At 45.7% G+C, this 72089-nt stretch overlaps 1 long non-coding RNA gene across 1 annotated transcript; it reads right to left on the bottom strand.

Annotated features, from left to right (window-relative positions):
* Window positions 1-13739: 13739 nt before the first annotated feature.
* LOC122812956 lies at window positions 13740-67574 on the bottom strand. The gene is made up of 2 exons (XR_006366611.1): window positions 66823-67574; window positions 13740-14142 (listed from the first exon to the last, which is right to left on the bottom strand). It is a non-coding gene; the product is annotated as an uncharacterized LOC122812956 (long non-coding RNA).
* Between the last annotated feature and the right edge of the window lie 4515 nt (window positions 67575-72089).

Here is a 72089-nt window from a genome sequence, read left to right as displayed (position 1 = left end):
CAGAGATAGGTGCTGAAAAAGGATCCACCGTTCTCTGCCCTGCCCATATAGAGAACCTCTTCCATTTACTCCGATAAACCTGTCTGGTAGAAGGTTTATGGGCAGCCACCAAAATTGCTTTGACCGGTGAAGAGATACCGGAGTCCTAATTAAGGTTGGAATTGGAGCAGCCAAGCTGTCAACTTCAGGGTCCGCAGGTTGGGAACTGGCATTCCCAGAGGGTGAGAGATGAGATCGAAATTGGATCCAGAATCCATGGTGGATTGATTTTGTGAGACCATCGAAGGGAACCAAGGTTGTCGAGGCCAGAATGGGGCAATGAGAATCATTCTGCTCCCCAAACTGTTGGCTTTCTGCAGAAACCTCTGCATCAGAGGAAGTGGAGGGTAGGCATAAAGGAGACCGGGAGGCCAAGCATGCACCAGAGCATCCTCGGGAACTCCCTGGTGGGGAAGTAGGCGAAGAAATTGTCGCATTTGGCGTTTGAGGGAGAAGCAAAAGATCGCAACAGGGTTGCCCCCAAACGGCAAAAATCTTCTTAGCTACTTGAAGGTTTAGGGACCACTCGTGTGGAGAAAGGATGGTGCGACTGAGCTTGTCCGCAAGGATGTTGGACTTTCGGAATGCGTTGCTATCAGAAAGCGTTTGGTGGAAATTGCCCATTCCCACACTCTCATGGCCTCTCGCCAAAGCCGATAAGACCTCGTTCCTCCCTGCTTGTTGATATACCAGACTACGGACATGTTGTCTGTCTGAATCGCAATAGTCCCTGTAGGAAGAACGTGGTGAAGTGCTTGCAACGCTAGGAGCACCGCCCTCATTTCCAGGACATTTATATGCAATGATGTCTCTGTGGGATTCCACGTGCCTTGGACAATCTTTCCGCAGAATGCCCCCACCCGAGGCAAGAAGCGTCCGTGGTCACTGTGGCTCGGGAAATGCAGCGCAAAGGGTCTTCCTGCCAGGGGCTCCGGAGAAAGAAGCCACCACAGAAGGGAGTCCCTGCACGCTCTGCTGACCGCAATCGGAGCGTTTAGAGGCGAACAAAGAGGAGACCACTGAACTTGAAGGGTCCATTGAAGAACCCGCATGCGTAGGCGAGCATGAAGTAGAAGCGGGATAGCTGCCGCCATAGAACCTAGGGCCCTCAGGACCGAAGCTGCAGTTGGTGACGGTTGAAGGATTGCTGTCACATGACACCTCAGGCTGACGATACGGTCTGGGGTGAGGAAGGCTCGCATTGATCTGGTGTCTAGTCTTCCTCCTATGAAATCTATAATTTGAGTTGGATTCAGGAAAGATTTCTCCCAGTTGATCGTTATGCCCAGCCTTGGTGCAAGTTGAAGGAAGTAATCCCTGGCTGAGCACAGAAGATGCCTTGATGATGCCGTCAGGAGCCAGTCATCCAGGTACGGAAAGACCTGTAATCCCTGGAGCCTCAGGTGGGCGCTACCACCGCTAACACCTTGGTAAACACCCTGGGGGCTGAGGTGAGACCAAAGGGAGGACCCTGAACTGATAGTGACTGGCTCCCAGCCGGCGAAGAAACCTCCTGGATCGTCTGTCCATCCGAATGTGGTAGTGCATCCTTGAGGTCTATGGAACACATCCAGTCGTTCTCCCTCAACAGGGGAGTATAGATTGCAGGGTGACCATCCGGAACTTTGCTTGGTTACTGACAGGTTCAACAGGGAAAGGTCTAAAATTGGTCTTAAGTCCCCGTCTTCTTTGGCACCAAAAGAACCTGGAGTAAAACCCTAATCCGGCTTGATCTGGGGGGCGCTGGATGGCTCTTTTTCCTAGCAGCTGCTCGATTTGAGAGCTGCCGCCTCCTTGATCGGGTGGAACATCTGGGAGGCTGCGAGATTTGGGGATCTTGATTAGGGTATTGAATATCCTCTGGATATGAGTGAAGCACCTAACTGTCTGTTGTTATGGACTCCCAAGAAGTCAGGTGCATCGAAACCGCCCCGACTGCCTCCAGAGACGGACAGCCGGGCAACCCTTCAGGGCTGCTGCGTGGGTCTCTCAGAGAAGGGTTCTCTGGACCCAAAATTGCCAGGAGCCCCTGCCTCTGGCACGACGACCTCCCGTCCTCCTCTGCCACGGAAGGACTGGTTATCCGGAGCAGGTTGGGACTGCTGCGACTTCGGAACCACATCTTCTTCTGTCCCTTTTGGTTCTTAGAGAAGGACCTCTGGGGAGCTGAGAAGCGGACTCGACGGCAGACAGCGTCTTCCGTCCTTTCGCTCTGGACAAGTGTCTCGCGAACAGTCTTGCCAAATAAGGCAGAACCATCGAAGGGGCATTCGAAGGTCGCCTTAAAGGGCTCGGCAAAATCACAATGGCGGAGCCAGGCCTGTCGCCTCATGACAAGGCCTGCTCCGCTGGCTCTAGCGGCTCCCTCAGTAGCATGAGACAGCAGCATAGATGTATTGGATACAGATCTGAGAGTGGCCATTCGGGTGGAATAAACCTGCTTATCCTCACTCGAGATGGACTCCGGGGGAGATGCAGCGTACTCTTTAATCAGATCTCGCTGCATCCTAATGACATGCCATGTAGTTCAGCTCTCAAGGAGAAGGTCGCTGAACTAAACACTCGCTTCCCAATTCGATCCATCGAGCGGGACTCCTTGCCCGGAGGATGGACGGAGGGACTCTCCTGGGCCAATTCCCTCTTCGTGGCTGCAGCCATCATCATGGCATCTACAGGGGGACCCTTACTCCAGTGGGTGCGGTCTGATGGAGGAGAAAGAATGCGATCCGGCGTTTTGGGATAGGCTCAATGGTGTCCGGATCCTTCCACGCCCTGATAGATATAAGATCTACCAGGGGTCAGCAGGAGGACACCCAAGAGGTAGAAGGGCCCGCCTCGAATGCCTCCAAGAACACAGACTCGTCCGAAGAAGCCTTGGGGCAGACCACCCCGATCCTTAACATCTCCATGATGTCTCCAAATGAGACGTCCTCAGCGGGTGACCTAGGGGAGCCTTCCCCTTCATCCAAGTCCGTGTCTTCAGTGACGGACTCAGGGGAGTCCATGTGCCTCCTCTTGCACTTGCGCTTCCGAGGTACATCATCGGGGCTGTCCGAGGAGTACTCTTCAGCAGACGGATGTTCCAAGGGAACCACTTGGGACATCGAGGCGGGCTGTCCCTGGGACCGGCTGGTGGGGGCCTGGCCCAACTGCAATGGAGTGCGGGATGGAGCCGTGGCAGGGACCGGGGTCCGGATGTCCTCGACAGTGCCCTTTCCATAACGTTGAAAGCCGAGGGAGCCAGCTTCTCTAAGCCCGAGCCGACCCCACCGGATCCGGCGTGCGGATCGGAGTCGGAGCGAAACCGTCGGATCCGAGACCAGTGTGCTCCGACCTGGGCGGAGCGAAGACACACCAGCTCCCTCGGATCCGAGGCTCGGCCCTCGGCTCGAGAGGTCGGGTCAGTACCGAAGCACTCAAGGGATGGGGCGGATCCGAGGTGCGCCGACCAATCGGATCCGACCCACCCCGGATCCAAATCTGCACGGCCAAAGCTCGAACCCGTGGTATGGGTCGGAGAAGGAGCTCGGCGAAAAGGGGTCGAAGCCCTCCCGGTTGGGGGCTAGGAGCACTCCCATTTGCATTTGGGCCTGGATGAATTTCCTCATCATCCGGTCCATATCAGCTTCGCTCATTGAAAAGGTCGATCTGGAGGAGGCCACGAAGCGGACCTAGAGAACCGTCTCTGTGACCTCCTGGAAGGGCTAGCCTCCTCCTCCTCGGGTCCAGGAGAGAACCGAGGAGTGGAGCCGAGGAGGAGGAAAGCTAGAAGGCACAGGGAAGCCCGCTTAGATGGAGGAGCCGAGCTGGAAGCTTGCTCTCCTCTTGTGGTGCTTCTCCTGTGCCTCTCCTTCTGTCTCTCCCTACTAGAATCCTTCCCCTCCGGCATTTTTAAGGGAGGTTGAGTCCCAGCCGGAGGGAGAACTGACAGCAACAAGTTGCTGACTGGAGGGCAGAGGCGAAGCAGTATCTGGGGTAAAAGACCGCCAGCACTAACCGACCTCCGTTCCTTAAAGCCGAGGTTGAACCCTGCACAAATGGTACAACCAGAAGACAGGTGTTCAACCCCAAGCATGACGACGAGTGTGGCCATCTGCTGGGGACAGCTTATGGCCACACTGTACATTGAAAAGACAGCCTTAGGGGCTCCAGACATGACACCTAAGGCCTAAACACACACAGACACACACAAAACTACGAAAAACCCGAGAAATTTAACTAAAGAGGGAGGAAAGCCTTAACCACACACAACACTAACTATTTTTTAACAAAACTGAGAAATTTAACAATTTTCCTGTCAGAAAACCACTTATCTCAAAAACCACGCCAGGAGCTCAAGAATTCCGTTGCTTCTTGAAAAGCGGCAAACGAAATCTGAGGTCAGTCAGGGCGTGGCAAGGGGTTATGGGTAAGAGGGAGGAGCTAGGAGCTCGGAGCCTAAGCTTTTGAATTGCCGGCTCGGATCCGAGGTCGGATCCGATACCCACAGGTTGCAGACGAATGAAGTCTTCCTACTTCAGATTGCTAATGTGCAAACTGTTATTCTATCAAATTCTATGTTTCTAAGAGATATGTTTACAGATTGTCCCTGAGTTTGGACCTTTGTCTCACTTATATTCACGGCTCTGTCCAGATATCTTGCTCACACAGGTTGACAGGTATGGTCAGTTACGACTGCACACAGTCAGTGTCCCTCACACTTGATCAGGGTTGACCTGTTTACGTAGTGTCTTCCTCGCCCTCATGCCAATGTCCTTCAAGGATGCATCTGCAGTCCTTACAAATGGGTTGTCCTGTCGTCAGGCAGCCCTTGATCGGCGGATTCCAAAGTCTGGGTCTGGCCTCGGCTGGTGTCGCACTTCACCCGACGTCATAGCTGCAGTTCTTCGGGTATAAAGGCATCAGCCGACGCCATTTTCCTCAGTCTTTCTTGCGCATGGCCGAAGCAGAAGCTGTTCGCAAGTGCCGGTCGGTCAGAACCAGAGATTACTACTACCGAATACTTCTACTACTACCGAAGACTTCTAAAAAGCTAAGTACCCCGTTGGGGACTCTTTCTTGCCTCAGCCGATGTCAGAAAAAGTGAATAACTGTTTAAATTGTGGGAAACAAATACCTCAAAGATTTCCACTCTTACTGCTTACCTTGCTTAGGCCCAGACCACGACGTAGCAGCTTGTCTAGCCTGTGCTTCTTTCAACCGATGAACGCTTAGACGTCGGTCTGAATTTGCTGAAGAGTTTTTCGGCTCCGCTTTTGCTTACATTATGCCGTCAGATACTCAGACTACGCAAATTTCTAAAAACGCAAGGAAAAGGACAGTCACTCGCGGTCCGCGAGTGTCTCTGTTTCGGCTGAAACAGAGTCCACGGTTCTTCCTTCGGCCGAAAGCTTGCCACTTACTGAGGCCTCATCCAGCTTGGCTGAATCTGCTACTGAAATCCCACCTGCTCCTGCAGGTACTCAGGATTCATCAGATACTATCCCTTTGGATATTTCTACCCCTGCACGTGGAGCTTCTAGGCCTCCTGCATCCATGTCGATTAAGGCCTTTGCCAGGGTTAAAGCAGCAAAAACTACCAAAACTGTGCCTGCTAAGACCCCCTCTCACAGGCCCAGTTCTAGTTCACAAATGCTTACAGTCTAGCAGAGGATCTCATTTCTTTGATCCGGGGATCTCAACCACATCCAGACAGGGCCTCTCACCCACCTCCAGAGAAGAGGACTAGAGTAGAGCCCCCCGAGCCAGTTTCTTCAGATGGCTCCTCTGATGAATCAGATAATTCAGACCCTCCAGAGGCCCCTTTTTCTCCTTATGAGGACTCTGATGCAGAAGAGTCCATCCCTTCTGCCTCTCCGCCTGAGGAATTTTCTTTTGGGGAAACCTTGCATGCTATGAGGGAACAATTTCAATGGCAGGGCCAGGATTTTTCAGACTCTAGGAAAAGGCTTAGAACCTTTTTGCATTTGCCACAGCATAGGCCTTTAGCCATTCCTCCAGTACTTACTGTTGTGGATGATGCTTTTAATGATGCTTGTACAGGGACCCAAGGCTGTAGCAGCTACCTCTACCAAAAACCCTATCCCCTCTGAAAGGGAATCCAGGGCCTTAGAGAGATGGGGTAAAAAAGTTTACACTTCTGCTACTCTTTCAGCTAGGGCCTTGAACTGTCAATTCCACATGATCCAGTATCAGGAATTTATGTTAGACCAGTGAACTAAAAAACTGTCCTCAGATGAACCATTAGACAAAAAAATCTGTTCAGGAAATGGTACATAACATTCAGCAGGTCAGTAATCATTCCTTAAAATGCGGCTATGATGCACTGGAGGCTTCCTTTAGATCAGCCATGACTGGCACAGTGATCAGAAGACATGCATGGTTAAAACAGCAGGCCTTACCAGACCATGTCAAATCAAAGCTACTAGATGCTCCCATGGACAAGATCAATTTGTTTGGCTCTCCTGCACAACAGGTGCTGAAGAAGATGGAAGAGAAAGCAAAATCTGTCCAGACAGTCAAAGAATTCTTACAGGTCCAACCGCCAAGGTTTAGCAGGAATTGGCCCTCCAAGAATTGGTCCTTTCCAGACACCTCCAGAGCTCAGAGAGGCAGGAATAGGCGCTCAAGAGGCAGAGGTCAATCCAGAGGTGCCTACAGGGGACGTCAGTGGCAGGCTAACAACCAGCGAGGTACAGCCACAGATACAGCCACCACCACCACCACTACTACAGGACAATCACAGTGACTTGGCTCTGGCACCGCCTACCAGGGAACAACTAGAAGCACCCTTAGGCGGGAAGCTAGCCTTATTTTCAGTAAACTGGCATTACATCACAGGAGACAAGTGGATTTTGCAGACAATAGACCAAGGTTACAGGTTTCACTTCCATACTCTACCAAGGGAGAGAGGAATGCCAAACCTACCTCCAAATCAAAAGGCAGAAGCTCTAAAACAAATAACTCACTTACTAAGGATGAGAGCTGTAGAAAAAGTACCATCTATCGAGCGAGGCCAAGGATTTTACTCCAGGCTCTTCCAGTACCAAGAAAAGAAAACCAATGGAGACCTATTCTCGACCTGTCCACTTTAAACACATACCTCATTGTCCCAAAATTCAAAATGCTGACCCTACAGCAGCTTCTTCCCATGTTGGGCAAGAAGTCTTGGCTGGTAACTCTAGATCTCAAGGAGGCATACCTGCACGTCTCCATACGACCAAAATTGCAGAAGATACCACAGATTTCTTGCAGGATCAGAGCATTATCAATTCTCAGCATTGCCCTTTGGCTTATCTACTGCGCCAGAGTGTTCACGAAATGCCTGGCATCAGTAATTGCTCATTGCAGGCTTCAGGGAATCCAAATCTACCCTTACCTGGACGACTGCCTGTCACAAGCGGACAACAAAAACAAGCTAGAAGAAGACTTGAAAAGGGTCATTTATCTACTGCAAGCCCTGGGATACACAGTCAATACAAAAACGTCAAGGCTGATACCATCCCAAAGGATAACCTTTTTGGGTGCAGAGCGGGACACATCAAAACAAATGGCATTCCTAACAGTAGAAAAACAGGAGCAACTCCCTCTCTACTTCTTGGCATTAACAAAGCAGAACCGGCTAATAGCAAGAAAAGTCCTGCAAGCCTTGGGTTTCATGGCATCCTGCATAATATTGGTTCCACATGCCAGACTGCATATGAGAAAATTACAGTGGTACCTAAGGAATTTATGGTCTCAGCACAAGCACAGCCTAGAAACCCAAATTCCAATAATCCCATGCCTGAAGCAAAAATTCCAATGGTGGGCTCAGGCCTGTCAATCAAACAAAGGACTGCCCTTCCACAGCACTCAACCAAGCTAGACCATCACAACGGACGCCTCAGACCTCAGTTGGGGGGCCCACATGCTGGACAAGTGCATACAAGGCTTATGGACTCAAGACCAGCTGCACCTACACATAAATCAAAAGGAAATGCTGGCAGTAAAACTGGCAATTCAGACATTCAGACCATTTCTTCGACAAGGTCAACTGTTGATAAGGACAGACAACACCACAGTTATGTGGTACATCAACAAACAGGGAGGCACACATTCGTACCCTCTATGCCGGATGGCAATGGACCTCTGGAATGTGGCTCTGAGCTTCAACATTCAGTTAAAAGCAATTTTTGTACCAGGAAAAGAAAACATTCTAGCAGACATACTAAGCAGAACTACCACGGATGCCCACGAATGGATGCTGCATCCGGACATCTTCAAAACCATTACAAGAAAATGGGGACTACCAGAAATAGACTTATTTGCATCCCCACGCAATCACCAACTGAAGAAATTCTGCACAAGGACGTACCACCCACTTGCTTGGAAAGTGGACTCCCTATCTTTCAGTTGGAAAAACCTGACAGCATATGCATTCCCACCACTTCCTTTGATGCACAAGGTGCTATTGAAGATCAAAGAGGACAGTCCAAGGATCATCCTGATAGCTCCAGACTGGCCAAGACAACATTGGTACCCATTACCGAGGAGCATGTCTCGGGAACAAATATGGCCTCTACCCCTAGTTCCCTTACTGTTAACACAGAACAACTACAACACCCTGCATCCAAACCTGAAAACACTGCAGCTGACTGCCTGGAACATTGCATAAGACCAAATAACCCAAATTTATCCCAAAGGGTTAAAGACATTATCTTGGAGGCTCGCAGACCCTCAAGGAAAAATTATTCAGCAAAATGGAAAAGATATCACATTTGGAGTACTGCAAAAGGAGAAAATGTGTCACTGGTAAACATAGCCAACATCCTGGAATACTTGGCAGAGCTCTTCCACAACGGCCTGTCCTATTCTTCCATTAAGATTCATGCATCAGCTATTTCAGCAGAATACGACTTGGATCCTCCGGTCTTCTCACATCCTCTGCTCAGGCAGTTTCTGAGAGGAATTAAAAATGTAAAACCACCTAGGAAGCCACCATTGCCAGCATGGGACTTGAACTTTGTGCTAGAAAAGTTGACACTCCCTCCTTTCGAACCAGCAGCAACAGCAGAATTACAATACTTATCATGGAAAACTGCTTTCCTGCTTGCAATCACTTCAGCAAGAAGGGTATCTGAGCTATAGGCATTAATGGCAGTACAGCCCTTCCTGATCTTCCATCAAGATAGAGTGTCCATGAGAACAAATCCTACTTTTATGCCAAAGGTGGTCTCCAGAGTATCTTTAAATCAGGCTATCCACCTACCTACATTCTTCCCCAACCCACAGAACAGGGAAGAAAGACTGTTGCATACCTTGGATGTACATAGACAATTACGCTACTACCTGGACAGGCCCAAGGGCAATAGAAAAACTGACCAGCTACTGGTAGCATATGCAACAGGAATGGAAGGAAAAGCAATTTCAAAACAGACAATCTCTAAGTGGATAGGAAATTGCATTAGATTTTGTTATTCCTACCATGGGAAGAAAACTCCAGAAAACATCAGGCCTCACTCTACAAGGGCTACAGCCACTACCACAGCTTTTCTACGAGGAGTGGCTACCAAAGACATTTTAGAGGCTGCTACTTGGAGCTCCGTGCATACATTTGCCAAACATTATAATTTACCTTTATACTCCAGATCCTGAGCAGGTTTTGCCACAGTTGTTTTGCAAGGGATCTTAACTACACCATAATCTTATTACTCCTCCTCCCCCAGTTTGGCTATGGTATTCTACCCATTTGTAAGGACTGCAGATGCATCCTTGAAGGACATAGTACAGTTTTGTACCTACCATAAATGTAGATGTCCGATAGGCATGCATCTGCAGTCAGGATTACCCACCCTCCTTCCCCTTTGTGGTACTCCTAGGGTTTTTGCCCATCTTGTAGCTAGCTGGGGAATCTATTATGGTGTATTTGTTTGTATATATGTACATACATGCTTATTTTTTGTTTGCTCTCTACTATTTGGAACCATTTGCATTTATCCAAATTTAGCCTTCCTAGAGGGCACCTGGCATCTGGGGCAAGAAAGACTGAGGAAAGTGGCGTCAGCTGATGCCTTTATACCCGAAGAACTGCAGCTATGACGTCGGGTGAAGTGCGACACCAGCCGAGGCCAGACCCAGACTTTGGAATCCGGCCGACCGAAGGGCTGCCTGACGACAGGACAACCCATTTGTAAGGACTGCAGATGCATGCCTATCGGACATCTACATTTATGGTAGGTACAAAACTGTACTTTTTCCACTTTGCAAATGGGTGCATTATATTCTCCCTCCTATTCGTGTCTGGACACGTCACGGGAAGGTATTTTATCCTGGGCGGTAGGTTATGCATGCTCACTTAGGGCAGGACAGTGTCATGGACCTCCACTGCACATTCTGACTTGTGTCCAGATATCTACTGGATTGGACCCATTCTACTATTTACACAAGTTGGTCATCCCGTGAGGGATATCCCAAAAATTGGTCAAGACCAAAACAAGTTAGATAACGAAGATTTTTGTGGCTTCACGAAAACATGCAGGGGGTTTTACCTGCAGGGGATACATGGTTTGCAATCCTGACACTGCCTAGGGTGACAATACCTACTATAGATGCATAGGGGTCACTGTGTGTAGCTGTTTCTGCAACAAACCAGTGGACCAAGTACTGCTGGATTTGGTGGATGTTCTGGTATGGTGGCAGGTTGTGTGTTGTGGAGGGTATGCTGGGTAGGCTATTAAGCATCCAGGTGTGTTGCGTTTATGGCCAGTTCCATCAGGACCCATCTGTGGGTATGTGATGGTGCCGTATCTATACATTTGTCTCGCATATTTCCATATTCATATGTTTGTGGGATTATGTTCTACACTATGGCCTGTCTGCTGGTCTTGCAGCTGTTTCTACACGAGGTTGTGCTTCTTTCCACTTCACCCGCTGCCCCCTCATACACCTCCGGTTCACCTTTTCTGCATACGACACAAGTATCGCCTTTGAGGAATTTACCATTAAACACACACCCCTCACACGCGAATTACTCATACCCCATAGAGCACTACTTTGGTTGTTGGCCCATGACACGGCCAGAGTTACACACTGACTACCCTACATGTGTCGGGTACCTTTATGATTGTGTGGACTACCCTGCCATGTTTGCTTTCCACATGCTATACCTCACGTACATAGGTACACACCCTTACTTCGCTTTCATTACTTGGTTGGTGTATCCGGGTACTACCCGTTCGACTGTCACATACACGTTCAGATTATACAGCTGCCTTCCGGATTTTGCCAGCCTGTTCTACTCATTGGTAGGATGGCACCTTTTCCTATGTCCAAGCTATTCCTTACATATGTCCGACTGTTGTGGACATTGCCTCCCCACAGTCAACGGTTGTTTCCACCTTTTCAATTGGCCAGTGTGACATAGGGTTACCACCTGTCCCACTTTGCGAAGGACAGTCCCTCTTTGGGCAGTTGTGTCCTGACCTGCAATTGTCAGCATGGCAAATGTCCTGGGATTTTAGGACAAACATATTTCTTATATTTTATGTGATAGTTGCATTAAACAGTTAAATCTGTATCTAAAATACCGGACTGTTATGAGAAACAGAATAAGCAACTAAAATGCTACAGGAATAAGTTTTTCTGTAGGCAATACAGTTATGTTCTGTCCTTTATACTGGCCGTGGGTATGTGTCTGCCTGTACAGTCTGATGTCTGTACCAAACATGTCCCACTTTGGCCATTTGTAAGTGTGGCAACCCTACTGTGACAGTTGCGGTGAACACAGCATATTTTACAGGCCGACACATACCCACGGTCAGTTCGGCAGATAGAACTTACAATTCTTGCCTATATCTAAGCTTATTCTTGTAGCATTTCGGTATCTTATTCTGTTTATGACATTTATGTATTATACGTTCAGTGAAATAGGTTTAATGCAACTATTTCATGACGTCTATGGAGGAATTCTGTCCTATATTCTCTGGACATTTGCCAGTTTTACATGTTTGTGTCAGGACACATCTGCCCACAGAGGGACAGTCGCTCGCAAAGTGGGACAGGTGGTAATCTTGGTTGACGGTACGGATCATACTGTTCCTTTCGGCCTACATGTGTCCGTGTTATGGCTCGTTTATATGCTCCTCCTGTTTCGTTTACATGCGTATGCTATTTCCCATCACATTTGGTATGTGAAATACGGACATACCTTTTGTATGTGACTATTGCATGGCTTGTGGGATATGATTCAGACATACGGTCACTACCTATATCTACATTTCTCCTCGCAAATGTTATGGACACATCTGCACAGCTATGTTCTCTCCCTCAAATTATGGGTCGGCTGGTGACCCTCTCCGTTGGACTGGACGTACCTACTGGCGGAACGCTAACATCCGATACGTTTCACTTCCACATGGCATAGCTATCAACACTATGCTGGACTACAGGCACACTGTTTCTGTCATTTGTTCATGGGTAGGGACCAGTTATTCCCTACCGTGCATTTGTGTTTGAGTCTTCATTTTCTGTTTGCAGGGACTCTGCTTTGCATACGTTTCAGTCTCCATGGACACTGAAAGGTACGATTACTATTGCTGGTGGAATATAAGATTCAGCAGTTTAGGTTGCTCCTCGAAAGCAGACTGACACTCCTCCCTGTGCAACTTCGATACGCCCCTTGCACTCGCGCACGTTTCCTATGCACGTGGCTGTGACGGCTGCACGCCTTCATTAATATGCATATGGCGCGACTACTCCACATCTACGCCGCACGGCCAGCGCAAGCCTTACGCCGGACTTGCGCTGAGCTTCATGAATCCGGGGGATGGTCTTTAGTAAATTGATGTTTCAGTGTATTAAATAGTGATGTTCATATTTTCTTAAAAATGTGTGTGGAAATAGACTCTTATGATGGAAAAGTTTTGAATTGGGCAGTTTTGTCATTATTGGCTCATGCATTTTGTTTCATTGCCTACTGGAAAGATGTTCAAACAATAAATTTAAAATGCACTCTCCAATTCTAACAGGTATGCTGTATTATACAAGGAATATAATTTAATAAAGTCAGGAAAGTTTATCAAAGAACACATGTATGTTTCCTTTGTGTGCAAGGGGCCTATGATTTGAAAACGGCTTAAAGGTAATCTTTATCCACAACTGGCCATCAGATGCATTTTCTTTGGATGCGGTGTGGGTTTCAATGCTGTTTCAATGAATGTGAGTTTCAAGGGCAGAGAAGTTTTAATGCTTAGTCTATTTTCACTGTAAGACAATATTGCTTTGTTTAGCAGATGTCTATTAGTGTTTGTGCATTGTGCTATAAAATGTAAATATAAAATCCAAATAATCATTGTAGAAATAAAACAGTATGGACATTATGGTAAATGGGGCAAAATAGCCAGGTAATGAGACACTGGAATGGCTGCAAGGGGACTCTGGTGCCATATTTTGGTTGTCTGTTCTTCAGTTTGCGTTTGAAAGCTGGTATCCCACAATTCCATTGGAGTGGGTGGGGTTGTGTAATTATGTATGCAATTATGTTAATCAGCATACAGATTTGTACCCATTTTTCATGGGCCTTGTCCAGATTTTTGATGTTTCCAGGTTGAGAAGTATGTGCACAGTGATGTCAAACCAAGACTTGCTGCTAAAGTGGCCCCTCTTTGGAAATTAAGTTACATCTCTCAGAAGTACCTTCACAAAACAAGTAAACATAGGCATGATTTAAATTCAAAACATTTATTTCCTTCAGTTTACATACACAGCATTTGTAAGCAGTCTTCAGAAAATCCCATCAATTCACTATAGCTTCTGTGCTTTTTCCAGAAGGCTTGGATGGAGTGTGGAAAAGTAAGGACATAAGTTAAGAAAAACAGCAATGCCTAAAGTGCTTTTAATATAAAAAAATACATAAAAATGGGAGGACATGTTCACGTTTGGTAGCTCAGAAAACTACAGAAAGAAAAAAAAAAGACACAGTTTAGCCTAGTATTAGACTGGATTTGCCACCAGGGGGATTTCTTCTGCTGGGTATAACTGTAGGAACTGCAGGTACTACTGGAGTTGGCTCAGACTTCTCTTCCTTTACATTCTGTTCCTCTTCCTGCTCTTCATCTTCACAGTTGCCTTAAAGGGACAAGAGAGACTTATCTTTAACAAATGTAAATAAATGCAAACAATTCCCACAAGTCTCCTTTAAAGCATTTAGCTAAATTTACACCACTAACTCTGCTGTATTCTCTTACCTCCATCAGGAAAGCAGACAATTGTTCTTTGTGTGCATGAAAACTGCTTTTTACACAAAACCATTACTACTAGCAAAAAAAAAAAAAAATGCAATAACAATAGTAGTGGGTACTCAGCTTTACTTGCATTAAACCAAGTGGTGGGACACTGAGCAGCCAAAGTAACCTAAATTTTCTCCTAAAAAAGACCCTACACCTTTTCATACAAATGAAAGCATATTTAGTACACAAACAATCCAAGTACTTTTACAGAAGCAGACTACCCACCTTATGACAATTCAAGGGAGAGGGAATCAATGCATCTAAGAACACAAGTTGAGGAGGGTGGGACAGAATACTGCAACAGAAGAGGACATCTATCATTACGATAAGTTATTGTACAACTAATACATGTCCTTCTATTCATCTGTTGCAGTATTCTTTACATGAGGGAGAATACAAAAAGTTCATGCAGGAGGAAGTGTAGATGGCAGATGCATTTTCCAGGAACCCATGATGAATGGCACTAGTTAACCCTGCCCTGGATCTGGAGACAATCTTGGGTTTTGTGAATGTGTGGACAGATGGCCAAGTACCTGGTTCTAGGATGGAGTTAGTGCCCAGGCCTTTGAGGATTACCCCCCTCAAGGAAGACATTGCCCTTGCAGAGTGAGCTTTGACTGTCAGGAAGGGCTTTACCACGACAGGTATAGCAGAATGGAATGGATATGGAGATCCAGTTGGAGATGGTCTATTTGAACACAGGCAATCCCAGAGCCCTGAAGTGGAATGACAAATTGGTCTGATTTTCTAAAAGGCTTGGTCTTGTGCAGATAAAACAAGAGTTGTCTGTGTACATCAAGTGTCTGTGTAGGATCCTCACGACTGTTCTAGGGAGAGGGAAAAAAAGGTAAGTGGGCAGATGAATAGCCTGGTTCAAGGATAATTCATTAACTACCTTTGGCATGAAGGAATGGTTTGTGAGTAAGGAAACCCTGTCTTTGTGGGAAGACCAGGGCTTGTAATTCTGAAACCTGCCTGGCGGGGGGTAATAGAAACCAATTTTCCAGGTATAGTGTTTGAGGGAGCTAGAAGTCTGGCTTGAGTCAGTTTCCCTAGCATAAACTTAAGATCCCAGGGTGGAGCTACAGGTCTCCTGGGAAGTAAAGTGTAAGATGCCTTTCAAGTAATTACTTGGCCTCAAACCTGGAAGTTGGGGGGGGGGGGGCAGACAAGCAGAGATAGCTGACAAATGTGCTTTTATGGAGTAAGCAAAGCCTTGTAATTCACACAGATGACAGAATCATAAGGGGGTCCGCTGTAAGCGGATTCAGGTTTCTAGCAAGACACCAAAGGGAAAATCTTGCATTTTGAGGGGCAAGATTTTTCTGGTATTTGCCTTCCTGCCAGACCTGAAAAACTTACTCAGAATAAAGGTGTCAGAAATTAATTAGCCACAGTGTCTGTTAAGTTTCCAATCATGGGCGGATGAGTGAGCTCTTGTTCGGAGTAAATCCACCGAGGTATCTTGTGATGACTGTCCTTGACTAGATGTAGAAGGGGGAACCAGTTACTGTCTTGGCCAATACGGAGTTACCAGCAAAATTTTTGGCTTGTCCTGTTGAATTTTCAGCAAGACTTCAAAAATGGGTGGTAGGGGTGGATACATGCACAGAAATTTCCCCTTCAAGAGATTGATGGGGCATCCACTTTCCACGCCAGATGTGGTTCTCTGGCACAACATTTTGGAAGTTGCTCAGAGGGGAGGCAAAATAGTCTGTGTGAAATGCCCACTGGTGGGCAATGTCCTGGACACCCATCCATGTGAAGCATCCATTCGCAGGCCTGTGCTTTGGATCTGCTCAGTGCATCTGCCAGAGTTCTGGATGGAAGGGATGCAAGCCACCTGAAGATATTTCTAGTAGGTGTGCTAGTTCCCAAAGCCTATAAGACTAGTCTGCTAAGGCGGTAGGATCTTGTCCTCTCTGCTTGTTTAAATACCACAGAACAGTTGTTTGTGTAGATACATAGCCTTCCCAGCCTCAGTAGGGGTTGGAAGGACAGTAGGGCAAGATCAGTGCCTTCATCTCCCTTACATTTACATGGTCTTTCCTCTGTGAGGATGTCCGCAGACCTGAAAGTATCCAGAGCTGCTCCCCAATCTGAGTACAGGTCAACCTGGGGGCAGTGGATGAATGGGGAGTCCTGGATTTATGGACAGTTGTCTCACTGCATCTCCTCCTTGAGGCAGGGTACAAGTATGATTTGAAATTCCAATGGGTGGGCATGCTGATACAGCAATGATTTCAGAAACCACTGGAATTTCCTCATTTGTAGCCCTGCCAGGGGAAGCATAGGGATGGTAGAGGCCATCAACCAAGATTTGTAGAAACAGTCTCAGGAGATTGAGGGGCAGGACATCGGGGGGCACCCCATTTTGTTGGTTTGAAATTTGCACCCCAGAAAGGGATGGGGCAAGTGTAGTTTTTTTTTTTTTTTTTTTTTTTTAGTTGATGGTGAATCCCCAGCTTTGCAAAATGGCTACAGTTGAGTGAGTGGAGATTTGTTCAGTTCCTCTGGGGATTTGGCTTAAAACAGAAAGTTGTCTAGGTAAGGGAGGATTTGAATGCCTTGAGTATGCAGAAGGTGACCACAGGGGCTAGGTATTTTGTGAAGACTCTTGGGGCAGTGAAAGTCCAAAAGACAAGGCACAGAATTGAAAATGCCAGGAGCCCACAGAAAAAAGCATAGGAATTTCCTTTATTTGGGATGAATGGAGATATGGAGGTAAGCATCCTTGACACCTATGGATGCTAAGAAGGCCTGAGGGAGGACAAGTGGGGAAGAGGGTTTGGAGAATTAACATTTTGAAGGAGAGCACTTTCAGAAAGTTGAGTTAGGAGAGGTCTAGAATGGGTCTCAAAGTTCCTTCCTGCGAACCAGAACAAGCAGGAAGAGAATCCTTCTTTCTGAGCTGGGGGCACAGGCTGGATTGTGGTCTGTTCTAGTAGGTTTTGCAGAAAGTACAGTTGTGTACACATACCATAACTGTAAATGTTAGAGTATGTTCACTGTTGCGGTCATCACTTGTGGGTTTATACCTGCTGGGAAGCCCTCAGTGGGCCCCAATACCAAAGTAAAAAAAGTATCCCGCTTGCATCAGCTGCAGGTCGCCCGAGACTGACGTCAGGTCAAGGCTGTAAAGGGAGGCAGCTGACACCATTACATCAGTTTTTCTTGCTCCCAACCTACAGAAGCCCTGGCCAGAGGGCTTGAGGAAGGCCAACCTGGGCTAAGCTGCTATTGGGTATATTTAGATATGAAGGAACAAAAAGGGGGAAGGAGGGAGGGAAACAGGACTGCAACAGTGAATACACTAACATCTACTTTTATGGCAACTAGTACACAAATGTACTATGTTCATGTTGCACTGTTGCAGTCATCACTTGTGGGAAGATTCCCAAAGATGAAAAATAGGGTGGAAGAAAAGGAGGCTTGGAAAGAGCTTGCATTGCTGTAAGTGGAAGCCACTATGCCCTGCAGGACTGCTGAAGCAAAGCCTGCCCGGGATTTGGAGTCAAGGGGCAGTTGGTAGTGTTTTGTGAAGGTGTGAACAGATGTCCAGGTGGCAACTTCTAGAATATCCCTGATATTCTGATGAAGGCAGTGGAGGCTGATGCTGCCCTAGTGGAATGGTTTCAGACAGGATTGGGAGGTATTTTCCCACGGGAGGAATAGCAGAAATGGATGCAGTGATATACCCATTTAGAAATGCTCTGCTTGGATATAGGTTTCCCCTCTGTCCCTGGGGCAAAGCTGACCAGCAGCTGGTCAGTCTTTCTGAAAGACTTGGTCCTATGCAGATAGTATCCCAAAGGTGTCTGTGTACATCTAGTGTGTGTAGGATCCTTTTCCCCCCCATTTTGTGGGTTTGGAAAGAAGGTAGGGAGGCGGATAGCCTGATTAAGGATCACGTCAGATACCACCTTAACATGAATGAGGGGTTGGTTCTAAGACCCACCCTGTCTGCATGGAAGATAATGAAAGGGTCAATGGCCATTAGGGCATGAAGTTCTGAAAACCACCTGGCTGAGGCTATGGCCAGCAGAGGTGCTTCATTTCTGCTGAAGCAGCTGGTTCAAAAGGAGGCAAGGTCAACTTCTCCAGTACATAGCTGTGTCTCACGCAGGAGTGGGTGGTGGTCTAGGTGGTCTGATGTTAGACACTCCTCCAAGGAATTACTTTAATAGTGGGTGGGAGAACAAGGGCTGCTCTGTAGGGGAATGAGCAGAGAACAGAGGAATGAATTTTATTTGACTAGTATAATTCCTTTTGCACCAGCTCTGCCAGGTAATCTAAAATCAAGGTGAGAGTGGCATGGGAGCTGCTTGTGACCTTAGATTGGCACCAAGCAGTAAATCTTTTCCATTGTGCTGAGTAGGACCTCTGGGTGCTGGGGCTTCTGGTCTCCTTAATGATAACCAGAACTAGCTTGCTTAAAAGGTGACCCGACATCCGCCTCTGGGGTATAAGCCAAGCAGATAAGTAGATAGGCCGAGTGTCTGAAGATTTGGATGCAGTACTGACTTTCTTTGGTTAGCAGTTGAGAGAGGCAGGTTCATGGGTAGCTCCTTGGTCAGGCTGAGGACCAAGGGGTACCAGTGTTAGCTGGGCCAGTTCGGGACAATGAGGATAGTACTTGGCCCTTCCTCCATGATCTTTAGAAGTACCTTGGGAATCACTGGCAAGGGAAGGAAGGCGTACACAAACATGTTGGCCCAGTGAAAGGAGAGCATCCACCTTCCAAACTCGTGGGGTGAACTCACTGGTGCAGAACCTGGTCAATTGTTTTGTATGAATGCAAAGAGGTCTACCTCTGGTGTCTCCAAAAGATGGAGAGTGTGTAAAGGTCTCCTTCTGTAGCTGCCACTCATGGGGATCCAGCAAACTTCTGCCGAGATTGTCTCTAGGGTGCTGTACTCCCCTGGGATATACTTGTTTATCAGATGTAGCCCCAACAATGAGGCTGCCAGGTTAGCATGGCTAGACAAAGGGGGTAAGGAGCAAGTTCCCCCTGCTTGATGTACGACATGACCATGGCATCATCTGTTTTGATCAAGAGCACTCCTGGTTTGAGGTGGGGCTTGAAAAGCTGTTCTAGCCCTGTGCACACCCATCATTTCCTTCAGGTTGAAGTGGAGGGCTAGCTCCCTTTGACATGCCTGGCTACAAATTCAGCTCTTCTACGGATGGTCCTAGTGTTAAAGCACAGAACCGACATCTGGGGACATCGTGGTCTGGACCTAAAGGTACACAGATTATGGAAGTTTGTGTGGCATTTGTTTTTGGACATTGGTTAAGTGCAAAAAAAGATCCCCTGTGGGGCACTTAGCTTTAATAGTTTTTCTTCCTCACTCTGGCAACAGCCAACCGATGCACTCAAACTGCTTCTGCTTCGGGCTCCACGTCAAGAAAGACTGATGTAATGGCGTCAGCTGCCTCCCTTTACAGCCCTGAAGTCAGTCTCAGGTGACCTACAGCCGACGCAGGAGGGACACACTTTACTCTGGTATTCAGGCCAGCCAAGGGCTACCCAGCAGGGATAACCCACAAGTGATGACTGAAATAGTGAACATCTGGGGGGACAGATTCTTGTTTTGGAGGTTGGGGGACACCCCTGAAGGGATGTACTATATGTCAGACTATGAAACATCCACTCTTTATGATGCTGAGAACACGAGAACCTTGAGTGATTGATTCCCAGGTTGGAAGGGAAAGAGCAAAGTGCAGGGAGGGGGAGGGGTGCCAATATTGTCTGAGGAGTCAGGCGAAAGAGCCTGTCCCATCAGGAAAGGGCTGCTTAACCAACTGAGGGACAGAGGAAGGAAAGGAAAACTGATGTGTTTCCTTGGACCTCTTGGAGGGTTTTGACTGGAGGGTCCAGGACTGCATACGTTCAAAGACCAGTTTCCCAGGGTAGTTTCTGTGGAATTTAGGCAAAGGAGACACCAAAATATGTTTAAGGTCTTTAAATCCCTGCTAGAAAAGAGCAAGGAGCTAAAACAGTTGTTTTTGCCAAATAAAATGGTGTTGTCCAAGTGGGCATCCATAAGCTTCGCCTTTGTCCTTAGGAGGGGGTGAAGCCTTAACCAGGCAAATCTGAGCAGAGGAAGAAGCTGCAACTCGTAAAGTGGCCTCTACTGCATTGTAGCTGCATTTGATCAAATGTCTGGCTACTTGAGAAGATGCAGCGATGAGAATATTCCAAGGCTTTATTCCAGGCTGGCATGTGATACTTATTTTGGAGTTGTGACACGAGTTCCATATTGTACTTTGTCATGTTGGTCTAGTAATTAGCAGAGCCCTGAAAGTACAGATTCTTACCCAGCCTCTTCCAACGGTCTACCCTTGCCTGACAGGAAGAGGAAAGCGACCTGGAAGCCTTAGAGGCTACTGAAATCAGAGGGGTCTGCCACAGAGCTTTAAAAAAGAAATTACAATCTTGTGGCACTTTCCAATACCAGTCTTTTTTGGGGGGCTGGAGGTTGAGAGGGTTTGTAGAAGTAGAGGCAAAAGCATCGAAAAAGGCTGAAATAACAGGAACAGCAGAAGGACTAGAGGTCTGTACTTGAAGGGCAAAATGTTTTTGGACCTCAGACATTTGAGAGCTATCCCATTTAAAATTCTCATCTTTGAGACCGTCTCGAAGATCTCTTCCAGAGGGGATTCTGTCCCATTTGAATCTTCAAGGGAAGCACAGTCCAAGGGGAAAGGGATTTGGGACGAGGTGGCCAGTGAATCACTTTCATCAGATAAGGAATCTCTCTCTAAAGTGGCTTGTGCTTTGTCCTTGGAGGGGAAGAATGCCAAGCAAGAGGGAAAACTGGCTGACCACAGGGTGGCCTCAGAGCCATGAAGGCCTTGTGTAAAATGTTGCCACTCCTGTCTGGAGGGGAAGTGGAATGTTTAGTTAATGTTTAGTTTTATTTTTTTCTTTGTTGAAGTATCCAGCTGATGCAAAGGAGGGAGGCCAGATGTAGGCCTGCATTCAACCAGACCCGACAAAACATCCTCACTACAATCTGGGTTATTCCTCTAGGACCTTCAGGCACTATGAACTAGGCTCCCCTGGACATCAGAAGCTGGTGTCTGAGGCCACTATGGGATGTGCCTACATCAGATTCCAAGGTAGCCTGTAAAATGTGCTCTGCCTGTGGATACCGGATCCACACAGCACATTTCCAAACTCTTATGTGCTTTGGGAGAGATCTGTTGGGAGAGATGCAGCTTCCGCTTTGCGCCTAGGTTTTTTGGTTTTCTGCTTAGTAGGCTTGCTCATCGGATCCAAGGACAGACTACTACAGAGAATCTTGGCACAGAAAATTGACAAATAGAACAGTTTTTATGGTCATGGTGGTATCAGAGACAGAAAAGTCACTGGGACCGACTATCCTTGCATGGAATTTTCCTTCCACAGTTGCACTTCCCTGGATGACAATAACCTCAACCAAAACAAAGCAGTATCAAAAGACAGACTTCTCCAACAGGGCACTTATCTTTATAGAAAGCGGTTTCCACAGCACAGTGATGTCCAGGACTGGCAACCCAACTGGCAGCAAAGTTTTGGGGATGGTACACCCATCCATCTCTTATGGCCGATGTCAGATAGTAGCCTATGTCAGGTGTACCGTGCACCCTACAGTAGCAAGACTGATGTACTGGGGATGGTGCACCTATACATCATGGCTCATGTCCAATAGTAGCCTACGTCATACGTACCTCACACCCTACAGTAGCAAGACTGATGTACTGGTCAATGTTGGGTTGGCTTGGCAAGCAACTGTCTCAAAGAATATTGCAACAGATGAATAGGGCAACCACAGGTTCAGACAGAGTACGCTGACAGACTGCACTCAGTCTAGCATAGGAGGTAATACTCCATGTAATTTAGTAGTGAAGTGTATCACTAGCAAACACCCATGGCTGTTTTGAACTAATTCGGCTATCAGAGTAAAGTTTTCTATCCTGTATTACTGTGAGTTCACACAAGTCTTCTTTTTCCTTTTTGAAATTTCCAAGAGTTCGGATTTTTCCAATACCATGATGGGAATGGACTCCACTCCCAAGTCAACGTTCATGAAATTAGTATTGTTTCAATCTTGCTAGCCAAAACTGCACTTCACATCACCCAAAATGTGCCCAGGAGACTCCTGCACTTCATATGTAGTTACACGCATTGGTAACCTCTCTAAATAAGACATTCTTTGAGACCCACTGCTCATACTACTGTTGGAAATATCTAGGTATCCTTTTTCCACATTGCCCATGTTTATGCCTACAAATACTGGTATAACAGGGCTCTGTATGCAAGACACTAATCACAGAGTGTAACAATTTCTAGGATCAATGCTACTTTTGTCTTTTCCTGGACTACAACATTTGGTAGTTTCACAGTTATTGTTTGAACTGTTGGTAATGGGTGATCCCATGCAATACATTTTTCTATAATGCTTTGTGGCTCATGTTTTCAATGCTTCTCAGCCACTTTATTAGGTTTGCACAATCCCCAATAAAACAAACAGTCTTGTCACATTATGCCTTTCAGTATACAGGTTGCCATTAGTGCATCACACCCAGCAACAAGATGTGCAACTATTTCCAATTCTGCTTTACAAAACCTGCATCTATCTTTCTCAGATAAGTTCAACAGACTTTGTAAACCTGTGTACACAGTCAACTATCCTGAGCTGCCAACCTTTCACATTTTGGTTTAAATTCACCCCCCCTTAACCATTCCTGCATTAAATCCTGACAGACATGAGGTTGTCCCAGGAGTTAGGCAACTATATTTATGCATTTTCCACATTTCTTGCTTTCTCATCCGATCCTTTACCTTAATCTGTTTTTGGCACAGTTTGACAGATATTTATCTACTTTACTTCAGTGGAATGGTGTAAGCAATTATTCCCAAAACTGATCCACACTTGTGTACCATCACCGCTCATACCTCTCAACTGTAAACATTTTTGCAGAATGTACAGATTTCTCTCTCGTTTCTGTCGGTCATAAAATTGTGGTTTTGCAGTGCATCATTGGCAAATCATTGAGGGTTGAAGTCAGAAAATGACAGACATTTACGTTTTAGACTTTATAACCATAAGAAAATTCACGATAATGCAAAACTTGTTATTCTATCAACTAAGTTTATATGAGCAATATTTAAAGTGTGTCCCTATTTTTGGATCTTTGTCGCCATTTATGGCTCTGTCCAGATTTCTTGCTCTAAGAGGTTGAGAGCTATGTCACCACTGCTACACTGTCAGTGTTGTATGCACTACATTGTTTGGTACACAAACTGAACTAAAAAGGACACTGGTTAAACAGAAAAAATACACCAATAAAAATGGAGTGCAGAAAATTAGTTTAGCATTTGTCTACGACTTCTGAACAGCCATGTGAAACTCAACTTACTAAAACAGAACACAAGTAACATGCCATATCCACCAAACAGCAATTCAAACAAAACTTAAAGCATGCACTATTTCCTTGACTGCAGGTTACAAAACAATTCTAATATTTAGAACTAGTAACACTGAGGCACCAAACCTCAGCTGCCAGTTTAGTCCAGTCTTTACCAAAATGGGATTTGTAAATCACTCCTTTGGTTCACAGCTACTTTATAATTCTAAGAAATTTAAGATTGTTGCCTTGGTGTCTGAGCAATCCTTTGAGTTTTACTTATTGGATTATTTGGTTCTTAGTCTTCCTTGCATAAATTTCAAGAAGCACAGCAGGCTAAACAAAAGACCCCAGAAGTTAAGAGTAAACAGGACACATTACGTCAAAACGCTACTGTGGCATTAGGGCCACTCTAATCTACACTTACGCAAACCAGAAGGAAGTATGCCTTTGGGTTTAGTATTTTGGGTATTACATCCTTGGAGGATGTTCTGATTCCTGTGTATATCACGCTTAAAACTGGAAGCATCAGTGAACCACAGCAGCATCCAGTTTCAGTATTCACTACTCAAGTACATCACCAATAACGTTTAGGTCAGTGTTCGAATACTGAAATACTAGTAGAAAGGAAAGTCATCAGTACCATCAAAATGAACAGCTTTTGCTTTCCTTACATTAAATGGAATACAGCAAGACAGTACAGTTGTGTACACTTACCATAAATGTAGATGTTAGAGTATTATTCACTGCTGCAGTCATCACTTGTCGGGTTATCCCTGCTGGGTGGCCCTCGGCTGGCCTGAATACCAGAGTAAGGAATTTCCCTCCTGCATCAGCTTGTCTAGGTACAAAGACTGATGTCAGGTCATTAGGGCTATAAAGACAGCCAATGTCATTACATCAGTTTTTCTTGCCCCCAGTAGGTTATGAGGCCCCAAGGAGGAGGAATTTAAGGGGGAAGGCAGGAGGGAAACAGGACTGCAATAGTCAATACACCCGATCTACATTTTTGGTTAAGTGTAGATAACTACTATGTGCTTAGTGTTTCACTGTTGCAGTCACCACTTGTGGGAGGATTCCCAAAGCGGAGAAAAAGGGTGGAGGAAGGAGTATAGGAATTAAAGGCAAGCACCATATTAAGGGGATGCCAGCATGGCCTGCAGGACTACAGATCTAAAGGTTGCCCTGGTTTTGAAGAATGTAGCCACCTGGTAGCACTTGGTGAATCTGTGTATGGATGTCCAGGTGACAGCTTCCAAAATATCCTTAGTTGGAGCCCCGCTGAGGAAAGCAGTGAAGTAGAGGCTGCTCTAGTGGAATGAGATCCAATAGACTTGGGAAGACTTTTCATGAAAGGAGTAACAGAAAGGGATGCAATGAGAGATCCATTTAGAAATGTTCTGTTTGGAAATGGGCTTACCCTCTGCACAAAGAGAGGAACCAAAAGTTGGTCAGATTTCCTGACTGATTTGGTCCTATCCAGTTAATCTCTCAATTCTCTGTGTACGCCAAGGGTATGCAAAATTCTTGACCCTTTATTTTGGGGGGTTGGGAAAGAATGTAGGGACATGGACGGCCTGGTTGCCTGTAACCTCAGAGACCACTTTAGACAAAGGAGGGGTTGGTCCTGAGAGACACCCTGTCAGCATGGAAAATAATGAAGGGCTGAATGGCCATAAGCATCTGGAGTTCAGAAACTCTCCTGACTGAGGTGATGTCCAGCAAGAATGCAGTTTCCCCAAGAGAGGCACTTTAGGTCAGCTGAAGCAGCTGGCTCAAAAGGAGACTCAATTTTTCCAGGACAAAATTAGATTCCACGCTGCAGCAGGGGGTCTGATGTGTGCCACCTCCATAAGGAACATTTTTAACAGGTGTTGAGAAAATATAGGCTAATTCAATTGGACCAAGGCAGGACTAGTCTTCCATCAAGATACATATCTCGGCTAAGACCATCCCTGTTCTAGGAGCTCTGCCAGGTAGTCCAGAACCAAGGGCAGAGTGGCATGGGAGCTGTTGATGCCCTTGTTGTGTTACCAGATAGCAAGTCTTCCATTTGGCTGAGCAGGATTTTCTGGTGCTGGCCTTTCTGGCCTCGAGGTTTAAAACCTGCCTGAAGGCTGTAACGTCATCCGCCTTTGGGGCATTAGTCAAGTGGACAGCTTGAGAGTAGGGAGGTTTGGATACAGTACTCTCCCTTTCTCCCGAGTTAGGCTTCCTGAGGGGGGCAGGTTCATGAGAGGCTGTTTGGCCAGACTGAGGAGCAAGGGGTACCAGTGCCGTCTTCAGCAGTCTGGAGCAATGAGAATAACCTTTGGTCCTTCCTCCCTAATCTTAATTACCCTGGGGATCAGGGTTTGGGAAGCGTACACAAACCAGTTTCCCCATCTGGGGTTGCAAAAAGGTCTATGCTTGGGTTCCCCCAGTTTCAAGTGACGAGGAAGATCCTTCTGTGCAGCTGCCACTTGTGGGATCCAGGCGGCTTCTGCTTAGCTGCTCTGCCAGGGTGTTTTGTTTCCCTGGGATATATCGAGCTATTAGGTGCAGTCCCAGATTTGCACAGCTAAGCAACATAGGGGGTAAGAGCGAGTTCCCCCCTGCTTGATGTACCACATTACTTTTGTATTCTGTCTTAAGAGCACGCCTGGTCTCAAGTTCTTTGAAAGCTAGGACTGCCCGGTGCATTGCCAACATCTGTTAGGTTAATATGGAAGTCCTGAATCTCCTGCTCCCAAATGCCCTGAGTGCACATACTCCCTTGGTGTGCCCGCCAGGCTGAGAAGTCTGTAGTGATGGTCGGGCCCTGTGGGAGAATAAAGGGTAGGCCCTTGTTTAGGGTACATGCCTCTGGCCACCATAAGAGCTCCTTCTTTAAGCAAGGAATCTGGGTCAGTTGGTGTTCTAGTGACTGAGTGCTGGCACCAGAGGTTCCTGAGGTACCACTGTAGTTTCCTCATGTGTAGGCTGGCTATGGGTACCAGCAGAATGCCGGAGGCCATGTACCCCTGCGCTTGAAGAAATTTCCATACTGTGAAGTGCATCCTGCCTTTGTGAAGTACGAGTGGAGGAAACTCTGCTTCTCCTGAGGGAGGGAGGCTGTTTGGAGTAGGTGCGTCCCGTAGAGCTCCCAGGAAGGTTAACCTTCTCGTTGGGAGCAATTGGGACTTCTCTTGGTTGATAGTGAAGCCCAGAGAGGATAGGAGAATTTAAACAAAAATGAGGGCCTGCAGGAGTCCCTCCTTGGTGTCTTCCTGAAAGAGGCAGTCATCCGGGTAGGGGTAAATCTGAATGCCCTTCTGTCTGCAAAAGGCAATGACAGGAACCAAGCACTTGGTAAAGACTATGGGAGTAGTGGATAAGCCAAAGGGCAGAGCAGAGAGCTGAAGCGTAGGAAACTCCTGCAGGACTTTCTTATAGGAATATGGAGGTAGGTATCCTTCAGATCTAGAGTCACTAGCCAAGCATGTGGCATGAACATCGGTCAAGTGTGTGTACGGTCAACATTTTGAATGTTGGTACCAGGAGGGACAGATTCAGAGTGGATAGGTCTAAAATGGGGAGCCAGGTGCCCTCCTTTCTGGGTACCAGGAACAGTCGGACTTTTCTGGCCTGTTCCTTTGGTACAGGTTCCACAGTGCCTTGGGCATAACGCTTTTGTATTTAACAGATTGCTTCTGCCCTCTGATTTGCTGGTACATCTGAGAAGCCTGAGTATCTGGTGCTTTCTTTGAAAGAATCTGTATCCACTGGTAATTTTTAGGACCCATAGATCTGAGGTGATGGCCTGCCAATTTTCTAGGAAGAGGGAAAGTCTTCCTCCCAGTCTCTCTCGGGGGTTGTGGGGCAGTGGAGGTGTAGAGTCATTGTGAGTCCTTGAAGGGAGGGGGCTTAGAACTCCCCTGCCTAGGCGTTGCAGTGGTCCATTGGCAGATCTCTGCTGGCCTTGTGACTGGTGCCTGGTAGGTCTGTCCCTGCATGCCTTCCTCTGGACAGGCTTTGTCAGAGTAGGAAAGGACCAATGCTTTGTGGGGAAGTTCCTTCAGGTCTGCACAGACTTTGTTTTGTCTTCCATTTTCTTATACTCCTCAGCTTAGAGTCCAAACAGCTGGTCCTTATCCAGAGGGGCATCTAACAATCTGGATGGAAAGGTTGTTCCCTTAACCAGACGTGCCTTCTTGATCACACAGCCATTGACTGTGGTCCTGCTGGAAGCCTCCAAGGCATCAAACCCACAATGCAGGGAATGTTTGGCTACCTGGGAGCTGGAAATTATATGATCCGCTAGTTCCCTGGTACTACTACTGTCTGGTAGGGTTGAAATTCCAGTACAATTTTGCTGGTATTTCAGCATATGGAATTGACAATTCAGGGCCCTAATGGATAGGGTAGCCGAAGTGTAGGCTTTTTGGCCTAATCTATCTCAGTCAGCTGGAATGGGATTTTGAGAGGAACTAGCCCTATCCCCCTTAGGCCACTGAGTAATGACCTCTGGGTCAGCTGTTGAGTTTTTAAAGATACTTGTGGGTGTCTTGCACTCTGGCTTCCTGGGAGCAGGTGGGAGAGAGTCAGGGGTGAGTGCAGACTCCAGAAAGACATCTTCAACCACATTCCAGATACAGGGAATGGTCAGAGGTTTATGTTGTGGCAGGTCAAGGAACTCTTGTTTCTTGAGGATAAGCCTGCACATCCCAGTGGAAATGTTCCCTGAGGGAATTTAAAGTTTCCCCGAAAGAGGCCCTCAGGAGGGTAGCAGCAGGAATAGGGTCTTCAGCTTTAGAATCCTCAAATGCTGCAAATGGTTGGTCTTCAGTGTCAGAATCTTCTAGTTCTGATCCTTCTAAGTCCTGGTCAGAAAGAGCCTGAGAAGTCTTTTCCATTTAGCTGGGGTGGCTTAGGTAGGCTGGCTTCCTCTAAGAGTGATTAAATCCTCTGCCATTCTGAGCAGCTGGTGGGACTGCGTGACAGGCTGGAAGGAAGTTGGTGGCTGGGTCCCTAGGGATGGGGTCTTTTTAGTAGTAGTCTGTCTTGGGCCTAGAGAATTCAGAGACCTAATACAAGGTTAGCTTAACCGGTGGCATCTGCCTGGCATCAGAAATGTCTCTGCAGAAGCTGGTGCCTGCAAAGCACCTCCAGGCCCAACATCCTGGCAGAGGAAGGCTGGCCGACTTCAGACCAAGCCGTCCATGGGTCTAACTTTTTTCTTCATCTTTTTTCTAGGTAATTCCACAGCCGCCTGACTGACCAAAGCCATACCACGATGAGAAAAAAAGTTGCCGAAATGTCTAGCTACAACTTCATCTCTTCTAATAGTTCTAGCATTAAAGAGAACACACAACCGACATCCAGGGACATAGTGGTTGGGGCCTAGGCAGGTGATGCAGAGGGAATGAAGGTCTCTGTGTGGGATCAGTTTTCCATAACAGAGACCATCTGACTTTCTCAGACATCGGATAAGAGCAAGAAAAGTTTCCCCAATAGGGTACTTGGCTTTAGATGGTTTCTCCCTCACTCTGGCAATGGCCAACCGACAAACCCAAAAACTGTTTCTGCTTTGGGATCCACAGCAAGAAAGACTGATGTAATGACATTGGCAGTCTCTTTTTACAGCCCTGATGACCCGACATCAATTCTGTACCTAGACAGCCGATGCAGAAGAGAAATCCTTTACTCTGGCATTCGGCCCGGCCGAGGGCTACCCAGCAGGGTTAACCCCGCAACTGAAGACTTCAACAGTAAAACACGAACATCTTACCTAGTTAACCAGCTGATCCAATACATTTTCCGATGCTGTATTGGTCTACACTGAAGAATGTAAATTATGATGCATGAAAATAGGGGCAAATAGGGGCAAACTTCAATGCAACCTAAAAGGGGAACTGAACATGACAATATTACACAGGAATCGTGTGTTCAGTCCTAACACATTAGAAAGATTTGAGAAAAACAGGTCCCAAACTAGCTTTACACTTTCAATTACATCACCAGGTCGCCATCCACCTTCCAATGTACCCATTAACCTTGTACTTCAGTTGATCTCACTATGTGGTACAGAGTCAAATACCCTTCCAATGTTCAAGTAAATTACATCCACAAGAAGTCCCATGTCTAAAGGCTCATACTGATAAAAATGTAATTACTGAGGCAAGATAGATTCTTTGAATCGATGTTGGTAAAGATGCCTACTGCATTTCCTCACCTAAGTTTTGCTAACCCTCTCAAAACACCTCCCCCCAGTGCAAGAGACTAACATGTCAAATTAAGCATAGTTTTCCCCCTTGAAAGCTTTAACTGGCATTTCTCCATACAACTGTGAGAAAATGTGCTTTTATGGGTTCTTGATACAGAAATCAATATTCAAAAAAAGCAGTTTAATCCATCTGTGTGCTATAGATCTGATCACCCTCAGTTCCCGCTCCAAAATATTTACTTATTTCTAGGCAATGTTTTACTGATGGGCGCTTCTGTCATTACACTGACTTGTCACTAAAGGCTGGACAACAAGGGTATTACAATAAGAGGTCTTTCAGGTGCCCAAATTCATTACAGGGCCCCAATGACCCTAACCCTACCAAACATGGGACTGAACATGGTAATGGTGCATGCTGGAGTGACAAGACATACCAGAGGGACATACTGAGGTCAGAACATCCCATGCATGTTGCAAATGCAAACCGGCTCCCCAAATACAATCTCACTTTCACCTCAAATGTCAAGATACAAAGAAAAAAGACAACTGGTTAGGTAACTGGTATCCTTCGTGAGGATCCAGTATGTGCCAGCATGGCATGACATGCTACAGTGCAGCTGGTTTTGCCAAGGATTGCCTGTACCCCTTGTTACAGGGCTCCTAAATAGCTAAAGCCTTTGCTGCCATACCATACCTTTTTATGCAGAGTCCAGCTGATATTCAACATATCAGTCCTGACATCCGATCACATTAAAGGTAACTCAATGCCAGAAGTCTATTAGAGGTAGTACTGCATATGGAAAACATCCACGTCTGCATAATTATTCTGTTAAAAGGAAAGTGGCACTCAATACCAAACAGATGCACTTTGGCTTCAGAATCGGTGGCAACTGTGGTGATGTCAAGTTTACCTTCCAAGTAGATCCCTAGAGCCTCACAAACTGAACTCTGATCCAAAACCACTCTAGATAGCAGCTTGTTACAGAACTTGTATCCACAGAAAACTTCATTAGACTCCAGCATTTTAAATTATCTCATCCATAAGAGGAACTGATTTTGGGCGACTGCCTTCAATAAAGCTAGAGGAGACAGCATTCTTGACCAGATTCTTATGACTGTCTCCTGCATTACTTCTCCAGTATCTCCACCCCCAGCGACGTCCGACCACCAGCTTGTGAATCTCCTTTAAACTCCCATAAGCTCTTACAATAAAACCCAACTAAAGTGAAAGGCACATTCGTAATCCACTATGAAATACAAAAATGCCCTTACAACTGTACCAGACAGTACAGTTGTGTACACTTACCATAAATGTAGATAAATGTAGATGTTTGAGTGTATTCACTGTTGCAGTCATTACATTTGGGGTAATCTGCTGGCAGGTTGCCCTCAGTCGGCCTGAATTCCATAGTCTTGGGTCCTGCTTCGGTTGCAGTCTTCTCTTCCATGACGTCAGGGGTATAAAACATGCAGCCAATGCCATTTTCTTTAGTGTTTCTTGCCCCCGATGTCAGTTGCCCCCAAAAATATAAACTTTACCTTCACCTACAAGCAAATACACCACATAGGTTGTAGAAGATAGTGAAGGAACGAAACTTTAGAATGACAGGGGGATGGCGGGAGGGTAACCTGGACTGCAACAGTGAATACATTCCAACATCTACATTTATGGTAAGTGTACACAACTGCACTATGTTCTTCGTGTTTCACTGTTGCAGTCATTACATTTGGGTAGAATCCCAAAGCTATGGTTGGGAGGCTGGAGCTAAACAGCATTAGGTGCAGCTATAAGGCCCTGCAGCACTGCAGTGGCAAAGCCTGCCCTGGACAGATTAGAGAGGCAAATGGTAATGCTTTGTAAAGGTGTGAACAGAACTCCAAGTAGCAGCCTCTAGAAAGTCTTTGGTTGGTACTCCTCTGAGAAAGGCTGCTGAAGTAGTTGCAGCTCTGGTGGAATAAGACCTAATGCCCTTGGGCACAGGTTTACCATTGTGTAAGTAGCAGAAACGGATGCAGTGGCTTATCCACTTTGAAATTGTCAGCTTTGAAATAGACATTCCTTCTGATCATGCAGCATATGACACTAATAATTGCTCAGTTTTTCTTAGAACTTTAGTCCTGCTCAAGTAAAATCTTAGCTGTCTGTGAACGTCCAAGGAATGCAGAATTCTCTCCCCTTTGTTCTGCGGATTTGGATAAAAAGTTGGCAGATGAATTGTTTGGTTAAGAGCCACACTGGAAACCACCTTAGGCATAAAAGTAGGATTTGTCCTCAAGACACCCTGTCCGGTAAAATATGATAAAAGGCTTTACAGCCATGAGGGCCTGTAGCTCTGAAACTCTTCTTGCTGAAGTAATTGCAAGTAGCAGAGCTGTCTTCCATAAGAACTTTATATCAGCGGTAGCAGCTGGTTCAAATGGAGGCAGGGTGAGTTTTTCCAACACATAATTGAGGTCCCATGCAGGTAATGGTGATCTTCTAGGGGGCCTTAAATTTTTTGGTTCCTCTAAGATACTGTTTTAGTAAAGGATGAGAAAACATTGGTGGCTGTGTTGTAATGAGCCGAAATGGCAGAGACATGGATTTTGATTGATGAGAAATACAGGCCTTTGTCAAGCATCTCAGTTAAGTATTTTAATATCCTATGAATATTTGGTTCTGCTGTATCAGTTCCTTGTGCTTTATTCCAAGCACAGAATCTCTTCCACTTGTCAGCATAAGATTTTCTAGTACTAGGCCTTCTGGCTTCCAAAATGACATCCATCACAGTTTTACTGAGAGGTGATTGTATGATTACATAATTAGCCATGCTGCCAGGTTTAGAGTTTGTAGTTGATTGTGCAGGATCTGATTGTTTTGCTGCGACAGTAGCTGTGGTGTTTGAGGCAAGGTCCACGCTGGGTATTGAGACAGTTCCTTAGGATTGCGTACCAGTATTGGCGGGGCCAGTCCGGGGCAATTAATATCTTTGGCTTCTCTTGTCTGACTTTTAGGAGGACCTTGGGTAGAAGAGGCAGAGGAGGAAAAGTCCTTGTGTAGAATCTTTTCAATTGATAATTTTGAGGACAGGCAAATAGATCTATGTCTGGGCTCCCCCATTTCTTGGTTATCATGATGAAGACTTGTGGATTTACTTTCCACTCGTGAGGATCCATAAGGTTTCTGCTTAAATGGTCTGCCAGTGTGTTTTGTTTTCCTGGCAGGAATTGAGCTTGAAGATGTATTTGGTAGGTCAAAAGCAGTGTCCCACAGTGTCATGGCTAATCTGCAAAGGGGGTATAACTGTGTGCCCCCTTGCTTGTTTACACAGCACATGACTGTGGTGTCCGTCTTTATCAGTAGTTGTCCTGGATGAAGCAAGTCCTTGAAGACCGTTGGGGCATTTTGTACAGCTAGCATCTCTTTCTGGTTGATATGTAGATGCATTTGTTTTGGTGCCCATATGCCCTGAATGAATCTTCCTGCCATGTCGGCCCCAGGTATAATCTGATGAGTCTGTCAAGGTTTGGCTGGCATGGGGTAGAGTGAAAGGCCGTACAATGTTTTGGTGACAGGCCTTTGCCCACCATAGAAACTCCTGTTGCAGGCAGGGAATGAGAGGAATCAGTTTCCAGACTGTGTGAATGTCGACTCCATAAACTTTTTAGGTACCATTGAAGTTTCCTCATATGCAGTGTTGCATATGGAATTAGGATGCAGGATGCCATGAAGCCCAGAGCCTGCAGAATTTGTCTTGCAGAAGACTGTGCTTTTGTTGCCATCAGTTTGAAGTAAGTAGTCAGTTGCCTTTGTTTGTCTGGTGTAAGGTAAGCCATCTGGGCAGTTGTATTCCAGCTTACACCCAGGAATGATATCTTTTGAGAGGGTACCAGTTGTGATTTTTCATTTACTGTGTACCCCAGGCATGTTAGAAGCCTTTTCACAAATGCCAGGTGTTGAAGTAGTGTGTGTCCTTGTCCTCTGCTTGAATGAGACAGTCGTCTAAGTAAGGATATTTTTGTATACTTCTTTGTCTGCAAAATGCAATTACTGGCGCCAGGCAAGACTCTGGGCGCAGTAGATCAGCCAAAGGGCAGTGCAGAGAATTGGTAATGCATTAAGCCAGCCTTGAATCTGAGGCATCTTCTGCACGATTGTCTTATTCGGACATGCAGGTATGCCTCTTAGGTCTAATGTCACCAGCCAAGCATTCTTGCCCAGCATGGGCAGAAGCTGCTGCAAAGTCAGCATTTTGAATTTTGGTACATCCAGGTACGTGTTCAAAATTGATAAATCCAGTATTGGCCGCCAGACCTTTCTGGGTACCAAGAACAGTCTTGAGTAAAAACCTTGTCCTTTTTCCTGTTCTGGTACTGGTTGAATGGCCCCCATATCCATGAGGGACGTAACCTGTTTGTGCCTCTGCCCATTGATTTTTGGGCAGATCTGGCCAACCGTTTGCCATTGGCAGAGTGTAGAAATGGAATCTGTATCCCTGTGATACTATGTTTAGCACCCTTTTGTCCTGGGTTATTAACTGCCAACTTTGGGCAAAAAGGTGCTAATTTTACCCCCAAGGGTGCTGTCAAAAGATAAGTGCTTAGTGTAGGCAGAGGGAAGTCATTGGGACGGTTTTCTGTAGGTTTGCACTTCATCTCTCCCTGATTTGGAGGTAGATGCGCCCCATTGCTTTGACCTGTATGAATCTTGCGCCTGGTATCTGGAACCCTTTGGGCATCTGGATTTGCCCCTATGAGCTCTGACACAGGAAAGGACAAATTTTTGTAGGCCAGTGTCTACTGAATCTTGGTGGCTGCACTTGTAAGAAGTCTTTAACAGTTTGCATAGACTTAGCTTTGTGTTCCATTTTCTTTAAAACCTCTTCTGCCTTAATACCAAACAGAGAATCATGCTGTAAAGGTGCATCTAGCAATTTAGCTTTAACATGACCAGGCAAATTTTGTTCCTTTAACCAGGCATGCCTGCTAATCACAGATCCAGTAACTGCGGCCCTGCAGGAGGCCTCTAAGGAATCAAAACCACATTGCAATATATGCTTTCCAACTTGTTCAGCTGCATGCAATAATTCCTGCAATTCTTTACTTTCTGCACATTCTGAAATCATTTTCTGTTTCAGCAATCCCATAACATGTTGTTGGTACTTAAGCATATGAAATTGACAGTTTAAGGCCCTGACTGCCAAGGTTGCAGATGTATAACCCCCTACCCCCCCCCCCATCTGTCTAGTGCCCTTGAATCTCTGTCAGAGGGGGTAGGGTTTTTTGCTGTTGAGGCCTTAACTCCCTTTGGACCCTGTGAAATAGTTTCAGGATCAGCAGCAGGGTTTCTAAATAAAAAATGTATGCGAGTCAGGGACCCTGTGCTTACTGGGAGCTGGAGGTAAGGAGTCAGGGGTCAAGCTGGACTCCGAAAACGCATCATCCATAATGTCTAAAACAGGGGGAATGGCTCAAGGCATGTGCTGAGGGAAAAGGAAATCCCTGAGCCACTTTTTTGATTCTGAGAAGTCTTTGACTCCCCCAGTGAAAATGCTCTCTCAAAGTATGCAAGGTTTCTCCAAATAATCCTCTGGAGGAGATGCAGATGGAATAGAATCCTCAGCATCAGAATTCTCATAGGGTGGTATAGATAATTCCTGATCAGAAGAGGAATCAGAAGAAATAGAAACCTGATCTGAAGATTCATAATCAGTGTCTTGCCTAGGCCTCTTATCTGGAGGGGGATGGGTACCCCCGATCAAGGTAATAGGTCTTCAGCCATTTTGATAATCTGTTTTTTAGGCATAGAGGCCTGAACACGTGGCTCAGGCATCGTTTTTTTTAGTTTTAGAAGTTCCCTTTGTCTTTGGTTTTGCAGCTGTCGTCGGTTTGATATATAAATATTGAGGTCTAAATACACCCACAGAAATGCTTCCGCTTCAGGCACCGCGCGGCAAGAAAGACTAAAGAAAATGGCGTCGGCGTCATGGAAGAGAAGACAGTAACCGACGCAGGACCCAAGACTTTGGAATTCAGGCTGACTGAGCAACCTGCCAGCAGATTACTCCAAATGCAATGACTGCAACAGTGAAACACGAAGAAAGTACATTTGTGTACCTACCATAAATGTAGATGTTAGACTGCATTCACTGTTGCAGTCATTACAATTGGGTTATCCTGCTGGCAGGCTACCCGCAATCGGCCTGAGTTCCAAAGTCTAAGTCCGGCGTCGGTTGCTGTTGACTCCTCCCTAACGTCAGTGCGCCAGGGGTATAAAAGATGCAGCAGATGCCATTTTCTTCAGTTTTTCATGCCCCAGATGTCAGGTGCCCCTAAAATGGTAGGCTCACTAATGCCAAAAAGCATGCATAACCAAAAAACAACTTTTCCTTCATCTACAAGCAAATACACCACATATGTTGTATAGAATAGAGAAGTACAGATAAGTCCCAGCAAGGAAAAGGGGGATGGAGGGAGGGTAACCTGGACTGCAACAGTGAATACACTCCAACATCTACATTTATGGTAGGAACATAACTGTACTATGTTAATAGTGTTTCACTGTTGCAGTCATTACAATTGGGTTGAATCCCAAAGCTATGGTTGGGAGGCTGGTGCTAAATAGGATTAGGAGAGGCTATCAGGCCCTGCAGAAAGTACAGTTTTGTACCTACCATAAATGTAGATGTTCGAAGATCCACATTGCTGCAGTCCTTACATATGGGTAGTCCGCTGTCCTCGGTCGGCCCGAATACCAAAGTATTAGGCTGACGTCGGTCAAGGCGCTTAAAACTGACATCAGGACGTCAGGGTACAAATGCGCATGACCGACGTCATATCCTCAGTCTTTTCTTGCCCCAGATGTCAGAAGGCCCTAAAAAGAAAGGCCAAAGCCAAAAGACAGCAAAAAACAACCAACCACCCCTGCACTAATCATATTTACAATATTTACAATATTCACAACCCAAACCACACAACCGCCTCTAACTACAGAGGGAAGGAGGGAGGGTAAATTGGACTGCAGCAATGTGGATCTTCGAACATCTACATTTATGGTAGGTACAAAACTGTACTATGTTCTTCATCTCACATTGCTGCAGTCCTTACATATGGGTAGAATCCCAAAGCAGAGGTAAGGGAGGATGGCAAAACTATAAAGCATTAGGAGCTGCCAAAATGCCCTGTAAAATTGCAGTGGCAAAACCAGCCCTAGATTTAGAGTAAAGTGGAAGGTGGTAATGCTTAGAGAAAGTATGCACTGAACTCCAAGTAGCTGCCTCCAAAATATCTTTAGTAGCCACCCCCCCTTAAAAAAGCTGTAGAAGTGGCAGTAGCCCTAGTGGAATGAGGCCTAATCCCAGCTGGAATCTCCTTACCATGATGGGAATAACAGAAAGCAATACAAAAACCAATCCACTTAGAAATAGTCTGTTTTGAAACAGGTTTGCCCTGAGAACCCAAAGCAAATGAAACAAACAACTGCTGAGACTTCCTGCACCCTTTAGTTCTGCTCAAATAATATCGCAACTGTCTGTGTACATCCAAAGTGTGCAAAATCTTTTCCCCTTTATTTTGGGGGTTTGCATAAAAAGTAGGTAAATGAATAGTTTGGTTTAAAGCCACACTAGAAACCACTTTAGGCATAAAGGAAGGGTTAGTACGCAAAGATACCCTATCCTTGTGGAAAATTAGGAAAGGCTCAACCGCCATAAGGGCCTGTAATTCAGAAACCCTTCTCGCAGAGGTAATGGCCAACAAAAAAACAGTCTTCCATGATAAATATTTCAACTCTGCAGTCGCTGCAGGCTCAAAAGGTTGTAGAGTGAGTTTCTCCAACACAAAATTGAGATCCCAAGCAGGCGTAGGAGCTCTACGTGGGGGTCTTATATTCTTTGCCCCTCTAAGGAATTGCTTAAACAAAGGATGAGAAAACAATGGTGGGTCACAGTCATAGTGAGCAGAAATTGCTGCAGCATGAACCTTAATAGAGAAGGACAAACCTTTGTCCAGTAACTCAGTAAGGTATTGAAGAGCCACACTTAAATTAGGTTTAGAAACATCAAAGTCCTTTGCTGTACTCCAAAATAAAAACCTCCTCCATTTATCTGCGTACACTTTCCTTGTACTAGGCCTTCTGGCCTCCAAAATAACATTCAAAACTCGTTGTGGAAGCTGAGACCCTCCAGGGTTTAAAACAGAATATGCCAGGCTGTTAGATGTAGAGAGTGAAGTTTGACATTGAGTAAATGACTGTTCTCCTGAGACAGCAGGTGAGGAATCAAGGCAAAGGCCATGGAGGCTCCCGTACCAGACTTCTCAGTAATGGGTACCAGTGCTGTCGAGGCCAATCCGGAGCTATTAAAATCATGTTTGGCTTGTCCTGTCTGACCTTCAGGAGTACCTTTGGGAGGAGAGGCAGAGGTGGAAAGGCATACACATGAAGATTGCTCCAATTGAATGAGAGAGCATCCACTTTCCAAGCTGTGGGATGAAACCTTTTGTGCAAAACTTTGGCAGCTGGTAATTTAGTGGAGAAGCGAACAGATCTATGTCTGGAGTTCCCCATAACACTGTCAATTTCTGAAATACATGAGGATCCAATTTCCACTCATGGGGATCCATAATTTGTCTGCTCAACACATCTGCTAAGGAGTTCTGTGCTCCTGGCAGAAACCTTGCCTGAAGATTTAGCTGTAAACTGAGAGCAGTCTCCCACAAAATCATTGCTTGTCTGCATAGAGGATAAGAATCGTTCCCCTTGCTTGTTGATGTACCACATGACAGTTGTGTTGTCTGTTAGAATCAACACCTGCCCTGGAAGAAGTAAATCCTTGAAAGCTATTAATGCAAATTGGACTGCTAACATCTCCTTCAAGTTGATATGTAGATGTTGAAGTCTGGCAGGCCACGTGTCTTGTACCCATTTTCCATTTAGATGAGCTCCCCAAGCTTTGTCTGAGGCATCTGTCGTTAGAATCTGACTCGCCTCTGGCCGGGTCACAGAGAGTCCCTTGTTTAGGTGACATTCCTGAGCCAACCACAAAAATTCCTTTTGAATGCAAGGTATTATCTGAATGACAGTGTCCATATCTTGGCAGTGCTGTGTCCATACATTTTTGAGATACCATTGTAGCTTCCTCATATGCAGTTTGGCATTGGGAAGTACCAGAATACAAGATGCCATGAACCCCAAGGCTTGAAGGACTGTCCTTGCAGTCAGCCTGGACTGACGAGACAATTGGTGGAAGTAAAGAGAAATTCTTTTGTTTGTCCGGGGTCAAAAAGGCCATCTGGGATGCTGTATTCAGTCTCACACCCAGAAAGCACATGTCCTGAGAGGGTACTAGACTGGACTTTATTTCGTTCACAGAATACCCCAGGCATCTTAACACTGCCATCACATACTGTAAATGATGAAGTTCGTCCTTTCCTTGGGCCAGAATCAGGCAATTGTCCAAATAAGGGTAGATTTGTATTCCTCTTAGCCTGAAGAAAGCTATCACTGGAGCCAGAACCTTCGTGAACACTCTGGGCGCAGTAGATAAGCCAAAGGGCAATGCAGAGAACTGATAGTGAGAAGTCCCAGCCCGAAAACGCAGATACTTCCTGCAACTGAGCCTGATAGGAACATGAAGGTAAGCCTCCTTGAGATCCAGAGTCACCATCCAGTGATCTTTGCCAAGCAGAGGTAAAAGCTGTTGTAACGTCAACATTTTGAACTTGGGAATGTCCAGATATGTGTTGAGGATAGATAAATCCAAAATTGGTCTCCACGTGTTCCCTTTCTTTGGTACTAGAAACAGCAAGAATAAAATCCTAGGCCCACCTCTGGCAGAGGGACCGGTTGTATGGCCCTTATTTGAAGTAGTAGAGAAATTTGTTTGTGAGCCTCTAGTCTTTGCTGAGGAGGAACGTCCGGCATGCCTTTGAAAGGAGGCAAGGTATGGAAATAAAACTTGTAACCTTGGTGTATGATATCCAATACCCATTTGTCTTGGGTAATCAAATTCCAATTTTCCTTGAAGTGTGCCAACCTTCCTCCCAAAAGTGCTGCCAGGCAAGAAGGATCTGGCAGCTGAAAAGGTAGGTCATTGGGCCTGTTTACGAAAGGACTGGCCCCTGCCCTCACCCGAAGATTGTGCAGGTGAACTCCCTGTTCTAGGTCTGAAAGAACTCTGAGCTCTGCCCCTACCACGTCTAGATCTACCCCTAGACTGAGAATCATAAGGATACGTCCACCCCCTTAGCAGGCCAATTCCTACTAAATTTCGGAGGCTGAACTTGCAAAAAATCTTTAACAGCCTGCATAGACTTAGCCTTGTCTTCCATTTTCTTCAAGACTGACTCCACAGGTGAACCAAACAACACATCAGACTGCAAAGGAGCATCCAAAATCCTAGTCTTAACATGGTCAGAAAAATTCTGATCCTTCAGCCAGGCGTGCCTGCGAAGAACTGAACCAGTGGCAGCCACCCTAGACTAGGCCTGTACAGCATCAAAACCACATTGTAATGAATGCTTACCCACCTGTTCAGAGACATGCACCAAATCTTGTAATTCTTTACACTCAATGCCTTCCGCCAGAGCATCCACCTTAGACTTCAATTGAGAAAGAAGAAAGTTTTGATATTTCAACATATGAAACTGGCAATTCAAAGCCCTCATAGCTAAGGTAGAAGATGTATAGACCTTCTTTCCTCATCTATCCAAAGCTCTGGCCTCTTTATCTGGAGGAACCGGATTTTTTACAACAGAGGCCTTGACACCCTTAGGTCCCTGACTAATAGTTTCTGGGTCCGCCCTAGGACTCTTATAAAGATATTTATGAGCCTCAGGCACCCTGTAATACCTATCCGGTTTAACAGGAGCAGGAGGCAGAGAATCAGGATTAAGTGAAGCCTCTGCAAACACATCTTCCACAACATCCAGAGCAGGGGGTATAGCCAAGGGCCTATGTTGGGGTAAAAGCAAAAATTCCCTAAGCCTTTTCCGGGAATCAGAGAAGTCCTGACCTTCCCACTTAAAATGTTCCCTCATAGAATGAAGTGTCTCTGAAAAAGAAAAATCCTCTGGAGGAGAAGCAGAAGAATTAGAATCATCTGCATCAGAATCAGAATAAGGAGAGTACTCCTGCAAGTCTTCAGCCGAAGACTCTGAAACATCCGAAGCCTGCTCAAAACTTCCCAACTCTGGCTCCACCCTAGGCCTCTTATCAGGAGGGGGCAAAGAACCTCTAATCAGAGTAATCAAATCTTCTGCCATTTTAAGCATGTGCTTCTTGGGCACAGACGCTGCTGAACTAGGAGTGACACCAACAGAAGCTAAACCTGGCCTGCCTCTGGGAGAAGCCTTGGAAACAGAAGGAGAGGGCCTAACCACCCTAGGAAGGGAGGGGAGTACAGTAACCTGAGAAGCCCCTTCAGCCTGACCTGCCTCCTGAGAGGCCACATCCTGCAATATCAAAGTCTCACCCTGAGACTCCAGAGAAGCCTCCGTCGGAACCACCGGTTCCACTGAAGCCTCTAAAGAACCGGCGTCCGGAACGGACGACTCATCTTGCCTGGGTTTACCTGTTTTGTCTTTGCGCTTCTTCGTAGAAGCGGACGCCGGAGAATCCGACGGCATATTATAATTGCACCGCTTCCCGAAGACCAGCCTGGCACAGTCTAACCTTCGCTTAATAGTGCGCTTATTGAACCTAGCACAAAAGCGACACCCAACAACGTCGTGCTCAGGCCCCAAACAAGGAATACACAAAGAATGATAATCCCTATGCGGTATCTGTTTCCCACAAGAAATACAGTTATTCACTTTTTCTGACATCCGGTAAAACACTGAGGCAAGAAAAAACCAAAATATTCCCCAACGGGGTACTTAGCCAACTTGGATTCGGTCTGAAACTCCGAACTCGAAAAATTTCAGAATGCCGAACGGCACTTGCAACGCTGCTTCTGCATCAGACCATGCGGCAAAAAAGACTGAGGATATGACGTCGGTCATGCGCATTTGTACCCTGACGTCCTGATGTCAGTTTTAAGCGCCTTGACCAACGTCAGCCTAATACTTTGGTATACGGGCCGACCGAGGACAGCGGACTACCCATATGTAAGGACTGCAGCAATGTGAGATGAACATCTGCAGTGGCAAAGCCTGCCCTGGATTCAGAATACAGAGGTAAGTGATAGTGCTTTGTAAAAGTATGCACTGAACTCCAAGTTGCAGCCTCTAAGAGGTCTTTGGTTGGTACTCCTCTGAGGAAGGCTGTTTGAAGTGGCTGCTGCTCTGGTGGAATGTGACCTAATGCCCTTAGGCACTGATTTGCCATGCTGTGAATAGCAGAAATGAATGCAGTGGCCTATCCACTTTGAAATAGTCTGCTTTGAGATAGGCTTTCCTTGTGATCCTGCAGCATATGCTACTAGAAGTTGTTCAGTCTTTCTGAAAGCTTTGGTTCTGTCCAAGTAGAAGCGTAGCTGTCTGTGAATGTCCAAAGAATGCAGACGTCTCTCACCCTTATTCTGTGGGTTTGGGTAAAAAGTTGGCAAGTGAATCGTTTGATTAAGGGCCACACTGGTCACTACCTTAGGCATAAATGTAGGGTTTGTCCTCAGAGAAACCCTGTCAGGATGGAAAATGATAAAAGGTTCCACAGCCATGAGTGCCTGTAACTCGAGACTCGTCTAGCGGAGGTTATTGCTAGGAGCAGAGCTGTTTTCCAGAATAAGAATTTTATATCAGCTGCAGAGGCTGGCTCAAAGGGAGGCAGTGTAAGTTTTTTCCCCAGACATAGTTGAGGTCCCATGTAGGTATTGGTGCTCTCCTAGGGGATCTTATGTTTTTGGCCCCTCTGAGGTACTGCCTTAGTAATGGATGAGAAAAAAATAGGTGGTTCTGTATTGTAATGAGCTGAAATGGCAGAGCCATAAATTTTAATGGATGAAAAGGAAAGGCCTTTATCCAGCATCTCAGTTAAGTATTGCAAAATCTGAGGAATATTTGGAACAATTATGTCAATACCTTGTGCCTGGTTCCAAGCACAGAATCTCTTCCATTTTTCTGCATAAGATTTTCTGGTGCTAGGCCTCCTAGCCTCCAAAATAACATCCATAACTGCTTTAGAAAGAGGCGAGTCTTGAATGGCTACATTATCCGCCACACTGCCAGGTTTAGGGTCCAGAGTTGGCTGTGCAGTACAGTATCTGACTGTCTTGTTGAGTCAACAAGTGAGGGATTTGAGGTAGTGTCCAAGCTGGGCATTGGGACAAGCTCTTTAGGATTGGGTACCAGTGCTGGCGGGGCCAGTCTGGGGCAATCAGAATCATTTTTGGCTTCTCTTGTCTGACCTTGAGGTGGAGAAGCAGAGGAGGAAAGGCATATACTGTTAGGTTTTTCAAGCTGAAAGATAGAGCATCCACTTTCCATGCTTGCTTGTGATAAGTCTTTGTGCAGAATCTTTGTAGTTGGCAATTGTGAGGAGAGGCAAGTAGGTCCATGTTCGGGCATCCCCAGTTCCTTATGTTGAAGACTTGTGGATCCAATTTCCACTCGTGGGGATCCATTAGGTTTCTGCTTAGTTCGTCTGCCAGAGTATTTATCCTTCCTGGCAGGAATTGTGCTTGCAGATGTACTTGGTAAGTCAATGCTGTGTCCCATAAGTTCATGGCTAGTCTGCAGAGGGGGTAGGAATGTGTGCCCCCTTGCTTGTTTATGTACCACATGACTGTGGTATTGTCCGTCTATCAGTAGTTGTCCTGATGAAGTAGATCCTTGAAGGCTGTCAGGGAATTTTGAACTGCTAGCATCTCTTTTTGACTGATATGTAGATGCATTTGACTTGCGGACCATGTGCCCTGAATACATCTTCCTGCCATATGGGCCCCCCCCCAGGCATAATCTGATGCATCTGTTGTCAATGTCTGCCTGGCTGTGGGCAAGGTGAATGGCTGTCCCGTGTTGTGGTGACAGGCTTTTGCCCACCATCAAAACTCCTGTTGCAGGCAGGGAATGAGGTTCATAGGTTCATAGGTTCATACTAGGCTATCTGCCCGAGGGCATTTACAAGCCTAGCCCATAGTTTTGTGGCTTACGCCACCCCTTTAGTATGGGGAACTATACCCATTATTTTGCTGTGCCTCTGTTGAGCAGTGACACTGAGGTAATCCCTGGGGTATATCTGCGATCTCCCATCCATTGGTCAAGATTTCTCTTGAACAAGGCCAGCGAGGTGCTCTGCCTCACATATACCGGGATTTTATTCCACAGCATAGGGAGTCTTTGGGTGATGAATCTATCCCTCCAGCACGTCCTATTAATAGCCGTGTCGAGGTTTAAGTCTCCGCCCTTGTGGCTCTGACGGATCTAGATTTTTGAGGTGAAGCATATTCATCAAATCTGGGTTTGACATGGCCTTGTATGTTAGGCAAAGGTCACCTCTGAGCAAGCGGTGCGACTGAATAGAGCTGGAGTTCTTTCAGTCGGGCAGCATAGGACAGATGTTTGAGACCCTTTATCCTTTTGGTGAGGAACTTTGTGGCCTCTCCAGCTGCTGCAAGTGTCGGGTCAGATACATTCGAATGGGGCATTGTACTCAATCATTGGTCTGATGAGTGATGAGTATAGGGAGACTATGACCTCCCTTGATCTAGATGAGAATCCCTTCATGATAAGGTGGGCAATGTAGAAGGTCTTCCTAACTACTTCAGCTACATGGGTGTCGAATGACAGACTACTATCAACCTGGGTCCCCAGGTCCCTGATAACTTCTTCTGTACTCAGTGGATTGCCACCTATTTGGTAGCTAGGGGTAACCTTGTTTTTCCAAGGGTATGACTATGCATTTTTTGGAATTTAACTTTAGGCCATGGCTCTGGCACCAGTTATTCGTTTCTGTGAGACCCTTCTGAAGGATATCTGTGTCAGATGTGTTTTCTACTATGGCCCAGTTTGCAGTCATCTGCAAACTTTGTCAGCCATAACCCTCCTGTGTTTGCTTGTACTGGAAAAGTAGATGCCAAACAAGAGTGGGCCCAGGACTGAGCCCTGTGGTACACCACTTGTGACAGGCTTTGAGTCTGACATGGCGCCAGCAACTCTGACCCTGTGGGTTCTGTCACTCAGCCAGTTTGCAACCCATCTTGTGATGTATGGGTTAACATTTAAGCTGATGAGTTTTTCAATGATACCCGAGTGGGGTATTGTATCAAAGGCCTTCGCCAGATCGAGGTAGGCTGTATGGACTGCCTTTCCCTCATCAATGGCTTTGGTGACTGTTTGAAAAAGTCAACCAAGTTTAGAAGGCATGATCTGCCTTTGACAAAGCCAAACTGGGATGGATCCAAAGTCTGCAAATTCCCTATGTCTTTATTTATGAGGTCCATTATGATCCTCTCCATGGCTTTGCAGATAAGGCTTGTCAAGCTAATGGGCGGTAATTTCCAGGGTCGGTGGAGGCACCGCCTTTGTGAAGTGGTACCACAGTTGCAGTGCGCCACTCCTGGAGTGCGTATCCAGAGGTAAGACTATGATTAAACAGCTGTCCTAGCTGTGGGTTTAATTCCTCGTTGAGTTAAGTGGAGCACACAGCCGGGGACACCATCAGGTCCCATGGATGCTGTGTTTTTGCTTTGGAGAGAGCAGTTCTCACTTGGGCGTTGGAGATGTTTGGGGGCTGCAATCGCTTGGTATAGATATCTCTCCTTTTGGGGGGGAGAAGTTTGCACTGAACCTGTCAGCCAGTATGTTGGCAATGTCTGTAGGATCAGTAATCTTCACATCATTTTGAACTAGTTCTGAGCATATCTGGGAGTTTCCTCCCAGGTTTCTAACATAGCTAAAGAAGGCCTTATGATTGTCTTTTGAGTCTTTAGCTATTTTTCTCTCAAAATTTGCTTTGGATGATTTTATGAGAGCTCTTAGTTTTTTACTTATAGTGATCAAGGGTGTCTTACCTTTTAAGGATTTTGCTCTATCTTGTAGTAGCTTCCTCCTTTTGTTGTAGAGTTTATGGCTGGGGTCCACCAGAGTGGACGCTTGCCTTTGGTACAAAGAGTCTTTGTTTTGCTTGGGATTGCCTTATCCATGCAGTCCTGCAGGTGCTGGTAGAAGGCATTTGTAAGTGATTCAGCGGCTTGAGTACTGTTTTCCGTCGGCTCTGGGGCCTTAAAGGAGACCACACTAGTCTTTAGAAGTGTGAAGTCGGCTTTCGAGAAGTTCTTTACTGTGGTCTTTTTTATTTCAGGTGGGGGTGGGATGAGGACCTCCAGCGAGATTAGTTTGTGATCTGATCTCACCAGTGAGGGGTATACTTCCGGTGTTGAACATTGTGCTCCCATGTTCGTGATGATGAGATCAAGTATGTTTCTCCTCTTGTGGGGATGGTGACTAGTTGTTCCATGGCATTTGAGTTTATGAATTCCAGGAACTTTTGGGCTAGGGTGTTTGGGCTTGAGTAGTGTTCCCAGTCTATATTAGGGTAATTGAAGTCACCTAGTATGATGGTGTTTGGTGATACATTTATCCCTCTAGTGTTTTCAGGAAGGCCATGTGAGGTTCCTGAGTTTGTGAGGGTGGCCTGTAACATGCTACAATTTGCAGAGCAGTCTTGCCTATGGTTAATTGCACCTGGATGGTCTCCGATGCATCGTGCGTTGCCACCAGTCTTGAGGTGTGGGTGTCTTTGATGAATATGGATACCCCCTCCTTTCTTGGTATTGTCCGGATTTTGGGTCCGAAGCATGATAAGAGGTAAAACCTGATAGTGCTGGGGTGCTCTCAGGAGCCTTGAACCAGGTTTCTGTCACTGCACAGACATCGATGTTCTCCATACTGAGAAGGGCCTCGAGTGCGTGCATTTTGAGATTTAGACTTCTGGCATTGAGCAGCATTACCCTTAGTTTTTTCCTTTTTTTGTGTTCTAGGGTGGTAGGTTTAGAATTTGAGCCTTGCCTAAAAAAGGCACTATGGGGGTGGCAAGAGCCTTTGCCAATATCCGAATCCCAGGGTGACAGGTGCAAGCCGTCCCTTATGAGCAGCATGGCTTGTCCAGCATGTCATCCCAGGCAGACAGACATTGGATCCCCTTTGAATGACACCAGAGTTTAAGCCAATTGTTAAAGCTGATCATCTTATCTCTGTATTGTGGCATCATTCTTGGTGAAGGTAGGATACTGCTCAAGGTCAGGGTCATACCTGCCTGGGCTACATAATCAGAGAGCTCCTCAATGTCTCTTTTCATGTAGTCCAAGGAGTGCGTCTCAGGTCGTTTACACCAGCGTGGACAATGACTGAGTCATATTTGTACCTGCTGTTGAGAGACCTGAGTGCTTGCGTTATGTGGCGGATTCTAGCGCCCGACAGGCAGCTTACTGTGACCTTCTCCTTACTCAGTCTGGTGAGCGGGACGTCAGTGTGTCTGACTATGGAGTCACCAATGACTAGTGTGTCTGGCATTGTGTTTGGCCTTAAGGGCTGTGACTGTTTGACACTCTGACTGTGAGGTCTATGTGTTGCAGGTGTTGTGTTCTGAGGTGGTGGTTGTTTGGGTGTCTGCTTTGGTGGCCTCTGCTGTTTTGGTAGATTTTTGATCAGAGCCCCGAGTATGTCTTTGTGTGTTTATGTGTATGATTTGAGGTTGTGATGGTACTATGTGAGACTGGGTCTATAGTGTGTGTGGTAACCTTCTCCTCCTGACTGGTCTTGCCAGTCCTATGTTGAGAGAGCTCAGCCTCCAGTTTGGCCGTATAGTTGCAACTCTCGCATGTATTTGTGTTTTGTGGGAGGAGGAGAGGGTTGTCTGTGTACATGAGGCAATTGTAACATTGCCTCAATATTCCCAGGTTCACCAGCTGAGCAGGAGAGGACACTAGCAACTGATCCTCGACATGCTAGAAGGACTAGACAAAAAAACTTTAAAAGAGATTCGGGGGCGTGGTGACCGAGAAATGGGGTTTGCCTTTTGGGGTGCTATCTATAAGAGTGCCGTATCAAGGTAATAAGTACTGTAGGAGCAAGTGCTAGGTTTAACAGATAGAGAAAAGTCTACTTGGAGTCAAGTAGAGATGATCTTTTAGGTATTAGAGAAAGTGCTAGTAACAGGGATGCTTAAAGGTAAGATTGAAAAGAATGCACTCTGCAGTGTGCACTAGAGAAGTTAGATATGAAAGTAGGTAACTTGAGTTTTCCCTGTTTAAAAGTTAAGGTTTAGTGGAGAGTTACTATTTTTAAAACAGCAAGATGGACTGAAAGGGTGGTTACTTTTGTATTTTGGTACTATGAAATACTGTAGGATGGCCAATAAATTTAAATAATTGAAGGGGTGGGATTTCAAAAGTGATGGTTTTGTGATTACTCACATAAGCCAGTGAAAGTAGAGAGAAATGAGATATATGGTCAGATTAACATAAGAGGCGGGCAACTAGAAAGACAGTGGTATTTAACAAGACAACTTAAATGGGTAGGAGGGAGGGGAAAAATTCTGCCTGACTCAGAACAGAGAGAGCTGTGGTCTCTTTTGAAGTTTTAATATGCTGTTAAGCAGAATGCAAGCAAAACACAAGGTAAAGAAAACAAACTACAGTATTCAAAATATAGAAAGGCAATACAGAAATACAAAAAATAACAGCAAACTAACCTTTCCTTCACAGCAAAGTGTAGCAGAGTCTGGATGAGCCTTTCTGGTAATTATTGTTTCCAGGGTGTGGCAATGTTGAGTCCAAACACTTTTTAGATACCATTGAAGTTTCCTCATATGCAGTCTTGCATACGGAATTAGCAGAATGCCATGAAGCCCAAAGCCTGCAGAATTTTTCTTGCAGATAACTGGGTCTTTGTTGCCAACATTCTGAAATTAGTCAGTTGTCTGTGTTTATCTTGCGTGAGAAGCCATCTGGCCAGTTGTATTTAAGCTTGCACCCAGGAATCTCTTGAGAGGGTACGTGTTTTGATTTCTTTTCATTTACTGTGTACCCTAGGCCTGCTAGTAATGTTTTTACAAACACCAGATGCTGTAGTAGAGTGTGTCATTGTTCTCTGCTTGAATAAGGCAGTCCAAGTAAGGATATATTTGAATTCCTCTGTCTGCAAAAAGCAATTACTGCTGCCAGGCACTTTGTGAAGACCCTGGGCACAGTAGATAAGCCAAAGGGCAGTGCAGAGAATTGGTAATGCATTGAGTCAGCTATAAATCTGAGGCATCTCCTGCAGGATTGTCCGATTGGGACATGCAGGTATGCCTCTTTTAGGTTTAAAGTCACAAGCCAAGCCTTCTTGCCCAGCATGGGCAGAAGCTGCTGAAGAGTTAACATTTTGAATTTTAGAATGCCTAGGAATGTGTTCAGGATAGACAGGTCCAGTATTGGTCTCCAGGTTTTGTCCTTTCTGGGCACCAAGAATAGCCTTGAGTAAAATCCTTGTCCCTGCTCTTGCTGTGGTACTTGCTGAATGACCCTCATGTCCATGAGGGATGAAACTTGTTTTTGTGCCTCTGCCCGTGGCAGGTCTGGCATACAGTTTCGCCTTAGCAGGGTGTGAAAATGGAACCTGTAGCCCTGGGATATGATATGCAAGACCCATCTGTCCTGGGTGATGATATGCCAATTTTGAGCAAAAAGTGCTAGTTTCCCCCCCAAAGGAGCTGCCAGAAAATAAGTGCTTGGTGCTGCCAGGGGAAAGTCATTGAGACTTTTTTCTGTATGGCTGTGATTTTTCTTCTCCGCTTTTGGAGGTTGAAGCACCCCATTGTTTAGGCCTGTAGGAGCCTTGGGGCTGTGATCTGCCTCTGGGGCATCTGGTATCTTCCTCTTTGTGGCCTGCCTGATATTAGAAATGACCAATTCTTTTGTAGGCCAGTTCCTGCTAAATCTGGGAGGCTGTACCTGTAAGAAATCCGTGACTGTTTGCATAGATTTAGCTTTGTCCTCCATTTTCTTCAAAACCTCTTCTGCTTTAACACCAAACAAGGTATCATGTTGCAATGGAGCATCTAACAATTTTGCTTTAACATGATCGGGCAGATTCTGTTTTTAACCAAGCACGTCTCCTAATGACAGAACCTGTAACAGCGGCCCTGCAAGACGCCTCTAGAGAATCAAAACCACATTGCAAAGTATGCTTTCCAACTTGTTCAGCTGCATGCAATAAATCCTGCATTTCTTTGTTTTCTGCACATTCTGAATTTGTCGACATTTTTTGTTTAAGCAGTGACATTAGATATTGCTGATATTTAAGCATATGGAATTGACAATTTAAAAGCTCTTACAGCCAAGGTAGCAGAAGTATAAATCTTTCCCCCCCCCAATCTGTCCAGGGCCCTTGAATCCCTATCAGAAGGTATAGGGTTTTTTGCAGTGGACGCCTTGACCCCTTTGGGACCCTGAGAGATTGTTTCTGGGTCGGCAGCAGGGTTTTTATAAATAAATTTATGTGAATCAGGAACCCTGTAGTATCTGTCTGGCTTAACAGGAGCTGGTGGCAAAGAGTCAGGAGACAGTCTGGACTCTGAAAATACATCATCTACAATGTCTAAAACAGGAGGAATAGCAAGGGGCCTGTACTGAGGTAATAAAAGGAAGTCTCTGAGCCTTTTCTTGGATTCTGAGTAATCTTGGCTCTCCCAGTGGAAATGCTCTCTCATAGTATGCAGGGTTTCCCCAAAAGAATAATCCTCAGGAGGGGAGGCTGAAGGAATAGATTTTTCAGCATCAGAATTCTCATAGGGAGGAAGAGAAAATTCCTGGTCAGAAGAGGAATCAGAGCAAATGGAAACCTGATCTGAAGATGCATATTCTATCTCTTGCCTAGGCCTCTATCAGGAGGGGGATGGGAACCCCTGATCAAAGTAATTAGGTCTTCGGCCATTTTAAGCCTCTGTTTTTCTTAGGCATGGAGGCCTGTCCAGGAGAATGCTGTACTTGTTTGTCTTTAGAGCTGCTTTAGACTTTGCCTTTGAAGCTGAAGTTGATTTTACATACAACTGTGTAGGCCTGAAAACACCCCCAGAAACCGATGTCTGCTCAGCAGCTCCAGACCCATCTGAGGGAATAGTTTCAGAGTGTCCAATACCTTGAGTTTCCAGCAGCCTAGTTGGCTCCATGTGGGAGTCGGAAGCGGCCTGTGGCTCTGAGGTAGCGGGAGTCAGGGGCTGCAAAAGCACCTCACTGAGAACCGGCGACAGGCTTAGCGGAAGCCTTGTAGTCCATTTTGGACCTCGGGTGCCTGTCCTATTCTTTGCACTTTTTATTAACTCAGGTAGTCTGTTGCTCCGACGGCATTATATAGTTAAATCTTCTGCCAAAATGAAATGCAAAAATCGTACCGACGCTCAGTGTGTTGGTTAAATCTAGCACAAAACTGACAACTAACAATGTCGTAGTCAGGGCCTAGGCAAGGAATACAGTAAGAATGAAAATCCTTATGAGGTATTTGCTTCCCACAAGAAATACAATTAACTTTTTCTGACATCGGTCTGGAGCAAGAAAAAAAAGTCCCCAATGGGGTACTTAGCTTTAACGAAGACTTCGGATCTGAAATTCGAATTTGTAAATCTCAGGAGTCGGCCGACCGGCACTTGCGAACTGCTTTTGCTTCGGGCATCACGCGGCAAGAAAGACTGAAGAAAATGGCGTCTGCTGCATATTTTATACCCCTGGCGCACTGACGTCAGGGAGGAGGCGACAGCAACCGACACGGGACCTAGACTTTGGAACTCAGGCCAACTGCGGGTAGCCTGCCAGCAGGATAATTGTAATGACTGCAACAGTGAAACACGATCTTGATACAGCAGCAAGCTTCACTAAGGAATTCCACACCCATTTAAAAATGCAGAGAGCTAGCAGTCCATACCAGAACAAATCACCCTGTTGGGCAGTTACCATATACAAACAACAAAAAACTATATAGCATATCAAAAGCTTTAAAGAAATGGAGCACTACAAAAACCTGAAAAATACTATCAAGTCCACTAAAGGACCTCAAACTCAGACTGGCCTCAAGCAATGCAATTAAATTTAGTTTTCTAACCTAAAATAGCTAAACTCACTAAACTATGCATAAATCCCTACATCACAAGATGGGTTGCCAACTGGCTCACTGACGGAATCCACACTGTAAAAGTTGGATTCCAAATCTGACCTCAAAGCAGTGACAAGTGGTGTACCACAGGGTTCCGTCCTGGGACCTCTCCTGTTTGGTATCTACTTCTCTGAAGTACAGGCTAACCCAGAAGGCTTCTGGCTAAAGAAGTTCGCAGATGACTGCAAACTAGGAGCCATAGTCAAGTCCCCAAATGATGTGGACATCCTACAGAAGGGCCTCACTGAGACAGATGCCTGGTGTCAGCCATGGCATTCAAGCTCAATGCCAAAAAGTTCAGTGTCATCCCCTTTGGTAAAAACTCTGTACCCATGAACTACCACATAGGCAAATTACTTAACACCAAATGCATAAGAGACCTTGGGACCCAGGTGGACAGTAGTCCCTCCTTTGATAGTCACATTGCCACAGTAGCCAGGAAGTCCTTCTACATGGCACACCTCATCATAAAAGGGTTCTCATCCAGGAAAAAAAAAAGGTCATTGTTCCCCTCTACTCCTCACTCAGACCCATTATAGAGTACAACACCCCTTTTGGAATGTACCTCACAAGACATCTGCAGCAACTGGAAAGGCCACAGAAGTACCTCAAAAAGAGGATTACTGGCCTCAAACAAATGCCCTACACTGACAGCCTCAAAAAACTCCAGCTTTACTCCATAACACATTGCCTACTCCGAAGATGATCTCTGCCAAACATATATATCTGTCAAACCCAGAACTATTGGACATGCTACACCTAAAGAAATCCCAATCCCTCCAAGCTACACGCTCTAGGGACCTAAACCTTGTCACCACAATAAACGGTACATGCTGGAGGGATAGATTCCTGTCCCAGAGACTTCCTATACTCTGGAACAAGCTACTCATCTATGTCAAGCAGTTCTTCATTAGCACTCAAGAAAAATCTTGAGTGGATGGGAAATGGAAATGCACCCCAGGGATCACTTCTGTGTCTCTGCTGGACAATGACAGGAAAATAACTTTCTTGGGTGGCGTAAGCTATGGAACCTTGCTGGCTAGGCTTAAGTAGGCCCTTGGGCCGATGGCCTAGTACCTACCTAGGAACCTATAAAAGTACCTTTCATGCCTCTGAACACTCAACCATGCTTCCTATTATGACCCAGACATCTGCAGTATCCTTGCAAAACAATTAGTGCAAATTTCACCCAGACACCAATTCAGTCATGAAATACCCAAATCCCTTCCTTCCAATTAACTAAATTTAGCTAACCAAGACCAAAAATATTTCCTCCATGGGGTCAACAATACACCTGTTTGAACATGCCCTTGCAAGACCTCTCCTCAAAAAAATTAACCCACGTTTAGCTACTGGTTTTGCCTGATTACTGGCAAACTGCAGTAGTGATGCCTCTAAGGGTGGCCTTACAACCAACCCATGTAATGAGACCCCATCAGTCTTACAAGCCTCATCTGCAAAGTCACTGAACAAGTGCCCTCTACTACACCAAGAACCTTTACACTTTACCTCCCCTCCCCAAACAGTTGACTGTGAAAGTTACGATATCTGTCTACTGCAAATGGCAAACTTCAAAAAGGGTAGAGGTTACATACCGTGGCCATGTGGTAACATCTTGAACTGGTCAATGCCTTTGAGCCCATTCCCTATGCTGGCACCATACAAGCCAGGTTTTAAAAATCGACCCAAGATAGATAAGCAAGCTGGCTACAAGAACATCCAGTCACCTCACCAGAAAATATGAAAGTGACCAGCAGTATCCCTCAGGGCTCAGCACTGGGACCACCCCTTCTGGCATGTGCCTAGACAGCTAAAGCTTACGGCTAACAGTCTGCAGACAATTACAAACTGAGGGTTGTTCATCACCCTCTGGACACCCAAACCCCTCAGAATGAAGTCTCCCTACCAAACTCCTGGTGTACTAAAAAAGGGCTCAAATGAAATGTCAAAATATAGCAGTTAATTTTGGTAGACAGTTCCTACATATACTGTATAAACACCACTACAAAACAGAAATGTAGTCAATAGCCTGGAACAGGGGTTAATGTCTCATTGGATCACCATGTGAATGGTTGTCTGGAAGTCATTTTGAGCCTAGGTATGTGCCAAAGGAATTTAAAAAACTAAACTGGTAATAATTTTCTTATTCTCACACTGATCAGACCAGGGTACAATAAGCCCTTCTGGGGGTCTTCTTAATCATTTTGTGTGTTAAAAAAAGATCACAAATTTCCTAACGGAAAAGATCACATGTCTAAAGTCCCTGAACTATCTGGAAGGCTCTATCCTTTTATTCAATGGAGTAGACTTTTTTATTGGGGGGGGGGGGGTCTGACTACAGCACCATTACAGACCCCATTATCCTAGACCTGTACCTCGGCAAATCCAATGACTTCAATACTAGAAGTAGAAGCCTAAACTTCCAGCAGAAACACTGGAGGGTCAGGATTATAACAAAGCAGCTTGCAAACCTCTGGAATAAACTTCCCTGCACATTAAGCAAATTAGACTCTCAATCTTCCCTTTAAAGGGAACCTACTTAACTGGATGGGTAACAACAAATGTACTCTGGGATTTGACTTGTATGGCCCTCCTGGAGAAAGGTGGTGCAGCCTGAGGGAGGCTGCTAGCAAGGCATGACTCAATGCCCTTAGAAACACTCAAGTCTATAAAGGGACCCCCATACATTGGGAGAGACAAATCACACAAATGGAAATTAATTTGCGTCTTTCGGCTTTTCCCGGTTAGGGGTTGCTACAGCGGAACTCCGGTGTGCTAATGATTGGCAGTTGATTTTTATGTACCGGCTTGCCAGGCCTGACGCACAAACTTCAACGAAGGTGCGCCCATTTACGCATGTCTCCACGTAGAAGACTCTCTGAGAATCGCACAGGACAGCATCTTACTGTGAGGCGACAACGCTACCGCAGCACCACCACCACGGGTACACAAAATGCTAATCTAAAACCTGAACAATCCTATATCCCATTACTTTAAAAAACACAAATGAGAGGAAGGAATGCACTGCCAAGTGATGCCACTAAACTGGAGGACAGCACTACTTTTTAACTCTAAGGAACAGCAGGTCTACACACTTTCTGCTCAATTCCACAGAGTTAAACCCAAGGACATCATTGACCCCAAATGCCAGTTAAAAACTAGGTCCTGCCCTCACAGCATCATCAAGCTGCCTGTCTGCCTCAAGTACAGGTGAGTGTGCAAGCTAGTTACACTGAAGTACTAGCTAGAGAGACACAGGCACTGCTGTGCTTCCACATGGCCTTACATCAGTTCTTGGGCACCATGACCTTTTGCACCTTAATGGCAATATTCCATACTGCTCAGACAAGCCAGGGGATTCCCTACCTTCAGACAATGAATATACTGACCAAAAAAGTGTATGAAAACAAGAAAGTGCCCAAACTGATTATGCAAGTGATGTAGTCTGCACTTACAGCTATGCTTTACTACAAAAAAGGTAACTGTTAGGACTTCCATCTTTCCAATAAGGGATTCACACATTGTGTAGTTACTTTGTTTTTGAGTACTAGTGAGGTGGAGATACAGTCAAGGAAGAGTAACATGAACAGCTCTACAATGTATTCAATCATGCATCACTAAATAGTGAGGGACAAACTGAGGTAAGAAAACTTTGAGGCAGTCAGAAAGCCAGTAAGATGAACACAGTTATTAAAATGTAGTGAAATGCAAGTATTCGGTACAAAACATAAAAATACACAACTGCTTATATTTTTGGAAGGCATTTAGGGAAGACCCAAGTAAACTTTCAACTTGCTTGGCCAGCTGCATAAGACATGACTGGAGGCATCAATTATCAGGCGTCACCAGGCTCAATGTCTTATTCCAGTTTGCCTTAGATCAAGCATTTAAGGTAGCACACCACTGATCCATTGTCTCCTTGGTCTTCAGTAAAAAGTACAGTTGTGTACACTTACCATAAACGTAGATGTCTGAGTGTATTCACTGTTGCAGTCATTACATTTGGGTAATCTGCTGGCAGGTTGCCCTCAGTCGGCCTGAATAACAAAGTCTTGGGTCCTGCATCGGTTGCTGTCTCCTCTTCCGTGATGTCAGGTAGTCAGGGGTATAAAACATGCAGCAGACACAATTGTATTCAGTTTTTCTTGCCCCAGATGTCAGGTGCCCCCCAAATGGGGAGCAACATAAACTTTACCTTCATCTAAAAGCAAATACACCACAAATGCTTTAGTATATAGTGAAGGAAAGAAAAGTTATAGAAAAGGGGGATGGCGGGTGGGTAACCCGGACTGCAACAGTGAATACACTCCACTACATTTATGGCAAGTGTAAACAACTGTATTATGTTCTTAGTGTTTCACTGTTGCAGTCATTACATTTGGGTAGAATCCCAAAGCTATGGATGGGAGGATGGAATTAAATAGCATCAGGAGAGGCTATAAGGCCCTGCAGAATTGTAGTGGCAAAGCCTGCCCTGGATTTGAAGAGGCAAATGATAATGCTTTGTGAAAGTATGAACAGAGCTCCAAGTAGCAGCCTCTAGAATGTCTTTGGTTGGAACCCCTCTGAGAAAAGCTGCGGAGGTAGAGGCAGCCCTGGTGGAAAGTGACCTTATCCCCTTGGGCACAGGTTTACCATGGTGCAAGTAGCAGAAACGAATGCAGTGGCTTATCCACTTAGAAATAGTCTGCTTTGAAACAGCCTTCCTCTCTGACCCCACAGCAAATGCTACCAGTAGTTGCTCAGACTTTCTTAGAGATTTAGTCCTGTTCAAGTAGAATCTTAGTGGTCTGTCAAATATTGTAAAATCTGAGGAATATTGGGCTTTGCTGTTCCTTGCGCTTGGTTCCAAGCACAGAATCTCTTCCATTTACCAGCATAAGATTTTCTAGTACTAGGCCTTCTGGCTTCCAAAAGGACATCCATCACAGATTTACTGAGAGGTGTTTGAATAATTAAATGATCAGCCGTGCTGCAAGGTTCAGAGTTTGGAGCAGAGTGCGCAGAACTGAATTGTTCTGCTGAGACAGTAGATTAGGTATTTGAGGCTAAGTACCAAGGGGGGAATTGAGACATTCAATAGAAGTGGGTACCAGTGTTGTTGAGGTCAGTCCAGAGCAACTAGGATCATTTTTGTTTTTTCCTGAAAAGGTAGAGGGGGAAAGGCATAGACTGATAAGGCATCCACTTTCCATGCTTTTTTGTGATGAATTCTTGTGCAGAATTCGTCCAGCTGATAATTTTGGGGAGAGGCAAATAGATGTCTGGGCTCCCCCATTTCCATGTTAACATGCTGAAGATTTGTGGATCCAGTTTCCATTCGTGTGGGTCCATAAGATTTCTGCTTAGGTCATCTGCCAGAGTATTTTGTTTTCCTGGCAGGAATTGAGCTTGAAGATGTATTTGGCAAGTCAAAGCTGTGTTCCACAATGCCATGGCTAGTATGCAAAGGGGGTAGGAATGTGTACCCCCTGCTTGTTTATGTACCACATAACAGTGGTGTTGTCAGTCTATCAGTAGTTGTTCTGGATGAAGTAAGTCCTTGAAGGCTGTCGAGTATTCTGAACAGCTAGCATCTTTTTCTGGTTGATATGCAGAAGCATTTGTTTTGGGCTCCATTTGCCCTGAATGCATCTCCCTGCCAGGTGGGCCCCCCAAGCAAAGTCTGATGCGTCTGTAGTTAGGGTTTGGGTGGCAAGGGGTAGAGTGAATGACAGTCCCTTGTTTTGGTGACATGTCTCTGCCCACCAAAGAAACTGTTGTAGGCAGGGAATGAGAGGAATCATGGTTTCCAGACTGTGACTATGTTGGCTCCATAAATTTTTTTAGGTACCACTGAAGTTGCCTCGTATACAGTCTTGCATATGGAATTAGTAGAATGCAGGATGCCATGAACCTCAAAGCCTGCAGAATTTGTCTTGCAGATAACTGGGTTTTTGTTGCCATTTGTTTGAAATATATTGTCAGTTGCCTTTGTCTGGCATAAGGTAAGCCATCTGGGCAGTTTTATTCAAGATTGCACCCAGGAATGTAATTATTTGAGAGGGTAACAGTTGGGATTTCTTTTTGTTTATTGTGTACCCTAGGCATGTTAGAAGCCTTTTTACAAATGCCAGATGTTGAAGAAGAGAGTGTCCTTGTCCTCTGCTTGAATGAGACAGTCGTCCAGATAAGGATAAATTTGTATGCCTCTGTCTGCAGAATGCAATTACTGGTGCCAGGCACTTTGTAAAGACCCTGGGCGCAGTAGATAAGCCAAAGGGCAGTGCAGTGAAATGGTAATGCAAAAAACCTGCTTTGAAGCGGAGGTATCTTCTGCAAGATTCCCTTATTGGGATATGCAGGTATGTCTCTATATTAAGTCTAGAGTCACTAACCAAGCATTTCTGCCCAGCATAGGCAGTAGCTGTTGTAAGGTCAGCATTTTGAATTTTGGAATGTCCAGGAACGTGCTCAAAAATCGATAAATCCAGTTTTGGATGCCAAGAATGGTCTTTCTGGGTACCAGGAAAAGTCGAATAAAAACCTTGTCCTTTTTCCTTTTCTGGTACTGGTTGAATAGCTCTCATATCCATGAGGGACAACTTGTTTGAGCCTCTGCCCACTGATTTTGTGGCAGATCTGGCCATCCGTTTGGAATTGGCAAAGTATGGAAATGAAATCTGTACCCCTGGGATACTATGTTCAATACCCACTTGTCCTGGGTAATTAACTGCCAATTTTGAGCATGAAGTGCTAGTTTTCCCCCAAGGGGGCTGCCAAAAGATAAGTGCTTGGTGATGTAGAGGAAAGTCATTGAGACTCCTTACTGTAGGGTTGTCCTTTGTTTCCTCCAGATCTGGAGGTGGAGGCACACCATTGCTTTAACCTGTAAGAACACTGTGATTAGTATCTGGAGCCTTTTGAGCACCTGGATTTGCCTTGAGTGGCTCTGTTTGACACAGGAAAGGACCAATTTTTAGTAGGCCAGTGCCTACTGAACCTGGGTGGCTGCACTTGCAAGAAATCTTTTACAGTCTGCATAGATTTAGCTTGGTCTTCCATTTTTTTTAAAACCTGTTCTGCCTTATTACCAAACACAGTGTCATGCTGCAAGGGGGCATCCAACAATTTAGCTTTAACATGATCAGGCAACTTTTGCTCCTTGAGCCAGCCATGCCTTCTAATGAGATCCAGTAACTGCGGCCCTGCAAGAGGCCTCCAAGGAATCAAAACCACACTGCAAAGTATGTTTTCCAACCTGTTCTGCTGAATGCAATAATTCTTGTAACTATTTTCCACACAATCAGAAATCATCATTTTCTGTTTCAGTAGGCCCATAACATGCTGTTGATATTTAAGCATATGAAACTAGCAGTTTAAGGCTCCGATTGCCAAGGTAACAGACTTATAAACCTTCTTTCCCCATCTATCCAGCGCCCTGGAATCTCTATCAGAGGGGGTAGGATTTTTGGCTGTAGAGGCCTTAACACCCTTGGGACCCTGTGAAATAGTCTCAGGGTCAGCATCAGGATTTTTGAATAGAAATTTGTGGGAGTCAGGAACCCTGTAATATCTGTCTGGTTTACTAGGAGCCGGAGGTAGGGAATCAGGAGCCATGCTGGATTCCGAAAACAATGTCTACTACAGGAGGTATAGCCAAAGGCCTATGCTGAGGAAGGAGGAAATCCCCAAGCCTCTTTTTAGATTCAGAGAAGTCCTGACTCTCTGTGAAAATGTTCCCTTAAAGTATGCAAAGTTTCGCCAAAGAGTAATCCTCAGGAGGAAGATGCAGATGGGATGGATTCCTCTGCATCAGAATCCTCATAGGGTGGAATGGAAAATTTCTGATCAGAAGAGGAATCAGAAGAAATGGAAACCTGATCTTAAGATTCATAATCAGTGCCTTGCCTAGGCCTCTTAGTGGGGGGGGTTGGGAAACCCTGATCAAGGTAATAAAGTCCTCAGCCATTTTAATAATCTGTGTTTTAGGCATAGGGGCCTGAGCACGTGGCTCATGCGTCAGCTTTTTAGACATAGAAGCTTTTGACCTTGTTTTTGAGGCTGGCATCAGTTTTATATAAAAATGTTTGAGGCCTGAAAACACCCTCAGAAGCCAGTGCCTGCTCAGTGGCTCCGGACCCATCCAAGGGAGACACATCCATGGGTTCAATGACAATCTTGCAGCATACCGGACTCAGAATGGGTCTCTGTAGAGGCCTGCGACTTAAAAGTAGCGGGTATCAGGGGCTGCGAAAGCACCTCACTGAGTACCGGTGAACTGGCGACTGGCTTAGGAGAAGCTTAGTCGGTTTTGGACCTCAACTGTCTTTTTCTTTGCATTTTTTTTGTGAACTCCGGTAGTCTGATTGCTAACAGACGACATTTCAGGATAATTAAATCTTGATCCAAAATATTTAGAAGCAAAACTATACAGACGCTTAATAGTGCGTTGGTTAAATCTAGCACAAAACCAACAGCAAGGCACATTATGACCTGGGCCTAGGCAAGGAATACAGTATAAATGAAAATCCTTATGAGGTATTTGCTTCCCACAGGTAATGCAATTATTAACTTTTACTGACAAAAGTTTCCCCAATGGGGTACTTAGCTTTAATTTGAAGACTTCGGTTCTGAAACTCGAATGTGAAAATTTCAGGAGTCGGCCGACCGGCACTTGAACTGCTTCTGCTTTGGGCACCACTCGGCAAGAAAGACGGAATAAAATGGTGTTGGCTGCATGTTTAATACAGTACAGTTTTGTACCTCCCATAAATGTAGATGTCCGAACAGGATAGCATCTGCAGTCATAACAAATGGGTTGTCCTGTCGTCAGGCAGCCCTTCGGTCGGCCGGATTCCAAAGTCTGGGTCTGGCCTCGGCTGATGTCGCACTTCACCCGACGTCCTCTCTCCTGGTCTTCGGGTATAAAGGCATCAGCAGACGCCATTTTCCTCAGTGTTTCTTGCCCCAGATGCCAGTTGCCCTCTTGGAAAACTAAATTTTGGATAAATGCCAATGTTTCCAAATAAATAGTAGACAAACACAAAAAATAAGCATGTATGTACATATATACAAACAAATACACCATAAGAGATCCCCCCCTAGCTAGCTATTAGGAGGGTAAATACCCTAGGAGTACCACAGAGGGGAAGGAGGGTGGGTAATCCTGACTGCAGATGCTATCCTGTTCGGACATCTACATTTATGGTAGGTACAAAACTGTACTATGTCCTTCAAGGATGCATCTGCAGTCATAACAAATGGGTAGAATACCATAGCCAACCTAGGGGAGGAGGAAGGAGCATTATGGTGTAGTGAGGATCCCTTGCAAAACAGCAGTGGCAAACCCTGCTCGGGATCTAGAATATAGAGGTAAGTTATAATGCTTGGCAAATGTATGCACGGAGGTCCAAGTAGCCGCCTCAATAATGTCCTTGGTAGCCACTCATCGTAAGAAAGCTGTGGTAGTGGCTGCAGCCCTTGTAGAGTGAGGTCTTATGTTCTGTGGAATTTGCTTTCCATGGTAGGAGTAACAGAATCTTATGCAATTTCCTATCCATTTAGAGATTGTCTGTTTGGAAATTGCTTTTCCTTCCCTTCCTGTTGCATAGGCTACTAAAAGCTGGTCAGTTTGTCTGTTACCTTTGGTTCTGTCCAGGTAGTAGCGTAACTGTCTATGTACATCCAAGGTATGCAGCAGTCTTTCCCCCCTGTTCTGTGGATTGGGAAAGAAGGTAGGTGGATTGCCTGGTTTAGAGACACTCTGGATACCACCTTAGGCATAAATGTAGGATTAGTTCTCATGGACACTATCTTGATGGAAGATTAGTAAGGGTTGTACTGCCATTAAGGCCTGTAGTTCCAAAACCCTTCTTGCTGAAGTAATTGCCAGTAGGAAAGCAGTTTTCCATGATAGGTGTTGAAGATCTGCTGTTGCTGCTGGTTCAAATGGAGGGAGTGTCAATTTCTCTAGCACAAAGTTCAAGTCCCATGCTGGTAATGGTGGTTTCCTAGGAGGTTTTACATTCTTGATTCCTCTGAGGAACTGCCTGAGTAGAGGATGTGAAAAGACAGGGGGATCGAAGCTGTATTCTGCAGAAATAGCTGATGCATGTATCTTGATGGAGGAATAGGACAGGCCTGTATGTAGAAGCTCTGCCAAGTACTCCAGGATGTTAGCAATGTCTATCTTTGACAGATCTTTTCCTCTTTCAGTACTCCAAATGACAAACCTTTTCCATTTTCCTGCATAGTTCCTTCTTGTTGAAGGTCTGCGGGCTTCAAGGATAATGTCTTTCACCCTTTGGGATGCGTCTGGATTAGTTGCTGTTATGTGATGTTCCAGGCAGTCAGTTGCAGAGTTTTTAGGTTTGGATGCATGATGTTGTAGTTGTTCTGGAGTTAACATCAAAGGCATCAGGGGTAGTGTCCACGTCCTCCCCCGAGACATGCTCCTCAGTAATGGATACCAGTGTTGTCTTGGCCAATTTATCAGAATTATCCTTGGACGTTCCTCTTTGATTTTCAGTAGTACCTTGTGCATCAAAGGAAGAGGTGGAAATGCATATGCTGTCAGGCCTTTCCAACTGAAGGATAGAGAGTCCACCTTCCATGCTAGTGGGTGGTATGTCCTTGTGCAGAATTTCCTGAGCTGGTGACTGAGTGGGGATGCGAATAGGTCTATTTGTGGCATTCCCCATTTCTTTGTGATGGCCTTGAAGATGTCCGGGTGTAGCATCCATTCGTGAGCATCCGAGGTAGTTCTGCTTAACATGTCTGCTAGGATGTTTTCTTTTCCCGGTACAAATATTGCCTGTAACTGGATGTTGTAGCTCAGAGCCATATTCCAAAGGTCCAGAGTCATTCTGCATAGGGGATATGAATGAGTGCCTCCCTGTTTGTTGATGTACCACATGACTGTGGTGTTGTCTGTCCTTATCATTAAATGGCCTTCTTTGAGGAATGGTCTGAAATTCTGGATTGCTAGTTTTACTGCCAGCATTTCTTTTTGATTTATGTGCAGGTGTAGCTGGTCTGGAGTCCATAATCCTTGTATGCATTTGTCCAGCATGTGTGCTCCCCAGCCTTGATCTGAGGCGTCCGTTGTGATGGTTTGGCTTGCTTGGATTTTGTGGAAAGGCAAGCCTGTGTTTGACTGGCATGCTTGAGCCCACCATAGGAACTCTTGCTTCAGGCATGGGATTAGTGGGATTTCGGTTTCTAAGCTGTGCCTGTGTTGAGACCATAAATTCTTTAGGTACCACTGTAGCTTTCTCATATGCAGTCTGGCATGGGGGACCATGATTATGCATGATGCCATGAAGCCCAAGGCCTGCAGTACTTTTCTTGCTGTTAGTTTGTTCTGTTTTGTTAATGCCAAGAAGTAAAGAGGGAGTTGTTCTTGTTTTTCTGCAGTTAGGAATGCCATCTGTTTTACTGTGTCCAATTCCGCACCCAAGAACGTTCTTGTTTGGGATGGTATCAGTCTTGACTTTTTTAAATTGACTGTGTATCCCAGGGCTTGTAGTACGCAAATGACTCTTTGTAAGTCTTTTGTCAGTTTGCTTTTGTTGTCCGCTTGTATCAGGCAGTCGTCCAGGTATGGATAAATTTGGATTCCCTGTAACCTGCAATGAGCGATTACTGATGCCAGGCATTTTGTGAATACTCTGGGCGCAGTAGATAAGCCAAAGGGCAATGCTGAGAATTGATAATGCTCTGATCCTGCAAGAAATCTGAGGTATCTTCTGCAATTTGGTCGTATGGGGGCGTGCAGGTATGCCTCCTTGAGATCTAGAGTTACCAGCCAAAACTCCTTGCCCAGCATGGGAAGAAGTTGCTGAAGGGTCAGCATTTTGAATTTTGGGACAATGATGAATGTGTTTAAGACGGACAGGTCGAGAATAGGTCTCCAACTTTTCTCTTTTCTTGGTACTAGGAAGAGTCTGGAGTAGAATCCTTTGCCCTGTTCTGTTAGTGGTACTCTTTCCACAGCTCTCATCTTTGTTAATTGAGCTATCTGTTTTAGAGCTTCTGTTTTTTGATTTGGGAGTAGGTTTGGCATTCCTCTTTTCACTGGTAAGGTGTGGAAGTGAAACCTGTAGCCTTGGTCTATGGTCTGCAAAATCCACTTGTCTTTTGTGATATAGTGCCAATTTTTTGAAAATAAAGCTAACTTCCCGCCTAAAGGTGCTGTTATTTGTTCCCTGGTAGGCGGTGTCAGAGCCAAGTCACTGTGATTGTCCTGGTGTAGTGGCAGTGGTTGTGTCTGTGCCTTGCTGGTTATTGCCTTGCCACTGGCGTCCTCTGTAGGCACCTCCTCTGGATTGATTTCTGCCTCTGGCACGTCTATTCCTGCCTCTGAGATTTTGAGGAGTCTGGAAAGGACCAATTTTTGGAAGGCCAGTTCCTGCTAAACCTTGGGGGCTGAACCTGTAAGAAATCCTTAACTGTTTGTACAGATTTTGCCTTCTCTTCCATTTTCTTCATTACTTGTTGAGCAGGAGTACCAAATAGACTGGCCTTATCCATAGGAGCATCTAACAGCTTTGCTTTAACATGATCCGGCAAGACCTGTTCTTTCAACCATGCATGCCTTCTTATAACAGTGCCAGTCATGGCTGATCTAAATGAAGCCTCCAGTGCATCATAGCCACATTTTAAAGAATGGTTACTAACCTGCTGAATGTTATTCACCATTTCTAAAACATATTTCTTATCTAAGGAGTCATCAGAGGACAATTTCTTAGTTAACTGATCAAGCATAAACTCTTGGTATTGGATCATATGAAACTGACAGTTCAAAGCTCTAGCGGAGAGAGTAGCAGAGGTGTAAACTTTTTTCCCCCATCTCTCTAAGGACCTGGATTCCCTTTCAGAAGGGAGAGGGTTTTTTGCTGAGGTCGAAGCTACTGTCTTAGGCTCCTGGGAGATAGTCTCAGGATCTGCAAGTGGGGCTTTGTATAGGTGGTGATGAGTGTCTGGTACCCTGTAAAACCTATCTGGTTTGGCAGGGGCTGGAGGTAAGGTATCAGGAGAAGTGCAAACATCATTAAATGCATCATCCACAACAGGCAGAACTGGAGGTATAGCTAAGGGCCTATGTTGTGGTAAATGTAGAAAGGTCCTAAGCCTTTTTCTTGAATCTGAGAAATCTTGTCCCTGCCATTGGAATTGTTCTCTCATGGCATGTAAGGTTTCCCCGAAGGAAAATTCCTCTGGAGGAGAGGCAGATGGAATAGATTCTTCAGCATCGGAATCTTCATAAGTAGAAAAAGGAGCCTCTGGATGGTCTGTAATGTCCGAGTCATCCGAAGAATCAGAGGACACTGGCTCTGGGGGCTCTGCTCTAGGTCTCTTTTCTGGAGGCTGAGAGGCCCTGTCTGGGTGAGATTGGGATCCCCTAATTAAAGAGATGAGATCCTCTGCCAAAGTAAGCATTTGTGCACTGGAACTGGGCGTGTGTGAGGGGGGCTTAACAGGCACTGATTTAACAGTTTTGGCTGCTTTAGCCCTGGCAAAGGCCTTAATAGACATGGCTGCTGGAGGCCTAGCAGCACCACGTGCTGGGGTAGAGACATCCAAAGGGATGGTGTCTGATAATTCAATAGGAACCACATTAGTAGGCAAAACTTCAGAGGCCGATTCAACTAGGGTAGCAGGAGCCTCGGTAGTAGTCATGGATTCAGCTGTAGATTGACCCGTTTGCTCGGTTTCGGCCGAAACCGAGACACTCGCGGTTTGCTTAACCGTGGTTTCGGCTGAAACCGCGGACCGCGAGTGTCGGCCTTTTTCTTTGCGTTTTTTAACAATTTGAGTAGTCGGAGGATCCGACGGCATAATGTACGCAAAATCTGAGCCGAAAAACTGTTCAGCAAACTCCGACCGACGCCTAAGCGTTCGTCGGTTGAAGGAAGCACAGGCTAAACAGGCTGCTACGTCGTGGTCTGGGCCTAAACAAGGTAGGCAGTACGAGTGGAAATCCTTATAAGGTATTTGTTTCCCACAAGTTAAACAATTATTTACTTTTTCTGACATCGGCTGAGGCAAGAAAGAGTCCCCAACGGGGTACTTAGCTTTTAGAAGTCTTCGAAGTAGTATTCGGTAGTAGTAATCTCTGGATCTGACCGACCGGCACTTGCGAACAGCTTCTGCTTGGCCACGCGCAAGAAAGACTGAGGAAAATGGCGTCGGCTGATGCCTTTATACCCGAAGACCAGGAGAGATGACGTCGGGTGAAGTGCGACACCAGCCGAGGCCAGACCCAGACTTTGGAATCCGGCCGACCGAAGGGCTGCCTGACGACAGGACAACCCATTTGTTATGACTGCAGATGCATCCTTGAAGGACATCCCTGATGACCTGACGTAGAAGAGGAGACTGCAACCGATACAGGACCCAACAGTTTGTTATTCAGGCCGACGGAGGGGAACCTGCCAGCAGATTACCCAAATGTAATGACTGCAACAGGGAAACACGAAGAACATCTGCTTTGCTAATCTTTACATAAACACTACAGTGTGTCCATCCTCAAAAACATGACAATTTGCCTCAGTGGTGATGCTAAAGATGTTAAAAGTTGATGCAGTTTGGAATACACAAGTGCACTCACAACAGGTGGTACAGGATTTGCAGCCACTTTTGCCAGTGTTAGCTGCGCATATTGTGAATGGGCAACGGTACTCCCACTGATGCAAAACCCATGTCCATTCTTGGGTGGCACATGGGAAAATTTGATATCTTTGAGAAGGCAAATAAAATATTTTAAAGATATCATGACAGAATATGGGAACACAATTCTTGAATGATGGAACACAATAAGATTCTGTAACAAACTTGCACCACAAGAAAAAACAAAACGCTGCAGCACAAAAAGTATTGTGCACAAGTTAAATGCATGCTGGGAGGGGTTACCTTCTGAATAACTCCTATTTGCGATAGTGGACTACAAAGGAAGAACAAAGAGTTAGTAAACACAACAGGCAAGTTTAGCCCACTTTATATAAAAAAAGATTAGATAGGATTCTCAGGCATGTAAGAGTAGAGAACATAACCAATTTTCTATGTGCATATACACGACTGCTAGACAAAGAACTAGACAGTCACCAGAATGGCAAGCCACAAAAGGGACACAGTGATCAAAGTGAATTAAAAGCTTGTTAAACTTCAAATGAAGCATATAATTAACACTGATTTCCAGTAAACACAGGAGAGCATGCATCTTCAAAGCAAACTGTTAGAAACATTGCGTTATGTAAACCCTGTGCTATAAACAGTTCCCTACTAGAAAGAACTGCTAACCACCATCCCCACAACTGTTCATTTTGGCTGCTCTGTCCAGTTCAATACCATTTCCCCAGAACCAGTTCCTCTCCTTTTTTGGAGAAAAGTTTGGGAACAAGGCACCAGCTTCACCTCTTCAGGGGTAACCCAACAGCAGCAGCATTGCCTAAATTTCCTGAGAGGTTAACAGATGGCAGATTGAGGGAATCAAACCCAGGGATGCAGGATGAAATTCATTAATTTGAATCCCAACACTAAAAAATTGGCATTTACCCTTTTCAGGGTAATGGAAGCCTTAAGTCCATCTTGGCAAGTAGTGGAACCAGTCCTTGACCGAAAGTACAATTGTGTACACTTACCATAAATGTGGATGTTAGAGTGTATTCACTGTTGCAGTCATCACATTTGGGTTATCCCTGCCAGGGTAGCCCCCAGCCAGCCCGAATACCAGAAACTTAGTATTTTCTGCATCTGTTGCTGTCGCCTGAGGACTGACATCAGGTCGTCAATAGTAAAAAGTAAGGCAGCCGATGCCATTACATCAGTTTTTCTTGCCCTAACCTGTCAGGAGCCCTCAAGTAGGAGTCCAGGTTCTGGTGGAAGAAACCCCACCAGTGGAAAATAAATACTAGTAAGTCCCTTGTAAGGAAAAAAAAAAAAAAGTTAGAAAGGTAATAAAAGCAGAAAGGGGGATGGAGGGAGGGAAACCAGAACTGCAACAGTGAATACACTCAAATATCTACATTTATGTAGCGTGAACACACCTGTACTATGTTCGCGTTTCACTGCTACAGTCATCACATTTGGGTCGATTCCAAAGCTGAGGAAAAGTATGGAGTCAATGAAATTAGGGGCTGGCTAGGATGCCCTGCAAGACTGCAGAGGCTAACCCTGCCCTGGATTTGAAGAGGGGGAGGTGGTAATGCTTGGTAAAAGTGTGAACAGATATCCAGATGGCAGCCCCCACGATGCCCCTGGTGGGGAACTCGAGAAAAGCTGCAGAGGTGGAGGCTGCTCTGGTGGAGTGTGTCCCGACCGCTTTTGGGGGGGGGGGGGGGGGTGAGGCTTTCCATGCTGTTTGTAGCAGAAATGGACAAAGTGTGCTATCCATTTGGAAATGGTCTGCTCCTGTAGCAAAGTTGACCAGCAATTGATCAGACTTTCTGAAGGATTTAGTTCTGTCTAGATAGAATCTGAGCTGTCTGTGCACATAGAGTGAATAATCCTTTCCCCCTTGTTCTGGGGATTAGGAAAAAAAGTGGGCAAATGAATGGATTGGTTGAGAGCCACACTGGACACCACCTTGGGCATAAAGGATGGGTTACTTCTGAGGGATACCCTGTCTACATGGAAGATTATGAAGGGTTCCCACAGCTACGAGTGCCTGCAGCTCAGACTGTTCTGGCTGAACTAATGACCAGAAGAAATGCAGTCTTCCAGGAGAGAAATTTTGGCTGTGCAGAAGCAGCTGGTTCGAAAGGGGGCAGGGTGAGCTTTTCCAATACAAAGTTAAGGTCCCAAGCTGGTGTCTGTACCCTTCTGGGTGGCCTCAAGTTGCTGGCTTAGGAACTGTTTGATCAAAGGGTGAGAGAAAAATAGGCTGTTCAGTGGGAAAATGAGCAGAAATAGCAGAGGCATGATTTTTTTTTTTAGAGAGGAGAAAGACACTACTGTGTAGTAGGTCAGCTAAGTAATCTAGGATGAGAGGGAGGGGAGGGCTGTGCCATACTGGCTCCCTTAGCCTGGATCCAGGTGCAGAACTTTTCCCATTTATCAGCACAAGAGACTTTCTGGTGCTACAACGTCTGACCTCATGGATAACATCCAGAACCTATTTACTGAGGTTGGCAGATTGGTTTGGGGTTGGGGAATAAGCCAACCTGCCAAATTGAGTTTCTATAATTGGGGATGTATGAATTCCCCCTTTGGGTCAGGCAGTTTGGAATCTGAGGAAGATGCCATGGGGGAGTGAGGACAGGCTGCACAGCAAGGGGTAACAGTGCTGATGGGGCCAGTCTGCAGCTACAAGTATGGTCCTTGGTTTTTCCTCCCTTATTTTGAGCAGTACCCTGGGGACGAGAGGTAGGGGAGGAAAGGCATAGACCTACAGACTGACCTAGGGGAAGTACAGGGCCTCCACTTTTTAAGCCATGCAGTTATGCTCCCTGGTGCAGAATTTGCTGAGCTGATGGTTGGTGTGGGAGGCAAAGAGGTCAACCCTCGGGGTTCCCCATTTCTGAGTTATTAGGGTGTAGGTACTTCTGTTGAGTTGCCACTCATGTGGATCCAGAAGATTTCTGCTTAATTGATCTGCCAGAGAGTTGAGAGAGCCTGGTAGGAATTGTGTTAACAGGTGTAGCTGCATGGCAGAGGCTGTGTGCCAAAGGGTCATGGCCAGCCTGCATAGAGAGGAGCGAGTCCCTCCCTGCTTGTTGATATACCACATCACAGTGGTGTTGCCGGTTTTGATCAGGACAGACCCTGGAGAGAAGGTGCTTGAAAGCTATCAAAGCGTGCTGCACAGCCATTTTGACTGATGTGCAGAGGGATTTGCTCTGTGCTCCATTGGCACTGTATGCACCTGCTGTCCAGATGTGCATCCCAAGCGTAGTCCGATGCATCTGTGGGGAAGGTCTGGGCAGCAGGGGGTGGGGGTGGGGGGTGGGAAGAAAGGCATTCCCTTGTTGTGGGAGCATGTTGTTGCCTGTTGCCCAACAAAGAATCTTTTGGGGCAAGGAATTATAGGTAGAACAGTTTTCCAGGTCTTGAGTGTTGACACCAAAGGCTCTTTATGTACCACTGAAGATTCCTCATATGCAGTCTGGCATATGGAATGAGTAATATGTAAAATGCCACGAACCCCAGGGCTTGCAGGATCTTCCTTGCAGTTAACTGGGGCCTTGTGGCTAGTGGAGAGAAGAAGGCAGTCAGGAAAATTTGTGGCTAGTGGAGAGAAGTAGGCAGTCAGGAAAATTTGTTTCGCTGGAGTAAGGTATGCCATCTGGGAAGCTGTGTCCAAACTTGCTCCCACGAAGATTATCATTTGGGTGGATTTTTCATTGATTATGTACCCTAGGGAGGTTAGTAGGGTCTTTACAAAGGCCAGGTGCTTGAGCAGCTTCTCCTGGCTGTCTGCCTAAATAAGGCAGTCCTTAAGTATGGGTAAATCTGAATATCTGTCTGCAAAACGCAATGGCTGGAGCCAGACATTTTGTGAAAACTCTGGGAGCAGTAGATAAGCCAAAGGGAAGCACAGAGAACTGAAAGTGTTGAGATCCTGTCTGAAGCGTAGGCATTTCCTGCACGATTCCCTGACAGGAATGTGGAGGTAGGCCTCCTTTAGATCTAGGGTGGCTAGCCAAGCGTTCTTGCAGAGCACGGATAGCAGCTAGGGTGGCTAGCCAAGCGTCCTTGGAAGGCATGGATAGCAGCTGCTGGAGGGTGAACATTTTGAATTTTGGGATCACTAGGAAGGTGTTTATAATGGATAGATAGAGGATAGGGCAAACAGGTGCCCTATTTTCTGGGCACCAGAAAAAGTCCGGAGTAGAAACCTTGGCCTGTTGTGCAGGAATGTGCTCTATTGCCCTCCGAGAGCAGGAAAAGGATTTGCTTGTGAGCCTCTGCCCACTGATTTGGTGGTAAATCTGGGAACCCTTTTGGGGTTGGAAGGGTGTGGAAGGAAAATCTGTATCCCTGAGACGCAATGTTCAGAACCCAGTGGTCCCTGGTAATGGTTGCCCAAGTGCTAGAGTGAAAGAGTTTTCCTCCTAGGGGGTAGGTGAAGGTGAGCAGAGGGAGGGGAAGGAGGCGTGTCATTGTGAAGTTTTACCATAAGGAGCTCCCTGGTTGTGAAGTGGAGCTAGTCCACTGCTTAGATGGTACAGTTGTGTACACTTACCATAAATGTAGATGTTGAGTGTATTCACTGTTGCAGTCATCACACTTTGGTTATCTGCCTGCAGGTAGCCCTCAGGTCAGCCCAAATACCAGTCTTGGGATTTCTGCGTTGGATGCCATCGCCTCTTCCATGATGTCAGGTCATCAGGGGTATAAAACATGCAGCCGACGCCATTACATCAGTTTTTCTTGACCCAGATGTCAGGAACCCCCAAAATAAGAAGCAATTACATGGTGTGCAATACCTCCAGTAAAAAGTAAATACCACTGCCACAAGATATGGTCAAAATGAGGATAGGCAGAAAGTATAGAAAAAAGTCAAGGGGCTGGAGGGAGGGGAACCAGGACTGCAACAATGAATACACTAACCTCTACATTTATGGCAAGTGTAGAGAACTTTACTACGTTTTTAGTGTTTCACTGTTGCAGTCATCACACTTTGGTCGATTCCCAAAGCTGAGGAAGGGTGGAGGCAGTCAAGTAGCATTAGGGCTGGCAGGCCTTGTAAGACTGCTGTGGCAAATCCAGCTCTGGATTTAGAAAAGGTAGGCTAGTGAAGTGATATGCTTGGTGAAGGTGTGTACAGAACTCTAGGTTGCAGCTTCCAAGATGTCCCTAGTAGGGACTCCCAAGAAATGTTGTAGAGGTTGAGGTAGCCCTAGTGGAATGAGTTCTGATCCCCTGTGGGGTAGATTTTCCATGGTGTTTGTAGCGGAAATGGATGCAGTGTGCTGTCAATTTGGAAATGGTTTGCTTTGAAAAAGGCCTTGCCCTCTGCCCCTGTAGCAAAGCTGACTAGCAGCTGGTCAGATTTTCTGAAAGGTTTAGTGCTGTCAAGGGAGAACCTGAGCTGTCTGCGCACGTCCAAGGAGTGCAGGATCCTTTCCCCTTTATTCTGAGGATTAGGGAAAAAGGTTGGTAAATGGATGGATTGGTTTAAAGCCACACTGGATAGCACCCTTGGGCATAAAAGATGGATTAGTCCTGAGGGGAAACCC

The sequence above is a fragment of the Protopterus annectens genome, chromosome 10.part0, assembly GCF_019279795.1.
Source record: "Protopterus annectens isolate FY-2018-M chromosome 10.part0, PAN1.0, whole genome shotgun sequence".
NCBI classification, from domain to species: Eukaryota; Metazoa; Chordata; order Ceratodontiformes; family Protopteridae; genus Protopterus; species Protopterus annectens.
This window is presented reverse-complemented; position numbering and strand designations above follow the sequence as displayed.